The sequence below is a fragment of the Arvicanthis niloticus genome, chromosome 18 (assembly GCF_011762505.2).
Source record: "Arvicanthis niloticus isolate mArvNil1 chromosome 18, mArvNil1.pat.X, whole genome shotgun sequence".
Taxonomy (NCBI): Eukaryota; Metazoa; Chordata; class Mammalia; order Rodentia; family Muridae; genus Arvicanthis; species Arvicanthis niloticus.
The window spans coordinates 3060857-3132945 of NC_047675.1; the positions used below are offsets into that span (position 1 = coordinate 3060857).

General features: G+C 44.6%; 1 protein-coding gene and 1 long non-coding RNA gene across 4 annotated transcripts; one reads left to right on the top strand and one right to left on the bottom strand.

Annotated features, from left to right (window-relative positions):
• The first annotated feature begins 18620 nt into the window (after positions 1-18620).
• Isx (intestine specific homeobox) lies at positions 18621-39190 on the top strand. Of its 2 annotated transcripts, none has more exons than XM_034522962.2 (4): positions 18621-19788; positions 35502-35653; positions 37328-37444; positions 38212-39190. In XM_034522962.2, the coding sequence occupies exons 1-4, from the start codon at positions 19572-19574 to the stop codon at positions 38446-38448; spliced, it is 723 nt and encodes a 240-aa protein (XP_034378853.1). In that variant the 5' UTR covers positions 18621-19571; the 3' UTR covers positions 38449-39190. The 2 variants fall into 2 exon arrangements, with proteins under 2 accessions (XP_034378853.1, XP_034378852.1); XM_034522961.2 differs by having other exon boundaries at positions 37328-37403; positions 38212-38507.
• Positions 29802-50886, bottom strand: LOC143434912 (uncharacterized). 2 transcript variants are annotated; one of them, XR_013104768.1, is made up of 3 exons: positions 50749-50886; positions 50238-50361; positions 29802-35412 (listed from the first exon to the last, which is right to left on the bottom strand). It is a non-coding gene; the product is annotated as an uncharacterized LOC143434912 (long non-coding RNA). The 2 variants fall into 2 exon arrangements; XR_013104767.1 differs by lacking the exon at positions 29802-35412 and adding an exon at positions 39295-45792.
• Between the last annotated feature and the right edge of the window lie 21203 nt (positions 50887-72089).

A 72089-nucleotide genomic window follows, 5' to 3' on the forward strand; every position in this document is an offset into this window, starting at 1 on the left:
AGGTGGATTCTCTGCTCTACATCCCACTTGTTCCCTCTCTCTCCTAGATGGCCTTGAACCAAAAAGATCATATGTGAACCACAGCCTCAGCAGAGAGAACCAGCTAGAACCCACTTCCACAACCTGGAAAACCACCCTCAGTGCAACAATGGCTGTGGGAGAGCCTGCTGTAGCTGGTCACAGGTCCCAAACACAGCTACAGCTCTGAAGCCTCAAGGCGGGAGTGAAAACATCACTAATGACTTCAGGCAAGGCCTCAAAAAGGATGCTGTGTGGCCTGGCCCACTAGATTGTTTCACCTAGGCAGGTTGTACACATGACCCCTTCTAAATGCACTCTGGTAGAGCCAATACTCTGACCCATGTCTCAGCCTTCCTAGGCTCACCTAGGAGGTGGCTAGCCAGGCCTGAACAATTCTGAACAAGTGTGGGCCAGCACTACAGGCACACCCCTGTTTTATTCCCCATTAGCCCTGCAATGGGATACATGCTGTGTAATTGGTAGATGAATCAAGCAAGAAACACACTTGCCTTCCATTCCCGAGGCTCTGCCGGAAACCTTACTCTATCCCTCTGCCTTGGCTAGCTCTTCTCCATCTGGTCAGTCTGACATTTCTGATCCTGGCAGAACAAAGATGAGAGAGTGGCATCTTCTCAGGGTTTTGTAAGTGACATGGATCAAATTATCTAAAGAGCCATCATCCTTTCACCCTTCAAAAACTTTCCAAGAGTGAAGGCTTGGAAGATCCAAGCAGTGGCCCATGGGGCAGACAGTTGGCTGGAGATGTCCTGGAAACTTCATCCCCACAGGGCCCACCTCTCACAGCCTGCCACCTGGCTGCTTTCCTCAACAATCCTCCCGATACCCACACACACTCTAGTGCATCTTTCCTACTAAGAAGAAGGCTCTGCAGGCTAGGACAACCAGACCCACACACCCAAATTCCATCTAGATCTGGCTGCCAAGGCCACCAGATGCCACACTATACCTCAGCTTCCCCGGGACTTGCCAGTGTCCCTGGTGTATGGTACAAATTCCTTAATTCTCCCCCTGGAAACATGGCCCAAGGTGGGTGTGGACTGCAGCTCAGTTGATGTCTTGATTCCCTCTGCTACTTCTGGACCCTTGCCCTGCCATGCCCAGTCCTCAAGATCAGCTTTCCATTCTGTAGAAGAATGAACTCAAGTTACAGCCTGGGCACTTAGCTCAGCCAACTGTGAAAGCACCTGTCCCTTGAGGAGCTCTCATGTAACACCTTTTCTTACTAAGTATAAATGTTCCAAATGGAGGGACCCCAGAAGATGGTGCAAAGGGCAAACGCTTGCCTTGAAAGCCCAAAGACCAAGCTAGGTTCAAACCCATGTTTTTATTAAAAAAAAAAAAAAAAAAAAAAACCAGCATGGCAGCACATCCTTCTAATCCCGGTGCCAGGAAAGCAGAAACAGGTGGATCCCTTGGGATCAGTGGCTAACCAGCCTAGCCTACTTGGTGAGCACCTGGCCAGGGAAAGACTGTCTCTAGGAGAAAAAAAAAAAAAAAAAGGATGCCACCTAGGTTTAAACTTGACATTGTCCTCTGACCTTCACACACACACCAAATGGAGTGGCCAGCTTCCTCAAACACTCCACTCTCTATTGAGCCCCACTGTCTACATGCCTTATGATACCACTGGGTCACTCACAAGTGAGACACATTCATGGTGGGACACAAAACTCCCAGGATGCCCTATACACGAAATGTAGTTTTGGAAGGTGCCAGTCTACCAAGGGTGACAGCAGGAGATAATGGAAGTGTGTCTCAGTGTAGTTCAAATCCTGAACAGCCCTGTTAAGATGTGGCATCACGGACAAATTACTTGCTTTCTATGTGCCTCCATTTCCTTCTGACATGAACAATAACATAATCTACCATGTACAGCTGTCACGGAAAGAAATCTTAAACACTCACAGAGTGTTTAAGCCATGGGCCATGGTGAGTTCTCAGAAAAATGTTACTTATTAGTGGCTGTGTAAAACCCTCGGTAATTAACTAAGGGGGAATCCATGAGTAGAATTGTTGTGGGAGATCTTTAAGTCTCCAACCCAAATAGGACCGGTAAATGAAAACACAACTCAGTAATTATAAATATATTCTGTAAGCCTAGATTGGGCAGATACCTCTAGGCTACTCTGTTCCCCAGTTATGAGACCCTTATAACCTGAGGATTTTCCAGACTCTGCATTTGTCCTTCTACCTCCTGCTTCCCAGTCGTCCTCCTCCGTCCTCCTCCGTCATCCTCGTCATCCTCGTCATATCTTCCCTCTCTTCTCTTCTTCCCAGTCGTTGTTACCTCCGTGTCTCCCTCCTCCATTGTCGTCCTGCCCCCTGCTCTCTTCCCACCAACCTTTATATCTTCACCTCCCCTTCCTCTGCCCAATCGCTGGCTCCAGCCTTTATTTTACAAATTAAGATGGGCAGAAGGTTCACTAGAATTCACCTGTGTCATGACTCACACCTCCTCTGCAGCCCTTCACAGGAAAGAAGAATTAGTATCAAAATACAAGTCCGGGGCTACCCACAACATAGAATAAATAAGGATTTCATCAGAGAGTCATTTAAATAGCAATGCTCTCAGCAAGGCCTTCAGGGAAACTTGTGAAGTCCGTCAGCATTCTGCAAAAATGAACCTCTTTCTGCTTCATCCGTGATGATCTAATATGGGAAATGAGTCCTAACATTATACCATCTTGTCAAAAAATTTCACCAGAAACAAACAAAAATGTGACTCTGTCTTTGTCTACACACAAAAAAAGTTTCAATTAACTGCAATGAAATACTTCTAACCCGAAGATAGAAATAATGTACTTTAGTTTTTATTTGAAGGATAAGTCGGTCTGATCCAACATAAGGACAGGCATACAGGGCTGACACTGATGAAACAGAACTCCCACTTAATCAATAGATGATTCAAAGCTTATGGCACAACTGCATTAATACTTCTGTGCTCAGAGAGATAGGCCAAACCAGGGAAGACTCAAGAAGCCTCTTCAGGTTTCTGTATATGTGTGTTTGCACATATACATGCATGAGTGCATGCATACATGTTGGGGGGGTGAGTGAGTGTGTGAGTGCAGGTGTATGTGTGTGTGAGTGCATATGACTGTATGTGAGTATGTGTAAGCGTGTGAGTGTATATGAGTGTATGTGAGTATGTGTAAGTGTGTGAGTGCATATAAGTGTATGTGAGCATGTGTAAGTGTGTGAGTGCATATGAGTGTATGTGAGCATGTGTATGTGTGTGAGTGCATATGAGTGTATGTGAGCATGTGTATGTGTGTGAGTGCATATGGGTATATATGTGAGCATGTGTATGTGTGTGAGTGCATATTAGTGTATGTGAGCGTGTGTAAGTGTGTGAGTGCATATGAGTGTATGTGAGCATGTGTATGTGTGTGAGTGCATATGAGTGTATGTGAGCATGTGTATGTGTGTGAGTGCATATGAGTGTATGTGAGCATGTGTATGTGTTTGAGTGTATATGAGTGTATGTAAGTATGTGTATGTGTGTGAGTGCATATGAGTGTATGTGAGCGTGTGTATGTGTGTGAGTGCATATGAGTGTATGTGAGCATGTGTATGTGTTTGTGAGTGCATATGGGTATATATGTGAGTATGTGTGAGTGTGTATATGAGTGTGTATGTATGTGTATGTATGCATGTATATGAATGTGTTTGAGTCTGTGTGTATGTGGATGCATATGTGTGTGTTTATGTGTGTGTGAGTACACATATATGTGTACATATGTATGTGTGAATCTGTCTGTATGTACATGTGTGTGAGTATTGCATGCGTGTGAGCAAGTGTGTGTGAGAGAATGAATGTGTATATAAATGTGTATGAGTGTATGTGTGAGTGTGTATGTGTGAATGAGTGTGTGTGTATGAATGAGTGTGTAAGTTTGTGTGTAGACCAGAGGTTGATGTTAGGTGTCCTTTTCAATCACTCTAGTTTTTGAGACAGACTCTCACTAAACCTGGAACTCAATTAGACCAGACCTAGCTAACCTACATGACTCCAAGGTCCTCCCATCTCTCCCCCCCCCCCACCCCCCAGTGCTGGGATTACAGGTCTGGGAGCACCATGTTTGGCTTTTAGCATAGGTTCTGGGACTAGAACTCTAGCTCTCATGCTTGCACAGAAAGCACTTAACTCACAGAGCCATCTCTCCTGCTCAAATTCTTTTGTTTGATGAATAAGTATTGTGCAGAAGGATGTGCTGAGGATACAAGAGTAAGTAAGCAAACAAAAAAGAAAAGGAAAAAACACAAACCCTTCTTTTAGGCTTACAGTCCAATTTGGGGAGGGAAGGCAGGGGGTCTTGTAGCCCTAAGCCACAAATATGTTCAGTATTAGGTGAGAAATTCAGTGAGGAAGAAAAGGAGATCCTGGGTGTCAAAGCTGGGGTGAGCTTGGATGTCCATCTGACATGATGGCAGCTGGAAAAACTGGAAGTCTCAGGCTCTGTCAGGACAAGCACTCAGACAGACAGAACAAAACAAGAGGATAACACAGCAGGAACGCAAAACTCCTTGAGGAGAAAAGGGCTCTGAGAGCCCAGCAGCCCATTAGTTATCATCTGGGTTCATGAGAACACAGTGGCTCTTGAGCAGAAGCAGCCAGATACCACCTGCTGGAGATGAAGAGTGAGGAGCCAACAGACCGGACTGCTGTCTGTGATAGGATGGAGCCCACTGTTGTGCTGATAGGAGGCGGGGTAGAACCGCATCAATCTAACATTCTAAAAGGATTTGCTGGTGACAGGTGTACAGATGACAACAGATGAGTTGGGGCTGACACAGATAGCTTCTGTCTAAACCAAGCCAGGCTCAGGCCTGGGGGCTTAGGACAATTTCTGAAAATGAAGGACTGCTGCCCAAATAAGTCAGTGTTCCATGAGGTGGGCATAGTGCTGGGACGTGGGAATACACTAACTCATGCTTCCGTTGGGACTCAGTGCATGCCAATGGCTGTGCTATGTTCATGCACACATAAGATCACCACAACAGATCCTTATCCACTGAAGACATGAGGGAAACTGAGTCATGAGATATAATAATGATTAAAAAAATCTCGGAGCCAATAAGTGGCAAGATCAAGAGAGGAAGCTGCGAGTGTCCTGCGTGAACCACCAATGTCCTTCACAACTGCTAAACAGGTGCTTTCCCTCTGTGTGTCTGTTTTGCAGAGGAGGTGGCTACAAGGTCCCCCAAATGTGGCAGTCTGTGTCACAGACTCAAAGGTGAGAGAACCTTTTGCTATAAATCTTGGCCTTTCTGCAGCTGATCCTAGGCCTTGGGAAACTTGTTTCTGAGGTCTGCCATTCCTATATGGGCTAGAAAGGGCCCTCGCTCGAGGTCCTTTTATTCAAAAACCTCTATTAAACACTATCACTTCAAGAACAGCCCAGCAGGACCAAAGGACTCTTCCAGCATCCATTGAAAGAAAGACTGCATTGCCATCTATGAGAAGCCTGCCGAGATGCCTTGGGTTCAGCCTGTGTCATGCAGGCTTCATCAACAGCTTATAAAAGAAGAAACTGAGATACACAATGTTTCTATAACATGCCTGAGTTTGACTGGCTCCTCTCTTTACTGCGTGACTTTGGATAAGGTGCTTACCCTCTCTGGTCTTACAAAGTTATTCTACCACTAGCATGCCCTAGTCATCAGCTCTAAAAAGTGGGGTTCCTGGCACATGCAAATACGCAAAAATAGCCAAGATTATTGGTGATATTTTTTAAATCATCACCTTCATATATATATATATATATATATATATATATATGTGTGTGTGTGTGTGTGTGTGTGTGTGTGTGTGTGTATATATATATATGTGTGTGTATATATGTATATATATGTATATATACATATATATAATAGTATGTAGTATATATTTATTATATCTTATATATTGTATATTGTATATTATATATTATGTATTATAGATTTATTTTTCTATTTATCATATATTATATATCATATCATATATCATATCATATATCATATCATATGCCATATATCATGATATCATATCATATATCATATTATGTAAACCTATGTCACCTGCCCAAAGAGCTAAGGGATCTCACTACAGACTCAAAAAGGCTGGGATAGAAGGAGAAATATGGAAATGAAAGAGAGAGAGAGAGAGAGAGAGAGAGAGAGAGAGAGAGATTATGTCACCTAGGGAAAGTGCTGGAATGCAGAAGAGGTCAAGGAGGTATGAAGTATGCCTCAGTCATGGGCTGGGAGCAGAGGGAGCTGGAGGATATGTAAAGAATGAGGCTATGTCACCACAGCCACTTACCTGCCACTCAGCTGGCATTTCCCTTTACTTCCAGAGTATGAATCGGAAACCCGTTTGCATATCACTGCATGGCAATGCTGGTGGAAATGTCAATGGATCATAATTGATCCATAAATGGACCTTCCAGCACAAGTTATCCATCTAAAGCCCCAGGGATGCTTTATAATCTTTTTAATTTATGGCTCATTTGAGAACTCATCACAGACAACAAGCCTAATAAATCGTAGGTTAAGAGGACTCCAGACAGAAGAGTGTGGGGCCTCCCTGTGATGGGTAGCAGCCACTGAACCTTTGAGATAATCATAGCAACTGTCACCAGGGAGACAGCTGCAAGAAGGTCTGGAGTCATCATGGTGACAGCTGGACACGAATGGCCCTTCCTGGCTCAGCTGGGGCTGGAGGAGAAGCACAGCTCTAGGTCATGCACGGACTTGGCCATTCACTGGCTCTGTTGGCGCTGTGTTTTGTCTCAGTTTACATGAGATACATCTGGATAATCACTGCCTTGAGCTCCATTCCATAGTTAAGATGACAATAATCTTGATATATTTTGGTCCCAGGTTCAACAAGCTCCATTCTGCATAGCTGAAAACTGAGACAGTGATTTATGCAAATGGACAAGTGAAAAGCACACACACACACACACACACACACACACACTCCCACTCATTTACATATATCCAGGTGATTCTTTCCTTGTCTGGACTGCATGGCCTCAGGCTCAGCAGCCTGCATCTGGAAACTCCATATGGAAAACTCTGCGGTCACACTTTAGCCACAGGTTCTCCCACAGCACAGTTCTTTTTAGAATCTTGTGTCTACTTTCTGCTAACATGAAGATTCCTGTTAGGAACTCCATGGGCCTAGCCCCAGCAAACCATGCCCACTAGTTGTTTCATTTGGTAAACAGATCATTGGGCTCTTCACACAGCATCTACTTATCCTACTTACCTCACCTTTGAAAAGGCTGGAAGATGTTGAATAGATTCAACCCAGCACACCTTTTAAAGGAAAAAAACTGATACATGTCATGGTGAGGAAAGGATCTATTGGGACAGAGCTCAACTTACAGAGGCCAGAGGCTGACTTCAGGCACCTTCCTCCTCCCATGCTGAACAGAGTCAGGCTCATTAGCTACCTTCTGTCGCTCTCCACTCTGTTTTTTGAGACAGGATCTCTCACTGAACTTGGAGCTTTCCATTTTGACAAGACTAGCTGGCCAGCAACTCCCAGGAGCATCTCTGCCAGCCCAGAACTGTGGCTACAGGCCCATAAAGACATACCCACCACTACGAGCATCCCTTAAGGGATGCCTGTGGAGATGTTCGAGAAATCTATGGGAACACATATGACAATCCATTTGGAAATACCTGTGTGTCATTCTTGTGAGAAGACCATGGGGATCCTGTGAGAATAGCTGCAGGGAATCTGTAGAAACTCCTGTGGCAAAACCTGCTGAATATCTGTAAGGATGGTTATTGAGAGTAGGGCTGGGGAGCTGGCTTGGTCAGTGATGTGTTTGCTATAAGCAGAAATGTGAGTTCAGACCCCCAACACCCATATAGAGAGCCAGGCAAGGTGGTACAAGCCAGGGATCCTAGAACTGAGAAAGCAAACACCGGAGTATTGCTGGGATCTGCTGCCCACCTAGTCTGATCAAACTAGTGACCTCCAGTTTCAATGATATGCCTTGTCTCAAGATATAAAGTGGGGAGTGTAAGGAAGATACTTAACATCAACCCCTGACCTCTCTCTCTCTCTCACACACACACACACACACACACACACAAATACTTATGAGAACACAACCTCTGACCTCCATTTCTCGCCCTTCTCTCTCACACACACCCATATATACACAAAATACTTATGAGAACATAATCTCTGAACCTCTGAGGTCTCTCTCTCTCTCTCTCTCTCTCTCTCTCTCTCTCTCACACACACACACACACACACACACACACACACACACACAATACTTATGAGAACACCTATAAACATGACCACAACCTAAGGAATCTGTGTGGAAATGCCTTGAGGGATATCAGCAAGAATGCACATGAAATGACTGACAAAACCCCAGTGGGCTGCCTGTGGAAAACTTCCTGGAATACACGTAAGAGTGCATGTGTGGGCACCTGAAGAAAGAGGATTTCCATGAGATCATCACTATGGCTTTGATCACAAAAGAAACAGTGTGGCAGTCCATCAAGCTCAGTCATAATAATTTCAACTTAAATGTTTTTCAAAATACATCTTACTAATCTCCCAAGAAGGACTTAGTAAAACCCAAGCACTGCACCCAAAAGATGTCTAATGTTAAGCAAATATAGCCTCCTGGTGAGTCTCCTGGCTGGCTTAGCAGGAAAAACATAGCCTAAATGGCTAAATGAGTTAAGGCAATCACAGGTTGTTGAATAAAAGCCAACTCTATGTTGGAGGACATCTGCCAAAAATGACAATCAGGGGGTTTAGATCAACTCATTATGAGCCACATTTCCTTTTAGACTAATGATAATTCCTGGTTTGCAACAATAAAACCATATCATCTGCATAGAAAAGACTTCTAGTTTCCTGTTCCCCACAGCAAAGAGTTATTCATTCAGCTCATCCAAAAATCTTTCAAGCCATAAAACACCCATTAAAGGGGGCAGGGACCTGAGCTCTGGTGCTGAGGTTGAAACTGCTATCTGGTTCTTGGAGACTCTGCTCCTACCCACCGTGGCCTCACACTGAGCTATGGTGTGAGTTCTGCATAAGCACCCATGGCCAGGTGGGGGCTAACCCAGCTCCTGTAGCTTAGCCTGTAATTAGTTTCTTTCTATTGAGTCAAAGGCCAAAATAAGTCATGGCGTTGTAATTCTTCTACTGTTCCTGACAAATTTTTGCACAAGTGGTATGAATACAAAAGTCAGTGGTATGGAGTTAAATGTGCCTGAAACCCAGGGACTTGTCATACAAAATATCAGCCTGCAAAGTCCAGACTTACAATTTTAAGCATGGGAAAATTGACAGGTAACTTGGAATGCCAGGCAACCCAATGAGTCTATCATTTGTAAAGCAATAAAGGGTAAAGAATGGAAAACCAGTCCTTCACAAATGGGATTATCTGCTCTTGGAGTCCATCCACACAAGATTGCACTGAGAGTAAACAACTTCTATAATCAACACTGGAAAGCTGGCCAATGAAAGTCAAGACATGCTCTAAGTGCCAACTACACATCAGATTGCAAATTTATCACAAAAACAAAATTTCAACTGGAAGGCCAGCAAGATGGCTCAGAGGGCAAAGGCACTTCTTGCTTGGAGTTGCAAACTTCATCACCTGAGTTTGATTCCCTAGATCCCACTCAAAGGTGAAAAAATTGAACCAACTCCACAAAATTGTCCTCTGCCCTCCACACATACACATAATGCACATATACACACATTTAATAATAATAAATAATTTTAATATAAAAATTACATTGATTACACACTGAAATAGTAATATTTGGATCTTTTCTGTAAATAGAATGCAGTAGTTAATGCCTTTCTTGACATTTGTATTGTTATAACAGAATTTCTGAGGCTGAGTATGTATAAAGAAGAGGTTTGGGCTCAACGGTTTAGAGACCCCATCTTGTTGGCATTAACTGAGGGCCGTCAGGCTACATCACAAATAAATGCATGGGAATTCATGGTGTCATGTGATAAGAGAGAGAGAGAGAGAGAGAGAGAGAGAGAGAGAGAGAGAGAGAGATCGAATACCACATGAAAAGAGAGAAAGCATGAATGCAAACAAGAGAACCAAGCTCATTTTAGAACCATCTGCTCTCATGGTACCTAATCCAGCCAGGAGAAACAAGAGTTAGTCCCCTCTAAGGATAGTGACTTTGGTAACCTAACCCCACTAAACCACACCTCTTACGGGTTCCATTATATTCAGAACCAAGTCTCCAGTACATGAACCTTTGGGAGACAAACCAGGTTCAAACCACAGAATCCAAACAGTTGTCAACTTTTTTGGCTTTTTTACTTTTGTTTAAGGACTACAGATTTGGAAATTGCTTGCGTGCACACTGTGATAGCCATAGCCTCAAAAGAATAAAATAAAATAACTAAAAATAGACTTGACCAAGGACATGAAGGACTTCTACAATGAAAACCAAGAAAGAAATAGAAGAATACACTGTGATATAGAAAGACTGCCCAAGCATATGGCTGAGCATAATATTATGACATGGCTATGTTTCTAAGAATAATCTACAGACACATTGCAATCACCATCAAGATTCCAGTGGCAGTCTTCACAAAACTAGAAAAGACAATACAAATTCACATGGAACCACAAAAGACTCCAAAGAGTCAAAGCTGCCCAAAGCAGAAGGAACAATGCTGAACTACCACAACACCTGCTTTCAAAATATTCTGCACAGTTAGAGGCACAAACCCATCACGGCAATAGAGCAAAACAGATGCAAACAAAAAAAAAAAAAAAAAAAAAAAGCCAGCAATAACCCCAGACATCTACAGCCATATGCTTCCTAACAAAGATGCTAAAAACATATGTCAGAGAAAAGACGGCCAATCTAACAGGGCTGCCTGGGGAAATGGATATTAATAAGTAGATGGGTCAGATCTGTGTCTCCGGCCACTCTAGTTCTAGCTTCCATTCCTTGTTGTGATAAAAAACACTCTGGTCAAAAGCCACTTATAGGAGGGAAGACTTTATTTGGCTTATACTTTGAGGTCACTGTTCATGATAGAGGTGTGAGAATAAGAACTCAAACAAGAACTTAAAGAAGAAACCACAAAGCACTGCTGCTTGCTGTTTGTTCACACGTTCACGCTTAGGGAGCCTTCTTAGTGAGGGCTATTTGCCTGGGGAATGATGCCACTCACAGACTCATTTTGATATAATTAACCCCTCAATTAAAACTCCGTTATCACATGACCATAGGCTCAGTCCAGTTGACAGTTAAAACTAACTAGGATACTCATCTGTACAAAAACCAGTGCCAAACTGATCAAACACTTCAGTATTGAATCTGAAGCTTTGAAAATACTAAGCGAAGACACTTCAAGATATAGGCACAAGCAATGAATTTCTGAAAAAGATTTCAGTAGCTCAGGAAATGATTCTTTTTTTTTTCTTTTTTTATTAGTAACTTTTTTAAAAATGTTAATCAAAGGCTTTATAAGTATGGATTTCTTTATTATTTTTACTTCCATTTTTATGTCCTGGATGGTTTTGTTCAATTCCTTCACCTGTTTGGTTGTATTCTCTTGTAATTCTTTAAGGGATTTTTGTGTTTCCTCTTTAAGGGCTTCTACCTGTTTACCTGTGTTCTCCTCAAATTCTTTGAGAGTGTTATTTATGTCCTTCTTAAAGTCCCTATCATCATCATTAGAAGTGATTTTAAGTCTGAATTTTGCTTTCCTAGTGATGTGGGGAATTCAGGACTTTCTAGTGTGGGAGAACTAGGTTCTAACAATGCCAAGTACCCTGGGTTGCTGATGCTTATGTTCTTGCACTTGCCTCTCACCATCTGGATCTCCTTAGCACTACCTGCACTCACTGTCTCTGACTGGAGCCTATCTTTCCTATTATCTTGGTTGTTTCAGAACTGTGTGGGGTGGGTATTACTACTGAGGTTAGAGCTAGGGCCCAAGATCTGCTCAGTGCTCAGGCACAGACAGGAAGGAACCAGTGCTCCAGGCCAGGAGTGAATTCCTGGGTCCCAGTGGGTCCCAGTTACTTCCTGATTGGGGCGGGTGTTGCTGTCTCCTTATCTATAATACTGCCCAGATTAGAGCTCCTGGGAGGCCCACTTCATCTGGGTTTTGTGAAATTGGGTGCAGACCTGCCACCCGGGATCTGCTCAATGCTTGGGCCCAGACTGAAAGGTGGAAATAATTCTAATAACTGACAAATTGGATTACATGAAATTAAAAAGACCGCATATAATAAAAAACAACCAAGAGTGGAAAACTAGCTTATACAACAGAGGAAAGTCTGCTTATAGATATTTAACTAACAGGGAACTAGTATCCAAAGTATATAATGAACTCAAAATATTATATACCAACAATATAAATTCTCCACCTAGTAAGTAGATATATTAGATGAACAGACAGCTCTCAAAAGTAGAAACAGCCAGTGAGCACATGAAAAGATGAGCAATGGTCTGAACCCAAAAGGAGAAGCAAATCAAAACTTTCCCTCTCCAACATCAAACCTACCTCACATGAACCAGAATGGCTACTGTCAAGAAAGCAACGATAAGGAAGAAGGAAACTCTCTCCATGCTGATAGGTATGTAAAGTATCAAAGCCATTGTGAAAATTAGTATAGAGTTTACTCTATACTGAAAAATAGATATGGGCAATCTACTATATACCATTGCACAATACACAGTCTTGTTAACCATGACTCTTATGGCTCCATCTACAACAGCCAAGATACCTCACTAGTCAGCATAGATGTCCATCAGTGAATGATAGATGAAGAAAATGTGACATGCTACACAGAGTAGCGTAGACTCAGTTGTGTGAAATAATGAAATTGTGCCATTCATGAGGAAATGGATATAACTGGAGATCACTATGTTAAGCAAAATAAGCCAGACTCAGATGAATATAACATGCTTCCTTTCATCTATAGAATCTAGATTCCAAGTAGAAAGGCAATCAGCAGAAAGAGGAGCTGATGACTGGGGGGGAGGGGCAAATATGATCAAGGTACATTGTATACATGTATGAAAACATACTGAAAGAAATTGGTTTTTATAAAAATATATACCAATTAAAAGTATATCTTGGCTTGGAAAAGTATAGTGTATTCTTTAAAATCTCTAGAAATAAATTCTAAAGATTCTTATGAAAATGCTAAGTGTGTGAGCTGCTTCTACTAGTTCAATTCAGCTTTTCCACTTCATACACATTTCAAAGCATTCTGTCATACACTATAAAGATATACAATTTTGATGTTTTTAATTAAATAAATGCTGTAAGTCATTTACATGCAATAGACCAGGGTACTGAGGATGACAAGAGAGAAGGTAAAAGCCCTGGTCTACACATGTTCCTGGATGCCTGGATGAACCCTACTGCACTGCCCACCTACACACTTCACACTGTGAGTTAGTAAGCCCTCTTTGTTTAACCTCTAGGGAGTGGGAGTTTGATCACTTGCAGAGCTTAGGCTGAGGAGTACTGCCTCCCAACACACACACACACACACACACACACACACGCACGCACACACACACACACACACACAAGCAAATTGGCTCCACCTGCTGGCAGGTACATGTACCTCCCTTTACCTGAAGTCCAGTGGATGGGAGAGCACTTGCCCACAACACTGTCCACAGCTTGGGATAAAACACAAAAGGCTAAGGCCCCTTTCTTTCCTGGCCATTGTACAGTGCCTCTCTCCCTGCTTTGTTCTGCAATTGTATCACTGGTGATACCTAGGAAAGCTCACCTCTTACACTGCTTGAAGCAGCACCTCAAACCACCTCTAGTTTGGAGTTGCCCAGTTCATGAAAAGCTACTGAGTCAAATAAACTCTTCCCAGTCCAGCTGTGCTTCCATGTCTCTTTTACAGCGTGGAGGTCATTTGTGGGAATCTATTTATTACCTGTTTGCTGTCCCTCTATCCTCAAGGCTGACTCCATAAAAACAGGGACCTTATCTTTTTTCACTGTGACTGTCTCTTCCTGCTTACTTTCCTGTCTGGCTTGCCGCCGTTGATGCTTTAATAATCTTTGTTGAGGGGCTGGGGAGATTGCTCAACGGTTAAAAGTTCAATACCCAGCAACCACATGGTGGCTCACAACCATCTGTAATGGGATCTGATATCCTCTTCTGGTGTCTGAAGACAGCTACAGTGTAGTCATATAAAATAAATAAATAAACCTTTTAAAAATATCTTTGTTGAGTACATAAATGAGCAAATGGTTCAGATCTATCTTTCCATCAAGTTCTTCATAAGCACCTCTCCAAACCTCTCACATCAGTGAAAGCAGAAACACTGTACCTCACGGACTCACACAGCCCTGCTTCAAGGCTCCTTCCTGCTCTTGCCACCATGTGGCTTGCTCATTTTTTCAACACCCACTCCAGATCCTGTCTCAGAAGGTCATGAAGGCAGTGGAGAAACAGGGGGAGAGTGGGTCCTTAGAACCCAGCATGGAAGGCCAGCTCTTCCCCTGCCTAACTGCAGGGCCCTGTGCAAATTACAGAAAATCCCAGAAAATGGTAGTGGAGAGAAAGCTCAATTAGTGAAGTGCTTGCCTTATAAGTATGAGAAATTGAGTACAATCCGCAGAACCACATAAAAAGCCAAGCATGGTGATGTGCACTTGTATCCCCAGTACTGGGGAGGCAGAGGCATGTGGATCCCTGGGGCTCACTGGCCAGCCAGCCTAGCCAACTCAGCAAGCCATACGCCCCTGCGAAAGATGCTGTGGTGAACAGAGCTTGCAGAATAGCACCCAGAGTTTACTTCTGGCTTCCAAAAGCAGAAGCACATGCACACAATGGGGAAAAAAAACAGAAGCATGGTTGCTTCACTACAAAATGGAGCTAACTGCCCTGCACAGAACTGGCTTATTTGCCTGTGTGTGTTTAGTTAGATAAGAAAGACTGAGACAGCTGGGAGGTACTTACAAATGATGGTACTTCCTTTCTTTCCCTCTCCTATTCAAAGATTTCCTTGACCCAAAAGGTCACAGAAATACTTAATATTCTATCAATTAAAAAACAAAGGGAGATTTACCAAAGAATGAAAGCATTTATTGGCTCTAGGGCTGAGTCCAGCGGCTGCAACCTTCTCATTGATAGTAGAAAAGAGATAGGTAGGTGGTCATGATTGTTATACCTGCTGGCTTAGTTCTTTGAATTCTTTTGATTTTTTCTTTCTAAAGGCATGTGGTAGACACTCAGGAGATAGGTGATATAGCTACACATATGAACAATAAAAAATCCCCAGTCCAGAAGTCAGAACTGGTCTTCAAGAGATAGCTTGGAAGAAGACCCAGCATCTGGGTCCACACCACAGAAGGGTGTTTTATTGAGGCTAAAGAGAAAGTTCAGTTGACAAAAGTGTTGCCTTATGAGCATGAAGACCTGAGTTCAGATCCACAGCACCCATGTAAAACATTGGAGGTGTCTGTCTGCACTCCCCACATTTTAGAGACAGAGACAGGAGGATGCCTGAGACTTGCTGGTTTGCCAGTCTGGCCAAATCAATGAGCTCCAGGTTCAGTGAGACACCCTGTCTGAAAAAACACCAGATATGGACTTGTGATCTCACACACACACACTTGCACACATATCATCGCACACAAAAGAAGGGTCTTTCCTTTCTTTTCTGGTTTTGTTTCTTTGTTGTTGTTTTAAGACAGGGTCTCTCTATGCAGTGCTGCTGTTCTGAAAATCACTTTGTATACCAGGCAGACCTCAAACACACAGAGGTCCACCTGCCTCTGCTAAGTGCAGAGTGCTGAGATTAAAGGCATTCACCACCACACCCAGAATAAAAAGGGTGTTTGGTTAACTTGCCCACAGGTCATGTGCACTCTATAGAAAGACAAAATCAAAGGAATTCAAAGGAAGAACTAAGCCAGTGCATATAACAATCGTGACTACCTTCCCATCTCTTTTCCACAATCAATGGGAAGGTTGCAGCCACTGGACTCAGAATGACAACCTAGAGTTAGGGACTAACAAAATCAATACAAAGTCAAAAAAATTGGAAAATGCACTTTCTTGTAGCTTTGCTGCAATGTTTAAATGACTAACTTGCTAGATCCAATTCAAGCTACCACAAAATGTCTCATTAGTACAAATTCATGGACCATTCTGAGCACACATACTGACATGCATGTACATGTACATGCTTCAAGGGCATGGGTTGGTTTTTTTTTTTTTTTTTTACTTTTTATTGATTCTTTGTAAATTTCAATCATGCACCCCAGTCCCACTCATCTCACTGTACCTTCATATCCACCCTCCACCCTTGCAGTCTCTCCCCCAAAAAGAAAACAAAAAGGCAAACATAAAATAAAATCATCTCATCATGGAAGCTGCAATGTGTCACAGTATCTCACAGTATATCCCTCTGTCCTCACAGCTTCACTTGCAAATGTTCATTACAATGAGTCTTTGGTCTGGTTCAAGATCTCTGGCTTCTGCTACATTATCAATACTGGCTCCTTACCAGGTCTCCTCTTGGGTATCCGGTTGTTGCCCCAAATCATGGAGATCCTATAGCTTTGAATCTGCAAGACCAGCTCCTTCATGTGTTCCCGAAGTTCATAGATGAGGTAGATGTTAAGGTGGACCAACTCAAAGCCCGGGATCTGGGTGATGCATGAGTTGGTCAGCCCATCAGCTCACCCTCACCGACACCACCAGGGCCAGCTTGCCAGCCCTGTGCAGATAGCTCACTCAATTGCCATATTCACCCAAGTGCCACAGCATGTTTTAATGTGAAATAGAAAAAAAGAATTTCCAAATTCATGTAACAAACTCTCCCACCACAAATATTCTGCTCAATTTGTGTATTATAGGATGTCTATTTTACAGTTTTGGATTACATACAGACTTCCTTAATACTTTTTTTTTATATATAGATATAGTGTATGTGTTTGCATGTAAGTACGGGCACTGGGTGAAGTACTGGCAGAGGCCAGAAGAGGGCATCTGATGCCTTGGAGCTGAAGTTACAAATAAGGTTCACCACCAAGTGTGTGCTAGGAACCAAACTCAGACCCTCTACAGCAGCAGCCTGTGCTGAGCCTTCTCCATCACCCCGGGTTTGTTTTTTGTTTGTTCCTTGTTTGTTTTGTTTTGTTTGTTTATGGAGGCTTTTTTAAAAAGCAATGTAAAATCATAATCACAAAGACATGATATCATTTCCTTGAAACCAGAAATGTTAAATTTGGCGGCAGCTTCTAGGTTTTACTAATGGCAATCACTCTCTGTGCTCTGTACCAGATGATAACCTGTATGAGCAACCTGTGGATGTTGTCAACACTTCCTTCCAGTTCAGAATAAAGCAATGGAAACATACATAGCACTCTCTTCCTGTGATTTAATTAGATCAAGATGCACAAATTTAACTGTTGTGTAAGCAAACTGTCCATTTGTCCAACTTGCTGTTTGTTAACAAGCCTCTCCTAGATTTCTTTACTTGACCCAAGTTGAACATTAACCTAAAACCAAGATGAGGAGACAGAAACAAAATGCCAATTAATTTCAAACTCAGAAAGTAAATATATATAAACACCAGACTGGTTACTATCTTCGTGAATTTTATCCGGGGGCTTTGAGTAAAGCACCAGGATCCGTTCAGAGGAACAGTCATGTGACTCGGCTGCCTGCAGAGCAGGAGGAGACATCCCATAAGCCACTTACACTTCTGACTCACTAACACTCTCCACTTTGTTCTCACCCCTCCTTGGAGCCCTCAATCAATCAGAAAATGGTGGCTTCACTGTTGGAAAAAAATCCCTGCTTCATCCAGCTGGCATAAGCCCCCATAGATCACTACAGAACATAATCTCTCCCAGCTAAACCAGAGATTTTGGCACTTCCAGGAGATCTACTCCTGAACTGGACCTCTTCACCTGTTTTTTCATCTCAGGGAGTCCTTCCTCTTCTAACTCCTCCTCCTCCTCCTTCTTCTCCTCCTCCTCCAAATCAAAGAAAGGGGAATGTGCCCACCCCCACCTCCTGTTGTGAAGAGGTCTGCATTTTAAAGTGAGGTTCACATTCACAGTCAGTTAGGGCATCAGTCATTTTGTGTTGTAACACCCTGAGGACAGTCCTTAAGTTCCTCCTGTCACTCCATCCCCTGTATCCTTTTGTTCTGAGCCTTGTCTCTCCACATGCCCCACACAGGTTTAAGAATGCCTTCCCTTCTCTAGCACTGGCAAGCCAAGAAACACACATCTGTGAGGGACTACCCCTGGCTGAGCCTCACCCACCACACCCTGGCTCAGCCTCTAAGGCTCTGCAAAATCCACAAATTCTCCTATCTGTTTAAAAACATTTTACTGGGCCTTAGCCGTTCCTCCCCCACCTTCTGCTCTTTTCTTTCACCTGGCCATTTCTTCAGCACCACGCCTCTGCAAGGCATCCTGTATGTATCCTCCAATCCTGGCTGTTTTCCTCAGACCTCCACCCAATACCCGCATCCCATTCCATCTCCTGGGGTGGGGACCTGTTTCCCTTATCAGCCCATCCTCCTCCTTGGTTACTCATTTCTTTGAGCAGAATTCCTGGCAAGATAGCAGTGATTGTCAGCTTCAAGCCCAGAGTTTACCGGACAGGGAGTCTTTGGGGCTGTCTCAGAGACAGGTAAAGAGTGATCAAGCAAGAAAAAAGTAGAAAGAACCCCAGAAGAAGGAGAAACAAGTGGCTAAAGAATTTAGTGTATGACTGGAAGTCAGGGAGACAAGAACAAAATAAAGCAAACACCAGCCCAGAGAGCACTCGAGAAGTCAGACCACAGGCTTGAGGTAAAAGCAAGCACAGACCTGGCAGGGACCCAACATCGATCGCCCTTAACCTCTCCCTGAAGATCTGCAGATGTATAGGAGCCCTGAAAGTCTCACTCTTGAGACTGGAAACTGAATTGAGGAAGTCAAGAAGGGTCTCTGAGAAGACCCTTCCAGCCACAAAGAGGCTCAGGGCTCACTTGGCCACCTAAGGCCCATAGGTGGCACCCTAGCCTCCCAGGGACTGCCTGAAACCAGCAAGAAAGGAATACAAGTCAGAGAGAGGACAAAGGTGGACGCTGCCTCCAAATCTCTAGGTAGTGACCTCATCCCATCAACTCTGCCTGTTTTCTCTTTGTTTTCTGGTACCATTGAGCAGTGAGCTCCAGGATCCTTGCCTAGGCTGGGGACTGTGAAAGCCTCCACCTTCAAGAAGACCCTGTCTGGAAAATTGAACCTCCATTTGGTGACAGCTATACACCTGTGGATACAGGACAAACACCTACCAGCGCTTCTGCTGGAAGCCACCTCCTAGTCTTGGAGGTGTTAGAGGTCCATGGAAGTCCCTGTGTCCAAGGAATTGTGCCTGAACCACCCAGCATCAGGATCCTCAGTCACCACCTCTTTGTTCCTTCTGGGTCCCCAGAAGCTCCGGGAAGAAAATATACCACCCTCTGCTGGCATTGCCCTGGGCACACACAGAGTGTTCCTCCTAGCAGCAGGGTCAGGCCATGGCCGGCCCTACGATCAACAGGGACATGAAGAAGAGTCCAGGATACTGTGAGGTCCCAGAGAAGCTGAGTTTATCCTTTTCCATTGAGGCGATCCTGAAGAGACCCACAGAAAGAAGAAACTTGCCCAGACCACAATGCATTGGTGGAGAGGACTCCAGGCAGACAACTACCCCAGGTTCCAAGCTGGAGAGGTCCCTACAGGATCAGCCCCAAGGTAAGTGATTTCTGGTCATTTTCTTTTGTTCTGTTGTCTTGGGGGAAGGGTGGGGGACTCAAGTGATCTCTGTCAATAAAATAGGGGGCTGTGACATCCAAAGGGATAGTAGGTTCTAAACCAATTGCTTTTTAAGCCTTTCAGTCTGCAGTATTCAGAGTACAGAAGCACATAGTCTCAAGCCATTGTGACATGCAGGGGCCCCAGACCTTATTCTTGTGACCAGGCCATGACTGGGAATCGTCAGTCACATCCTGCACTAATGAGGTGGTGGGCACTTTCCTTTCATTTGGGCAGAGATTATGATAACTGAACTGAGAAGGAAAGAGATGGACAGTGTTACCAAGTTATAAAGCTGAAAGTCACAATCTGAACTCAGGGCCTGGAACCCCAAACCCTTGCTTCTAGCACATTCTCTCCTTGAGCTGAGCTCAGCCTGCATGGCTTCTAGTAGCTGAAGCTTTGTCAGGGTCTGTCCTCACAGAGTGCCCAAACCTAAGTCTGTAGTCACCCGAGGGCATGCAACTAAATAGGTGAACAAGAAGTTGTCAGGCTCTCTTTCAAGCCATCATCCACGCAGGGTGGTGGATACCCTAGCTGTGGCAGCTGAGGAGCAGAAGGTCTCTGTCCTGCCTTCACCTGCTGTCTGACTTTAGGAAAGTCCCTGTCCTCTCCGTTCTCAGCTTCACTCTATGAAACAGCTCAGGAAATGGGGGGGAGGGGGGAAGGTTTGTTTGAAGGGTGATGTTGATGCTTATAAAATCTCAAAGACCATTTGGTCAGGAGTCTGTAAGCCTGGAGTATCTCACACCAGACCTAGGTCTTTCCCCTTTCCACACTTTCATCTAAGAAAATGCTGGGCAGGTAGCTCAGGGGAGTCCTTGACAGCATGGCCTCTCCACACACAGCCCTGCTGCCAGCAAGTCTCCCACAGAGGTTCCTTACAAGGTCTGTGCTCAGCTACAGGCAAAAAGAAGACCCAGGAGGGATGTTAGCAGCAGCAGCAGGGGAGCTAGCTGGTTCCCTGATAGAAAAGGGCCTTGGGCTCAGCTTTCAGAAGTTCCCTGGTATCTTCCAATCAATTGAGGATTCACAGAAGCCAGTTCACTACTAGGGTCTTTAACCTAGGTCTCTCCTGCTACAGCTGTATAAATGAATACCAACCTCCCCATCACAATGAGAGAATGGACTGCTGCTGATCCTGATAGATAAGAAGAGACTGTTCTTTCCACCCCTCTACTGAGGGTTTTAGCAGGTTCCGTGTGTATGCTCCTGGTAAAGCCAGAACAGACACCAGAAAGTGCTGGCCAAAACAACAACCACAGCATCAGTGGGTGCTCCGTAGCTCCCACTGCACTTTGATGCCCTGTTCTAGTTTATGGTCATATTCATGAGCCCCACTTCAGAGAAGGAAAACCCAAAAGAGGAGAGAAAATACGTTTAAACACTGCATGAGCTCTCAGCACTAGCATTTATCCCCAGAGGCCTTAAAGCCACGCATGGGGAATATTTCTAGCCACAGTTTAAATCCATATGACCCTTCTTATAGAATTCAGTTTTCCCAACTCTTGGGGTCGGGTTCTTTGGCAGTGTATGACTTTAAGGGATCTCAGGTACAAAGCTACTTTGTCAATAGTTCTGTGGTTACTACCATCCTAGCCTCCTGTGATGTCAAAAGGTGCCAGTTAACCAGTATTGGTCAGGATAGAAGGATTTCTTTTCAAGTGTGTGTATTTGAACAAATCAAAAAGTAAAGATGAGGAAAGCCTAGGCAAACACTAGTGCAGACAGGATGCCAATATGGCAGCCAGTACAAAGGTAAGCTGTGGAAGTTTGTGGGACATGCTAGATACGTAGGGGAGGGACTCAAGAAAACTGACCTCTAAACCCAGACACGGCAGCAATGCATAGGGGAACTAAAGCCAACCACCCATCTGGGCCTCAATTTCCTCAAAGGAAATGTGAAAGAGCAGAGATAGGTCTCCATAAAGTTGTTGCAGCTATGACATGCCCTGACTGACTCAACAATAAATTAGCTGGTGGGAAACCCTAGAAGAATCCATGATGGTCACTTTTCATAGCAGAGACTGCCTCTCTAGAGAACACTTAACCACAAGGCCATGTGGGAAGGGAAAAGGGAATGAGGAGGCCAACCAACCCTGTCAATCACCCTTGCCCCTCCCTGCCACTTGAGGAGCCCCAAATGCAACTCAGGATGTGTTGTTGCTGGCCAGTGCCCTTAAGCTCCTTGCGTTCTGTCCCTCCTCTGTCCTTCCAAGTAGGGAAGCACCTAAGAAGAACAGCAAAGGCACACATTCCTCACTGTCTCACTTTACATGTGTAGACCTCACATGTCACTTTACATGGTGGATATGACTTCAGGTGATGATTTGAATCTGAAATCTCCCCAACAGGCTCGTGTTTTGAATGCTCCCAAGCTGATGACACTATTTTGAGAAACTATAGGACCTTTAAGAGATAAGGCCTGACCAGAAGTATGTCACTAGGAGTGGGTTCCTGGCTCCAAGCTCCTCCCTCACTCTGTGCTTTGTCTAGAACGATGTAAGAGCCATCCCCCAATGTGACATACCCTGGGCTGCTCCACCATGCCTCCCTGCGACGGTGAACTACAAACCACTGGAACTATGAGACAGATGAATTTTTCAACTCTTAATTTTTCATGTCAGGTTTTTATAGCTACAGCCCCTACACTCTACCACCATCATATATAGAGCTTGGATTAACTAGCATTTAAGGTCCATGTCCAAGATGGTGACACTAGCAAAAGCAAGACCACAAAGCTGTACTCCAAGAAGTCCTAATGGACCAAGAGGTACAGGGAATTCTCTGAGGAAACTGGGGCTCAGAGAGGTGAAGGGGGTGGTCAAATCTAAAGTTCATGAAGAGTCAAAACCAGTCCTGCTATTCAGGCTTCTAGGCCAAGCGAGAGACACTGCCCACTTTGAATTTCCTAATGAGAATAAGTAAGACTCATTTTCTATCTTCTCATTCTCATGGGGACCCTCATGATAAATGGTTTGGACCCTCTCAGATCTCAAATCTGGAGAAACATCTAAGCTTGTCTCCCTAAGTGAAGGGATGTTGGGACCAACCATACATTCATTCTTCACTGGGAGGAGCTACCCCTTAAAACCTAGGAGCTTCCAAAGTCAAGGGAGCACCAGTCAGGAAGAAGGCTCTCTCAATACTGGAGGCTCGGAGCCTGAGCAAGAGGAGGTCATGGCTACATATCCAACTGGTGAACCTCTGGAACTCTAACCCAAGTAGGGAAAGGAGAGCACAGAAGAGACCCCTCAGTGGAGTAGGCCTGGGTGGAGTGCCTAGCCTCTAGGGAGGCTAATTTGTTAGTCATTTATTGGACAAAAACAGCCTAGTATGTGTCTTCTCCTCCTAGTGAGTGGTTTATTCAAATAAAGTCTTATATAGAGTTAAAAAGAGTTTGAGCTTGGACATATCTTTGGGCACAATATCCCACCTATCATGAGTCTCTCACTTCAGGCTCCTTTATTTTACTCTCCTTCCTTTTTCTTTTCTCTTCCCTTCCTTTTCATCTCTCCTCCCATCTCTGTTCCTTTAATATTAGCCTTCTTATTCCCTTCTGCATTTCCTGGAATCAAAGACAGCTATTCTTCCCTAGACATCTGAAGATAGAGCCTATGACCAGGGACCACAGTGTCCCTCATTGCTTTATGATTATTAACTTTGGTTGATTGACAAGTGGACCCAGGGATTCCCATGAGTGCAGACAGGGAACAGGAGGCCAGGAAGATTCTATATGTGTGAGTTTACTCCACTATGACAGAATGCCTGATATAAACTACGTACAGGAAGATTTACTTGAGCACACACTTTGAGAGGATCTAACTCATGGTCACATGTCCCCATGCTCTTGGGCATAACACCATGATATTGGGAGTGTTAAGTGAGGTGATTTTTCACCTCACGGTAGAAAGCAGAGAAGGAAGAGAAATCTGGAACCCTGTATAATTTTCAAAGGTATCAAATCCCAGTGATATACTTCCTCCTCTTGCTAGGCTTCACCTCTAAAAGTTACCACAACTTTAGTAACCTGGAAAACTAGGGACCAACTGTTCAAAGCATGAACTAACATATTCAAAGAAGAACAAAAATGGAGTTGGATGCTAGTACTTCCTCAAAGGGCACATGGTTCTGTCTCCTCCACTTGACTCCATGGATCCCACCTCTACATCACCAATACCACAGTCACAAACTACTTGGAAAGGAAGAGGAGTATTTTAGTTCACCATTTCCTGGGCTTCAGCTACAATCTAGGCCACATTGGTCTGGCTAGGCCTATGATAGCATCCACATCACAGCAGGGGTGTGTGGTGGAGAAAACCATGTTCCTCATAGCCAGGAAGCAAAAGTAAGAGAGAGAGGAAGAACAGGAGCCTCCTCCAGCCATTCAAGGGCACAGCTCCAGTGAACTGAATACCACTTCCTAAAGTTTTAGAACTTCACAACACCATGGGCTGGGGATCCAAGCTTCTAGCAAGTGAGACTTTGGGAAAAGTCTGGATGCAAACTGTACCAGAAGCCCCTCTCCCAGCCCCCACCCCAAAAGAAGGCCTATGGGGGGAGGTGATGGTTGATTTGCAATCTCTAGACTGAGAAGGGAAAAGAGGCTCCTGGGAGCTGCTGGTAGATCAACTAAGCCTAAGAGCTGGAAGCAAGCCAACCTTTAGTGGGTCTGCTAAGCCAATAAGGGTGGCATATTGTTGTTTTATATTCCAAGAGGAATGAGGAAGCATTTTGGAATTTAATGCTGGAAAACAAACATGGCCAATATCAATGAGAATTCTTTGATTACAATTAACAAAAAACAAAAACAAAAAACGTGTCAGTTGAGATGGGTGTGTGTAGCCTTGAAAAATATTAAAAATTCTTCCACATTGAGCCATGGGAAGGCCAAGATCCAAAGTCAGTTTGGTTGATGTTGGAAGCCCAACCCTAATGTTACCAAGTCCCTCTAGCTGCTTATCTGCCTTTTGGCTCTTTCTCATTGCAAACTAACACCCCTCACATCCCAAGTAACTTTCAACAGAGTCTAGAGTAGCATCCTCCTACACTGACTGCCCCCAAAGTTCTCTAAAGTACCAAATCTAAAAGCCCCAAAGTAGAGACGACCTGGCCAAGCTTTGATAAGATAGCCACCTCAAACTTGTCAGGCAAGGCCAGAGGCTCATGGAAGTGTATGTTTGGATGGAGTGCAATCCTTTTCTTACTGATCTGTCTCCACTACACCCTTCCACACTAAAGTGATGACCTCTTATCTTAAGGGTTTTTTTTGTTTGTTTGTTTGTTTTGTTTTGTTTTGTTTTTTGTTGTTGTTGTTGTTTTTTGTTTTTTTGTTTTTTTAGTATTCACAGGTCCCGTGTATTCTCCGTGTGCAAAAGTTTCACATTTCTTTTCAACGGCATATTTCTATAGAGATTTTATCCAAATATTCCTGGAAAGGGGGAAGTTGTTAGCCATTTATTGGACAAAAACAGCTCCTCTCTCTGTTTGGAGAGCCATGTGACTCTGGGTATCTCTAACCTGGTCACTATACAATCAGGCTGGATTTTACTAGAAAGAAACATTATTCCTCTGTTATTGGTAGGAAGGGTAACTAAAAATGGATTCCTTCATAGCATAAATGCAAGTTCTAAGTCACTTTCTGGGACACAGGTCCTGGCTTCTTAGCTTGTATTGTTCCCTGCACCACTGAACCATTACAAGTAGAAGCTGGAACAGGCACAAGGTTTGTGTGGTAGCAGCATTTGAAATAGATACACACACACACACACACACACACACACAACTTCTCACAACTTCTCAGCAAGGAAAAGACGCATTGCTGTTTGTTGAACAGCACATGGAACTTATCTGTCACTGGGTCCCTGAAACTTACGATGTTTCTTTCATCTCACCAGACCTTGAACGTCATGACAGTTGCTCATCATGGTATAGCAGAAAAAAAGAGCTTGGCAAAAGACATCAGAACTCCCAGAGGGGAATGATGAATTCTCCATAAGGAGGGCATGAGAGAAGAGCTGGCATTGAGATGGTGCTAAGTAGGGAGAGGAGAGCAGGCTGCACTCAGCACTCACGGGAACACAAGAAAGTATGTTTCTTGCAAGGAACCACAGAATTCAGTGTGATTGCCATCTAAGTATCACCAAAGAAGGCCACAGGAGACAAAAGAGCAAAGCAGACTGAAAGCCAAGTGTCTTATTAGTTAGGGTTTTATTGCTATGAAGAGACACCATAACCAAGACAACTCTTATAAAGGAAAACATTTTATTGGGACTGGCTTACAGCTTCAGGGGTTCAGTCCATTATCACCATGGCAGCATCATGGCAGTGTCCAGAGAGACATGGTGCTGGAGGAGCTGAGAGCTCTACATCTTGATCTGCAGGTAGCCAGGGGGAGACTGTGCCACACCCGGCATAGCTTAAGCATAGAAGATCTCAAAGCCCACACACACTGTGATGATACACTTCTCCCAACAAAGAACACACCTATTCCAACAAGGCCACACCTCTTAATAGCACCCCTCCTATGGCCAAGCATTCAAACACATGAGTCTATAGGGGTCATTCCTACTCAAACCACCATACCAAACCAACCCCATATGGCCTTTAAGTATGTACATCAGCATTTTTTAAAGTCATGTTTGGAGAACTTAGGCCTCTACTGAGGTGGAAGAACAAATCTACTTTGGGTAAGGTACCCCACACATTTAAGTAGGGGTCAACTGCCCTTAACAGAAAAGGAAAAATGGACATGAAAACCATGAGAGAATATGTGTGTCTATTTGTATATGTGTATATATGCATGTGTGTATGTGTGTTGTATGTGTGGTATGGTGAGTATGTGTTATTTGCAGGTGTGTATGTGTGTTAAATATGTGGTATGGTGGGTATGTGTATTATATGTGTGGTGTTGTGTATGTGTATATGTTATGTGCATGTGTGTATGTGTGTTAAATATCTGGTGAGGTGTGTATTATATGTGTGGTTTGGTGTGTGTGTATGTGTGTGTGGTTTACATGAATGTATATGTATGGTGTGCAAATATGTGTATTGATGTGTGTATGTATGTATTATGTGTATGTAATGTGTGTTGGGTGTGTAGTGAGGTGTATGTGGTATGGTGTGCATGATGGGTGTGGTGTATATGATATGTGTGTCTGATGAGTATATGTGAGGTATGTGTATATATGTATATGTTTGCATGTGTATATGAGGTGTGTGTCTGTGGTAGACATATGGTACATATATAGAGTACACACATGTGTGCATATTATGTGATATATATGTGTTCACACCTATATGTATGTGTGTTGTATGATGTATGTATGTATGTATATATGTATGTATGTGGTATGCGTATGGTGTTTGTTCTGTATCTGTGTGTGAATCTGTCTGCTGAAGTTCTACTTATAAAGTGTCATGAAAGGGAGATCACTCATGGAAGATGCCCAGCTGCATACTGCCTAAAAGGAGTCACCACACCTGTCACTACTGGAAGCCATCAGCAAACCCAGTTCTGGCTGGCTTCTTCAGGGTCCTTTCCCATTGCCTCCTGCTGTGTTCTTTCTTTTCATCCCTTCCACACTCCTCTTCTTTTCTGTTATCTACTTAACCAAAAATTTTTTTTAAAAAAAGTGTGTATTGCAGAAAATAGAAACATAGATTAAAAATGTAACTACAGCACTTCCACCTAGCCATCCAGCTGTGATGGCTGTCATTCCCTTGATAGGTGACAGACACTGAGACAGAATTTTGAATATAAAGTTTGCTTGCTGCAAACTGAAACTTAGCAATCATTTCTCTTCAGATCTCTTGTGTTGTGCCTGGGAGATTCACAGCAGACCTGGGAGGGAAGAAAACATTTGCTGGGTTTGTGCTTTGAGGCATGGGTGGGGTGTTGTTAGACAAAGGAGGACAAAGTCTTACAGACACAGGGAGCAATAAAGAGCATCTGGAAGATGAAAGGCTATGTACAGTTGCAGGGGATCCAGATGTGGTCAGGAATGGCTGCAATCCTGTGACTAAGGAATGGGGAGAGGAGCCGTTGCTAGCAAGGTCAGATGGGAAGAGCCTTCATTACCAGGTTAAAGAGCTGATCTAGTCTGGGGGAACACTCAGAGCTATAGAAAGTCCTTGACTGATTCAAGAGAAGAGGCCAGTACATACCAGTACATACAGTACCTGACTGTACTCTACCTTCATGTGTCAGGTATTTCCAGCCTACAGGGGGCTGCAAATTCGTCCAAGGTCCCTTTCTTGATGAACCCATTGCCTTCAAAGACAAGAACAGATCTATTCCCAGAGGCTTCCCCCAGTGGCAAAGACCTGACCTCCTCACCCCCACTCGACCCCCACCTCAGCCTTTAGCTGCTGAGGTGCACAGCCAGGGCCAATTAACAGACCACAGAGACAGAGCAATCAGGGGAAGGGAGTCCAGTGCAGAGAAACATCGGTTTGTAATTAGGTGGCCTAATCACCTGCATAAATTGTGTATTTCTTATGATCGATGTGCTAAAGAGCTCTCAGTCTTAATTAAGTTCTGCTGACTATTCACTTTGAAGACTCACTCATGTATGATTCACAACTCCCAGAATAAACAGTGGCCAGAAGAGCAATCTGGAAGAGCTGGCAGTCCCTGCTGCCTTCAGCCACCTCTCTCTGTCCCCAAGGTGTTCTTGTCATCTCAGAAAATGGGCCCGATGGGCTGACATGGAGCCTTGGGCTTCCTGACTTCTTTGCCAAGAACCTGGGAAGGAGATGCCAGGCCTAGACCAGGAACCCGGAAATTGTTTTACTCTATACCTAGTGACCCATCCTGCTTGAGAAAATGGAGCCTGATGAGGCCTAGTCCCCTTTAAGCAGAGATGCAGAACACCCTAGGCCTTGCTACGAGGCCCTCATCTTGGGCCTGGTCCAACTTCCCCAGTGGGCTCAGATTTTTAATGCCTTGATGAACAAAATCCCTGAGGTTTCAAAGGTGCATAGGCTGTATCATGTTCCAGCTTCTTCTCATCTATAATATGTTTTTATATTGCTCTTTCTCTAGTACCTGCTTCTGTATCTCATGACCCATTATGATTTGTCACCTGGTATCAAACCTTCCTGGCCTCTAGCAACCTCTACCAGCATATGGTTGGAAAGTTAAAGCATTGACCTTCATCCTTTCTAAACTGTCCCATTGGATGCTTCACTTGTCTCTCCCTCCCTGCCCTCTGGTGAGGTTAACTCCAAGAAAACCCAGTCCCAATAGAGAATCTCAACACAATTTCCACCACTGACATCTTCCTCCTTCCCAGGCGCAGAGGCGAATATAGCCACATTTATACTGCTCAGGCCAAATCACAGTTGACACCCCATCTATCTCATACTTTCTTTCCTATAGATTAGTGACAATTAAATGATATTGTAATGGAGAAAAACAAAGTTTGGCCCAGAATATGATTCCTTCAAGAATTCATCAGGCAGCCCAGTGAGGAATACTGTCCAACAGAACATTCTACAGTGATGGCTGTATGCTATAACCACACAGTTCAACATAGCATCCCCTCACCACACTTGACTGTCCTGTTGTGGATATATGGCTAAGGAGCTGAATTTTCTATTTTGATTAATTTCAGCAGCCACTCTGAGCTAATGTTGCTGTTTGGGACAACATAGTTCTAAGGACATGACCTCTCTGCATGATGTCCAACCTCAGGTCTAAACTTGTTTCCCTGACTCCAGAGTTCAAGTCTATCCTCCAACTGGACTTGACCTTGTTTGGGAGCCCTGTCGTTGGGAGTGACCTTGGCTCCAGATTTCTTTCAATACCAGTTATGTCTCTCTGGTTTGAGGTTATTCCCAAGAAAGAAAGTATTTTTTAAAAACGGCATTAGAAGGGGAAAGAATATGATCAAAATATATCATTTGTTTAAAAAAAAAAACCCAACTTTATAAGAAAAAAATCACAGTAAACTTAAGAACAAAAAAATAAAATAAAATCGTGTTATAAAAAGAAAATAATCAGCACTGACTACTGATACCCCCAAGAACCCACATCCTGTCTTGGGAGAAGGACCTTGGTATCTTAAGCCAAGTAGGCTGGTCCATTTGGAACTCAGTCTCCATCTCCCCATGAATGTAAATTTTAGGTACTATCTGTCTTCTTAGAGAGATCACTAGAGTAATTGGGCTTTAATTCCATCACCATCACCATTATCATCTCTCAGAAACAAATATCCATCCAGGCATATGTAGTTCAAAGCCAATGACATACAATATGCTTCTAGCCACTCTATACCTAGTCAGTCCCTTTTCATGGTGTCAGCAGGTAGATATTGAACAGAACAGGATCTAGATACTTCCCCTTCTTCCTCCAGCCTCCACATGATGCTGAGGAAGTCCTGCTGTGAGTGGGAAAAGCCAGATCTCCCTTAATAATAGCATCCCACAAAAAACTTGAAGCCAACATTTTATCAAGGAATTGCCTTAGCCGGGCAGTGGTGGCGCACGCCTTTAATCCCAGCACTTGGGAGGCAGAGGCAGGTGGATTTCTGAGTTTGAGGCCAGCCAGGTCTACAGAGTGAGTTCCAGGACAGCCAGGGCCACACAGAGAAACCCTGTCTCGAAAAACCAGAAAACAAGATAACAAGGAATTGCCTTAAGTATAAGCACTTGTTCATCTAAGTTTCATTCCAAGGAAAATGAAAGCGTTGCTTGTTTCTGTTGTAGCCTATGTTCTATTTCTATCTCTGCATTGTTTTGTTTCCTGTATTCTAGTCTTGCATCTCACACTGACTTCAGTGGCCTCTACTCTACAATTCCAGATCCCCAGAAGACTCTCAACTCATACTGCCCTGACAGTCTAGAATCTTCTCCTGTGTTTTTAATGACGTTTTATAGAATTTTTTTGTCAGTTCCACACTGACTGAATGAATGAGTAAACAAATTAGTGAGTAAGGGAATGAATGAATGAACATATACAACCCTGTTGAGCCTAGCTAATTACGGTCCCTTACCCACGTACACACCCATGGTGCTTGTTAGAAGCTGGGCACAGGGCCATCCATCACACTCCTGGCAATGGTGACCCTGCTCTTTGATCTCACGTCAGTTCCCATTGGCTTTGGCTCATGATGTAGTAAAGTCATTTCCTCTGGGTGTGACATGGCCAGTACCATCATGAAGCAGAGCTGTTGTGGTGATCTAAGAATACCTTGTTTCACAGTCATAGCAACAAATAAGTAAAACATACTGACAGATGTGTCTGTGGTGATTAGGAGGCTGTGACTGTCCCTCCTCTTTTAGGAGGAGTATCACTGTCACCTAAGATTCTAATGCCCTCCTATTTACACATGGTGGTACAGGATGCAAGTGTAATAGAGGAATACATTCTTTGTGATGTGGGTGCAAGACCAACCATCCATTTTCAAGGGTACAATTTCCCAGTGACTCATCTGCATTAAGAATCACCTATGCTCTATGAGTGACCGCAACAAACTCACTGGTTCACTTAGCTGAAGTTGGATGGAATTCTTTCTTAACATCTCTCCAGGGAAAGAAGCAATTATTACTAAACACACTACCAGTTCTAAACAAAGAATAATATGTTTTAAAATAAAACTGGGGGGCTCCAGCGGTGTCTGAGTAGAGTGCTTGCCTAGCATGCATGAATGATAGCCCAAGCTCAGTTCCAAGCACTGCATAACCTGGGTATCATAGTGCACACTTCTAATCCCAGGACAAATGGAGGCAGAAAAGTCGGAAGATTAAAGCCTTCCTTGCTTTATGTAGTGGGTTTGAAGCCAGTCTGGACAACATGAGAACTTGTCCCAAAATGATAAATTTATTAACTTTATGATCATCTTTATTGTTATTATTATTACATAAAAGTAGAGTAGACTTGGAAGGGAGGAAGACAGTAGCAGAAGGGAGACTCCTACCAGAGGTAGCACACAGTGGCTAACAAGATAGGCCGGTGATTAAAGGCACTTGCTGTCAAGCCTAATGACCTGAGTTTCATCTTTGGGAGACCCACTCTCCTCCAAATTGTCCTCTGACCTCTACATCCTCACACAAGCAAATGCACACACACACACAAAGACACACACACATGCACAAGCACACACACATATACCACACAATAAATAAATAAATGCAGTAAGAGGAGGCACAAAAGCTATTGGGAGATAACACTTTAGCCCCCATTGTCCACATTCTCAAAAAATTGAAAATCAGCAAAGAGGAGTAAAAACATTTTGAGGAGATTTTAAAAGCGAATTAACAATAAAGTCGGAGACACTGGTGAAGGGTGAGAATACGCGATCTCATTCCTACAACAGAGGAGACAATATAGTTGATCCTGAGAAAGAAAATTGCCTGCCTCTCTGTGGCCTTTTCCTCCTCTGCAAAGGGTCCCAGGTAAGCACCCCAAGAGAGAATCACAGGTCAACGTAGATTTATCATTAGTCATCTGGCATTCAACACCTCTCCTGCCTCACTCCACAGACTGTGAGAGCAAGCAGAGGATGAATTAAATGTGCCCAAGCGGTGAAGGTAAGCTCAGAACGAGCTTGGGTCTCGTGATGTGGTTTCCACCATTCACTGAGAGCAGGATTGCTGGCAAGCACCACCCCCCTCTGCACACTGCAGCTGCCAAAAAAGAAAAGGGAAGTTAGTTGGTCTTTTCAGTTATTAAACTGCCATCAGTTTGCATGGAGCACCTACTCCAGTTCCTCTTTAGAATTCAGATTCCACATCACCTTTTAGGCCACATCAGCTTTCGTCAGTCATCTGCCTGACACATGACAACAGATGTTCTACAAAAATTTCAGGCATAGTTTTAAAAAAAGATGTCTTCTCTGTCAAGTGGGTTTCAAACCAAGTTATGCATCTGGAGCTAATACTGATGAAGCTCTCTCCAGGTATGGTTACTCGGTTAGTCTAAGATCCACCCTACTTTCGAGGGGCTCACTCTCCAGAAAGATAAGGCTGCAGATAAATATGGGCTGCCTCCCCAGCGTGTTTGCATACTCCAAGTATGAGTCTAAGCCTTCCTTGGACAGAAGGCACTACACTCTGCATCATAGCATGAAAATGAAGACAGCCTGGGCTGAGTTTGTACTTCTTCTACACTCCTGTGATTGTTCTAATTAAGACTACTACAGCTCCATATTCAGAGAAGCCCTGATCAGAAAACAAACCACACAGTTTGGTCATTCCACCAACCTCCACTGTTGCTTGGCTCCATGAGGAGCTATGGACAATGTTGGTCAAGTCTCCCATTCTGAAAGATCTCCCTGAGAGGAACAAGTGAATTTGTAAATTGGTGTTTTTGTGCGTGTGTGTGTGTGTGTGTGTGTGTGTGTGTGTGTAGATGTGTGTGCCCATGGAGACCAGAGATGAGTCAGATGAGTTAGAACTTCTGGAGCTGGAGCTATATGCATTTGTGAGATTCCCAATATAAGTGCCAGAATCCAAACTCTGGCCCTCTGATAGAACATAATTGGCCTTAGCCACCGAGCCACCTGTCCAGCCTCAACAACTACTTGTCTGTCTGCCACACAGACACAGCTGTGTCTGTTTTCTCCTTTGGTATATGTCCCTCATCATGAGAATAATGAATCATAGCTAATTGTACCACTTTGTTTTTCTACGTACAAACCCTTTCTAATTGCTCATCTTTTCAAACATTTGCTTAGATATTATCACTGGCTTGCTCTATCATCTAAAAGAACAGTTTCTACATGGAGTATAGACAGAAGGTATTAACTATTACAAAGTTTTTAGGGATTTCTAACTTTTTAATTGTCACTAAAAAATATTATTCCTATCATATTTTATAGACAAAATATTTACTATGAACCTTTCCTATTTTGAGGCCCATCAATTGATGCCTCTCCTTAGACCCTATGTACCCAAAGTCAAACAAAGGCCCAAGATAAAGTATTTGAATCGTTTTTTGAGGCTGAATGTATGTCCCAAAAAGGAAAATAGCTATCGAGATGCTACAAAGTTGGACAGTTGAGCAACTTCAATGAGGCTAGGCAAGTAGGTTGGCAGGGTGATGGGGGCAGAATTGTCGGTGCCAATGCAAGCACCCACCATGGTCCCATAGAGAGCTGTGCCAGTGTTAGGACCCAATATGGTCTCATAGAGAGCTGTGCTCAGAGGAAACGCCAACAAGCAGAACTGAATACAAAGAGTCACTCTCTTAAACTAGCAATTTTAGGTGAGAATTTGTGTTTTAGGAGTTCAGTGAGACATTAAGCAAATCCCAGGATAGCAGATCATGGTGTCTCCACTTACCATCCTTCACACTCCTGCTGCCCTAAGATAGGCTCTTGTTCCCCTGTCCTGTACCCTACCTACTTATACCTTGGAAAGGGGTTGGCTAAGGTAGGGCTTCCAGGATATTTAGGGTCAGGTGGTAAGTTACAGGATGGGGTCAAATCTCTTAACTGAATATTTTTGTTCCAAAGCTTTGTGGTAACTCCCAGGTCCCTGGGAAGACTAACACACTCAATGAGTGTCCTCACTTAATCTCTCTCTCTCAAAATTAAAGAGCAAATTTAAAAGACAAGCATGAGAGCTGAGATGGCTCAGTAGGTGAGAACATTTGCTGCATAAGCATGAGGCCCTGAGTCCAAATCCCCAGCACACATGTAGAAGCGCACATACAAGCAGTGTGTAACTACACGCACAGCTGGATCCCCGGGACAGAGCCAGAAGGATCATTTGGAGATTTCTCAATGCCAACTTAGCTCCAAGATCAGTGGGAGACCCTGTTCAATGGACTATTACAGAAAATTATAGAACAGGGCTCCCTCTGTCCTCCTGTATCTTCTCTGTGTTAGTATACATGGGCACATATACATACACCATACACAGACATGTATATATACTTAAACATGATAGACAGACAGACAGATACATGAACAGATAGATAGCTCCCTTACATGACAGTGACAATCTAGAAAATTAAGGAAAGGGCTCTTGGCTCTTTTCTGAACAAGGGATCTCACATTTTCCTTTTTTGGTAGGCCCCAAATGACAGAGCCAGACCTGAATAGAAGTACAGCTAGACAGGTGGATTGGAGACAGATTGGCAGGGCTCTGCTGCTGCCATACTCGGCCTATACTTTTTAAGCCAAGGTTGGCATACTTTTTCTGTAAAGGGCCAGATGGTAATTATTTCAGTCTTTATAGCCATGTGCTCTCAGATGCAACAACTCAATGCCACCATTATAATGCAAAAGCAGGAAGAGATAATACAACAAAGCAGCATGTAGAGCTATGTTTCACTAAAACTTTATTTAAAAATACAGTAGGCGGGGTTTGATCTGCAGGCCATGGTTTGCCATCTCCCGGTGTAGACAAGAGAGTAATTCTTAAAGGCATTTGACTACAAAAAAAAAAAAAAAAAAAAAAAAAAAAAAAAAAAAGGCACAGAATCAGAATTTTCTAGAAGGTTAACTTGACTTCACTGTGGAATAAAGGATCAGCCTAAAAGGTGTTCTAGAAAACCATGTTGCTAAGTTCCAATTCCAAGGAGTCAGTAACCAAGACTCAGCAGTGGCTGTGGGTCTGTAGAAGAAAGAACAAAGCAATATGAACATCTCCCTAAAGGGCTGTAATCAAGGTCGCTGACCCAACTTGCATGCTTTCTCCTACAGAAGAAAGAAAGAACAAGCGGAGAGTTCGCACTACCTTCACCACAGAGCAGCTACAGGAGCTGGAGAAGCTCTTCCACTTTACCCATTACCCTGACATTCATGTCCGCTCCCAGCTGGCTTCCAGGATTAACCTTCCTGAAGCTCGAGTACAGGTACAGCATCTACCTTCCAGCCAGTCTCATGCTGGGCCCTCAGCCTTCCAGGGCTGCCCCAACTGAAAACACCACTGGTTTTATCTCATGGGTTGTCATCACAGCCAAATGTTACTTTCTAAGAAATGAGAGCGACTTCATTTAATAACGAGTGTCTTCTCTTTGGTGCGGCAGTGCAGCGGGTAGGCTCTCCAGCCACGTCTGTCTCCACGCCCTATCTCCTAGCTTATTCATGCTTTCTAAAGGTTACTCACACTATCTGCCATAACCGTTGCTGAGGGTCTACCAACATGTTCACTAAGACTATCACTTTGGGTTTTACTACACATAGTCACTGTCACAGAGGCCTGAAAGCAGCCACACCCAAGACACAAAGAGGTGAGCATGTTAATATTCTCAGCAAAACTGATTTACAAGTGTGGAAATCTGGGTTTTGTACAATTTGCAGGTGTGTTTAAAAAATATTGTTCTCCTTTTGGTTTCTTTCTTTAATGATTTAAAATTGTGCAAATCACTCTCAGCTTGAGGGCCACTTAAACATTTGGAATAACAGGTGTAGCTTATCAGGGTCCTGTTGGCAAGCTAGGTACAAAATATATCCATGTCTCCTGGGTATAAGCAGAATAGACAGACTGAATGAGGATCTGCTGTCAGAGTCGGAGTTTCACCACTAACAGCCTAATCTAACATCCACAATCTTTTTACCCCAGAGGATCCACTCCTTCTGTTCATGCTTGGAGACACAGTAGCCTTTTGTCGTCTCCAGGGCAGACCCGGTGCACGCTTTTAGACACATTCTGTTTCACAAGTCCCAGGCTGGCATGAGAGGGTCTGTCATATTCAACTGCAACTCTGTTGGCACTATAACTCTCTGAACACAAAGTCTTCTACATCATTCTTTTTTTAAATGCAGTGCATTTGTTCTCATTCAAAACCAAAACAGAGGTCCAGCCCAATGTGTTGCTCTTTATTCAACCTCCTTCTGGCTAAAGCCCAGCCCAGCCTAAGCCAGCTCCCCTATTCTCCCCATTTGGAACTGTGCTCCAGCTGAGTGCTTAGCACCTGCGTCTGCCACCAAGTCTAGAATCCAACACCTGCCTCCCCAGAATCACCAAGTACAAATGGCCACATGTCAGACACCATCAGGGCACCCATGAATGCAGACATCTGCCAATGTTCAACCTATAGATGCCAAGTGGCCCACAGAGGTTGCAAACTGGTGGCCTGCTGATGGAGAACAGCCCACAGATGGGTTTTATTTGGCCTGCACAGCATTTGAAAATGCAAATGCATTCACATTAAAAAAAAAAAAAATCACAATTTTCACTTTGGAAATTGGATGAGTCTGACACCATTCCCATGTGGTATTTGTTAACAGGACCTAAGACTCTTTAAGCTCTGTTCACTATAGACCCCACCCAAGCCTTCTCAGTTATCACTCATGAAAACCCCCCACCCCATTTCCACTCTAAAGATTATGACCCAGGTCTCTTCTCTGAAGTCTCCAGACTTCACATGCAAAGAACCAACCCCCAGTTACAATTTTATAGATAGTGAAGTGCTCATTCTTTGTGCAGATATCAATGTTCTGAGTTGCGGTGTAAAAATACCAGAGGGGTCAGTACTAGTTGAACTGTATTTCCTTTACACACATCACTTTCTTTCCCTGCATAGATCTGGTTCCAGAATCAGAGAGCCAAGTGGAGGAAGCAGGAGAAGAGTGGGAACCTCAGCGCCCCACAGCAGCCTGGTGAGGCCAGCTTGGCCCTGCCCTCAAACATGGACATGTCTGTGAGTGACCCAGTCCTTAAGTGGGGCTGGAGGGACAGTGATCTGGGAGCATCTCAACCAGGCCCTGATGTGAGGAAGTCCTGAGGGAAATGCCTACAGTACCAAGCACAATGAAAATCCTTCTAGAAGTAGGAAGGTCAAGGAAGGAAGACAGGATCTGGAGCAAATGGCTGGCTGGGTCTCCCTTTGAGTGACAGGAAGGAGTGGTTTTATCACTTGTACAAAACTTCACAGTTCACAAAGCAGAGTCACGGGGTAAAGCATAGAACATAGGGGTTGGGCATTCAGCTGTAAAGCAACTGCCCAGGTTTACATCTCAGCTGAAATCCTACATCACAGTGTGGCATAAAAGAGTTACCTTGCCCCTTAGAGGGCAGTAAGTGCGAAAGGTTGCAATGACTAAGATCTGGAATATTCTATTCATGATCTGCTACTGAAGAAACAGAGCTCTGAGGAGTGAGGTGATGTCCTAAGCACATAGTTACTATTCATGCTGTGAGGATTAAGCTCAGCTGGACAGGTTAGATTCTGCCCAGGTTAGCTGAACAGTGATTCTGACCTCTGTCTGCAAATGGATGTTGGTGACCTTGCACTCAGCTAGGCCACACAGGAGGCTGAAAGTCTCAGGCAAGGCAGAACAAGCTGGCTGATCCCACTACCCAGTTACTTGAGGTAGCTACCTGAGTCATGGGGGCACCTAGGAGGCAGTAGGGACAGTCCTCAGTAAAGGTTAGGATTCATTGTTTCCCTCTGGTCTCTCCTGACAGGGTCCTGTGCTGACACCTACTGCTTTGCCCACATCAGTGCCTCCCACAGAATGCTACCCACTCTCTCAGACTCAGCTCACTTCAAGCTGGTTCCCTGCTCAGATTCCCCTTGTCCCATGGCACCTATGGGACCTACAGCCCCTGCCTGGGCTTCTCACCCAGCAGCCTTGTGTCCCTACCTTCATCCTCCCACCCCCACACCCCAGGTGGAGCAGCATCTGTGCAACTTCAACATAAGAACTGGTTTCTCTCTTCCCAAGCAAGCCATTCTCCTCTCTCAGTGATGGCAGGCAGCCCTGGACCTCAGAGAAAATCACTTCACAATCCATCAATGGCCCACAGCCCAGGAAGCTACCCAGAGCTTGCCATTAAAGACTTTCCTGGCCATGGATGACAGCAAAGAACCACACACGTCTCACCAGCCAGTCATTCTAGTGCAGAGGCCTGGCTGACTAAGAGCTGGGGATGAAGTCCAGAATAAGCTGCTCTCCCCTCACCCCTCTGGACCTCATCTGTAACCAAGCAGCCATTTCTGTGGATCCCTTTCTCCCTTACTTAGGAGAGCCTTGGGAAATACAAGGCATGGGGAAGGGCTGCACATCCATGCACCCATCCGTGTACTTGTTCACGATGTCCATACTGAACACTTGGCATTGTGCACTTGAAAATAGATGCTGAGCTGCTCAGGTCAGATTCTGCCCAGGTTGGCTGAAAGGTGATCCTGACCTCTGTCTGCAAATGGATGTTGGTGACCTTGCACTCGGCTAGTGTCTAGCACACTCATGACTTTGATATAAACAAATCTCAGATGGGGAGAGAAATAGAAATGTTTTTAATTTAAAAGAGAATTTAGTATCTATCATTTTGTTGGGCTGAAAAAGGATGTTGTCCATCCTCACTGATATTATGATGAGCAAAACAGCAGAGTTTTTTGTGTTCCCAGGGCCCAGCTAGACTGCTTCAGTTTATGGAAAAAAACAAACAAACAAAACAAAAACAAACAAACAAAAAAAAACTTTGTTCTTCTCTTTGTTTCTTTGTTTCTTTGTTTCTTTGCAGAGAGACTCTAGGCCAGGAGTCCTCAACCTGTGGATGGTGACCCCTTTGACCAACTTCTATCTCGAAAAATATTAGCATTATAATTTATAGCAGTAGCAAAATTACAGTTATGAAGTAGCAATAAAATAATTCCCTGGTCACCACAACATGAAGAACTGTATTAAAGGGTCACAGCATTAGGAAGGTTGAGAACCACTGCTCTAGACAGGCCACATGTCCTGCTGAGTCTGGTTTTTCTTGTCTCTCAGATGGAGGCAGTAACTGCCACCTGGATAAAAGGATATAGCTAGGGGCAAGCGGAGAAACACGAAAAGCAAGTAGCTCATAATTGAGTTGTTTGTTGTGTTATGTCACTGTGACAAAATGCCTGAGATAAACCATCTATAAGGAGGAAAAGTTTTAGGGGTTGAAGATCATAGTCCTCTGGTCGTGTTGCTTTGGGCCTGTGGTAGCACACTGTATCACAATGAAGGGTGTGGCAAAAACCCCTTTCCTTCATAGCCACCAGGAAGCAGAGAAAGACAAGAGAGGAGCCAGCGTCCTAGCACCCCTTTAAAAGCGCACCTTTAACAACCTAACTTCCACAAACTTCTAGGTGCACCTCAGGTTTCAAAACTATGGTCCAGATGCCTACTTCATGACCAGAAATCCATTATGCAAGTGTAATTCTCATTATTTTTTTTTATCCCTGGACTTACTGTCCTCATTCTTAGCAAGAAATTTATTCTGGTAGCTTCTAGATTGTTAATTCCCAGTTTAAGTGTAGTGTCAGACCTCCCGGGGATTGAACTCCGGACATAAGCTTTGCCGCAAGGGCCTTTACCTTCTGAGCCATCTTGATTGACAGCGTAGGAGACATGAGTTGCTCAACTGCAAGAAGCCCAGGAAACACTGAGTCTGCAGCACATCTTCCTCCCACCCCTCCCCCAAAAACCAACTTGCTACTTCATTGCCTTATACCCCTTCTGAACTTACCAACGATGGAACCTCAGGCAACAAATGACATAGTCCCTCCATCTATGTCTCCCCTAATAACTTCCTTGCCTCTGTGGGAGACTGTGACAATGAGAACAGAGCTTCTGCACATGGCAAGAACACAACATGTCTGGGGAGGGGTCATTTTCCCAAATACCTTTTCAACTCCTCTGCTGTCTAGATGCTATCCCAGGAGCTCTTAACTTCATTTCTGGGCCACCAAAAATTCTCAAGTGAGTGGTCAAAATTATGGGTCTGTTTCTTCTTCCAACTGAAAAGGGGCCCTTCCTTTGCCTAGCTTCTCTAAGAGCTCTGAGGTTCAGAGCAAATAGGCATCAGGAACCCTGACAGATAGGTTGAGACCCATTCTAACAGGCTCTGACTTTAGCAGAAAGACCAGAGAGAGAATACAAGAGTCACTAATTTATCTCTGTTTTTAATTTTTTATATTTGTATATGCATGATATATGTGTGTGCATGTTTACTGTATGAACACAGATATGCATGTGCTACCATGTGCATATGGAGTAGTGAGGACAATCTCACATGTCAGTCCTTGCCTTAAACCTTGTTTGACAAAGGATCTCTTGTTCACAGCTGCACATACCTACCGGAGTAGCTAGCCCACAGGTTTCCAGAAATTCTCTTGTCTTAGTCTGCAATCTTGCTGAGAGAACACTGGGATACAGGTGTACACTATGGTGTCCAGCTTGCATGAGTTCTGGGAATCAAAACCAGGTCCTCAGCCATCGGCCCAGGAATCACTTAGTTAAAGGAAGGAAGGGAGGTGAAAAGCTGGTGTGGAAAAGACAGTTCTCAAAAACAGGCTCCTGGGGATCACAAAAAGAAGCCAGGAATGCTGGGAAGACAGATGCCATCCTGAGACACCAGATGAAGCTCCAACATCTACATGTCCATCTAAAGCAGTGGTTCTCAACCTTCCTGGTGCTGTGACCTCTAACATAGTTCTTCCTGTTGTTATGACCCACAACCATAAAATTATTGTCTTTGCTACTTCATAATTGTGATTTTGTTACTGTTATGAATCATAATGCAATTATCTGGTATGCAGCATATTTGATATGCAACCCCCAAAGGGGTTGCAACACAGAGGGTGAGAACCATTGATCTGACTAAGAAAAGCCAAGCTATTTGTGCAACCTCCAGAATGATGCCAGGGACAATATGGAAAGTAAATCGTAATAGGCTTAAGTTGGACCCTAAGAACTAGTAGAAAAGCTTTCCAAAGGCCCTTTGTGTCCTCACCTCTTCAAGGAATGCCCTTCAGCACCCTGCACTGGGGACATGTCATCACTGAGGCCCCTGGATGGCATCAAGAACATTCCTATCTCTGCCCTTTGCCCTACTCATCCCTCAGCCAGGAATGCCTACCCGTCCTTGAGGGTATTCCTTTACACTGCAGTGTCAAGTCTCCACCCAAAGAACATCCTCACTGTCCTCCTCCTCTCCTCTGAAATTAGAAAATCTTTTGCATCGTCCAATCAAAGAATGTCTAATAGCTGCTATATACATGTGATTTTCTAGCTTGGAAAAAGTTATGTTTATAGATAGAAATCATAGATAAGTTCTGCCTTATCTTTTATGATGGTTCTTCTTTCTCGATCCCACAGCACTGTGAACCTTCTCTCTGACGATATGGCCCTGATTCTGAAGTCCTACCCGGTGCCAAGCACTTTGTCACAGGCTCACTATATCAAAGAAGCAATGTGACTTGTGCAACATCACACAGCAAAAGTCTATTTAGAATCCACTTCTGCCCAATGCCAAAGCTTGGAACCACTGTGTATATAAAATTATAAAGATATTATATATATACATATACATATATGTATATATATAATATTATATATATGATTTGTAATTAATGAAAACACATAAATTGTGTATAAAATTTGTAACATAAATGCATATGTGGTGGGCTATGTATTTATTACATATGTGTGGCCTCCCAGCATCTATTCTCCTTTCTAGTACCATGTTCAGTATACAGAAAGTGCTAGGTATGTTAGGTGAATGGCTAAATGCTATTCTGTAATTAGTCATCTTTCTACCCCATATCCAGTTGTCTCGCTGACTTACACTATTGTGATTTTCTACACAGGTAGAAGAAACAAGTCAGACCAAGCCCCAGTATTCTATATAGGAGAAATCAGAACTTGCAGAAAAACTGGTGGAGGCTTCCCTTGGCCCCAAGTTGGTTGGGTGGTTGAGAGTAGTGGGAATTCCACACAGGTGCCAGTGTAGTCATCTCTGCCAGATGAGGCTGTTCCAAGGGCTCCTCAGGAGGGCCCTGACCGCTGGGTGACCCCTGGGTGGGGACCTGTTCTCCTCTGAGAAGGAGGTTACTACCCTCTTATCACTAGAAGGTAATAAAGTCATTTCGTGGCAATTAAAATCCTAACCAATTTAAGTCATTTACAGCTCCAAGCAATTACACAGGGATTCTTATCCCCAAGACTCCCAAGATGTTGTTTGAAGTGGGACATAATGGCTGCAGGTAGGAGGAGACAAGAGGAAAAAGATAGTGGCCAGAGCCTAGGAATGAGATTTCTTTACTTTGATTTTCTTTATATTTTAATAGGCATATGCAGTAACTGGTTCTCTTGTGGCTTTTTTTTTTTTTTTTTTTTTTTTTTTTTTTTTTTTTTGTGCTTAGTTTTGACTGATTCCTCTTCTCTCAGCTCTCCTCATCTCCTTGGTCCCCATCTGCATCTGTACCTTTCTAATCCCAGTATCCCCCATCCACATTCATACCACATGAGCTTTTTATCCCCTTCCTTGTTCCCTTGGAGCCCCCTCCCTAGCCTCTTGAGCCTCTACTTTCCCAACCTTTACACACACACCCACATTCACACACACATATGAAACTTAGAAGCTAGGATCTACATAGAAGAGAGAACATCTGATACTTGCCTCTCTACATCTGAGTTATCCTACTTAATATTATATTTTTAAATTTCATCCTAAGCACCTGGCTCCCTCTATCAGATGCAGGCTACTTGTAGTGTCTGATGAGGTACCCAAGTGAATACAGGTGGGCCTCCCTCCTACAGAAAGGGCCCTGTCATGTGTCCCAGGTTCTATGAAGGTCCACAGGACAGAAAGCAGGCTCCTTGGGAGATTTTAACTCCGTAACACCAAGGTGCCTCTGACTGTGACCACAAAATCTATCCTCCTACCAGGAGTTTATGAACCCTTGGCAAAGCTGGGAAAATATGGATCAGATCATAGTACTGTCCCCTTGGGCTGAGGCTGGACTGACTGAACAGGATCCTGTTCCAAAGCCCAACGTGATCTTAGGGTGGGGGCTTTCCCCAGCGGAGATCAACCATCCAGCTGGGGTCACCCTTAAAAGACAGTGGGGAAGACTCCATTTGTTTGTCTCTCTTGAGATGACCTGGAAAGACAGGAAATAAAGGATAAAAAGAATCTGTAACAAGTCAAAACAGGGTCACCAACTGAAGAATATATGGGGCTTACTTCCAAAGATAACAGGTAGAGACTTTTCTGAAAGTATTGAATAGGAAGAATTGATTGTGTCGAAGGAAGTTCAGCAAACACCCAGGAAGCGGAGAGCTTCCCAACAGGTGGAGTGAGACAGGCCCTCTGAAAGGAGCAGATGGTCAGTTAACATCGGTTGCCTATACATTGGCTATACATTTCAAGCTTTATCTATCTAAGCTAAAAAGGTAAGTAACTCAGAGTACCACTGTAATGCCCATACTTTCATGGGTAGAAGACACTGGAAAATAAGAGATACTAAAAGAGACTCCTCCCTCTAGAGAGCTGAAAAAGTTTGACGTGGTGTGATGAGTTGTGTGTGAATTATTCTTCTCATTGCTGTGAAATATAAACAGTGACTTAAGGAAAGAAGGGTTTATCTCACTCACAGACTGAGAGGATAGTCCACCACCGCAAGGAAGGCCTGCTGAGAGGGGCAGAAGAAAGCGGCTCACATGATGTCTGCAGTCAGGAAGCAGAGAATAAACAGGAATGGGGTTGGGCTGTAAAACCTGGTGACTCACTTCCTCTCTCTACTGGGGCTCCATCTATTAAAGGTTCTATGACCTTCCCAAATAACATCACCAGTTAGGGACCAAGTGTTCAAATATGTGAGCCTGTGGGAGACATTTCACCTTTAGACACAACAGTTTAGACCAGGACATGGTCCAGGGAAGCCAAGAGGACCAGGGAAAGCCTCTGCAGAGTCAAGACTTAGGGTTGAGGCCTAAGGGACAGTTAGAAGCCAGCCCTGAGGAAGCTAAAGGCCATGTCCCAGGACAACACCTCAGCCATGCAAAAGCTCTGACATGTGGCTATTATAACATGTTCAAAGAGCACACATTTGTTTTTACTTTACAGGCTCCCTGGTTAAGCTGAATAAGATCTTACAGTCCTCAACCATGTTATACACAGCTTAGCTCAGCCTCAGTTTCCCCAACTAACAACTTTAAGTCAGGGCTACTTTCAAAGACGCTGTCTACATTGTAAGCAACGCACAAAAAGCAATAGAATCCCCTCCTCCCACAGGAGGGGGCTGGTGTTCTCTCAGTGCTGGCACGGAGCTAGGACCAGAGCCACCTGGCGTTTCTGATACCCCATAAGTACCGTTGTTGTCATAGCTACCGTGTTTAGATGGATGTGTTCTAGCGAAGTGTTTGTTGTGCTCTCTGCTCATCATTCCCTGAACTTCAGAGCTCCCATCCAGAATGTGTGCCTTTCATTGCTTATCCTCAGTGTGAAACTGCCAAGTGTATCATGAACCTGACTGAGGAGCTGCTTTCAAGTTCTGTTGTTGTTGCTGTCATTTTGAAACAATGTCCAAACGTGCAGCACACAGGCTGAATGTCTCCCACAATAGCCCTGAATACAGGCCAACAGGTTCACACATTAACACTGCACCAAAACATCAAAGGTTGGACACCCCAGTTAGCCCCTCCTACAGAGCTTCACACTCTGAACAACTTTTTTCCTGATCCTACAACACTGCTACTCTCTGTGAGGTGAAAAAGTGGGATGGGACAAGGCTGCTGATCTTCAAAGCATCATTTTCTTGTATAGCAGTGAAAGAAAAAGTCACCTTTAATCCAAATGAAGACATTATTTAGTGCCTTTCTTTACTTTAAGAATGAATTCCATCTTTGAGGCTGATTCATTGATTATTATATGTATTCATGCTCATCTATGTGGTTGTGAATGTGAGCATGGGCACAGCACACCTGTGGAGGGCTAAGGGTTTTAGTCCCCACTTTCCATCTTGTTTGAGACAGGGTCTCTTCATTGCTTCCCACAAAGTGGCACAATCTGGTCCTCCACAACTTTGATTTTCAGTCCCTTATCCCCTCCTGCTGATGTTGTTCTGGAAGGTTCTGGAAACTTTAGAAGGTGCAGTCTAGCAGGCAGAGTAGGTCCCTGGGAGCGGGCCTTTGAAGGTATCTTGCTCTCTGATTTGTGGCTCATAGAGATGTAAACAGCCTCTGCCATCCACACCCACTGCCGTGAGTCGAGCTGCCCCAATGACCTTCCCTGCAAGACAGATGAAGCTGGGAACCAAGATGACTCCACCTGCTCTTAAGTTGCTAATAGCAGGTATTTATTCATTGTATTTCAAAATTAGTGCAAGTACCTAATCCTGTTGTAAAGCTAGATGGAGTTCAAAGAGGTTAAGCAATGTGTCTCCTGTTAAAGAGCTCAGAATTATACCGACTTGATCTAGAAACCAGTTCTTTAGCCTTAGGAGGTCAAAGCTCCTGCCTCTAACCTGTACTTGATAGACTAATTCCAAGAACACTCTGTTCAGATCGCTCAGGGAAACTGCAAAGTTGTAGGCCCTGTAAGTGAGGATGAGAAAAGAAGGCCACTAAGCTGCTTTATTTTTCTGTCAGAAAACGAATTCCAGAAATAGTATCCTCTCCATGAATGTGTATAAGAACTTAGAGAGGTAGAGACTTGCCCAAGGTCAGATAGTGAAGATTAAGGATCAAAAAGTAGGCTTCTGGGACCCTCAGGACAGAGAACTCAGATGATTCTTTTTTATTTTAATTTTGTTTATTATCATGGGGTATGCGTGATGTGTGTGTGTATGAGAGAGAGATCATACATGTGAAAGCTGTGGTATGCACATGGGTATGTGTGATGCATGAGAGAGAGCGACAGAGAGAGAGAGAGAGAGAGAGAGAGAGAGAGAGAGAGAGAGAGAGAGATCATGTGTGTGAGAGCTCTAGTATGTACACAGAGGTCAGAAAACAACTTACTTTCAGGAGCTAATTCTCCCCATTCACAGTGATTAAACACAGGTTGTCAAGTTTGGATGGCAAATGTTTTAACCCACCAAGCCATCTCCATCACCTTCAGAAGATTTTTTTAATCATGCCCTACCTTTTTCTTTATGTACCCAAAACATGGACAGATACCCTACTGCCCTCGTAGAATTGAGGTAAGGTTTTTGGCAGGTGCCTTCCAACCCAGGGCCCTGCTTAGGGGGTACCATTTGAGCCCACAGAGGCTCATCAGGTCCCACTGAATGTATCAACAGCTGCCATCCGCAGCTGCAGAGACCCTACAGGGCTGGGTACCTGCACATCTCAGCACTGAGAGAGTTGTCATCCACCCAGGAAATGCCTGGAGGTCTTGAACTTCTGAACTTCTGGCTCACCTCTGCCTGAACCCAATTATATAGCCTTTGCTGATATTACTTTACAGTCAAGATTGTAAATACTTCCTTGGTCCCACTTTATGGCTGCTAGATAAAAACATCTGCTGGAATGAGGCTCTGGAGGAAGGCTCTCTGTACAAGGTGGCATTGTCATAACCCAGAGGAGGCAAGCTGGCCAGACCCTGGGATCCCACAAGCAAGATGTCCTGCTGAGGAGCCTTGAGCACAGCAGCGTCTCAGCCCTCACTGCATCCACATGCACCATCCCAAACACCTGCCCCCACCCCACGCCTTGGTTTAACACAGCATCCATTTGGGTCATAGGATATCTTCATTCCACGGGCTTTGAATGAGATGCAGGTGTCCACAGCCACACACATCATCCAGCTGAAGCTAGAACATATTGTACATCACCAACTCTATCACAATAAACTCTCATGGAAATCAAAGCAGCCAGTCATGGCCTAGGAGAATCCTGGGCATCCCTGAGAAAGACAGAAAACACACACACAGACACACAGACACAGACACAGACACACACACACACACAGACACACACACACATTTAGCAGGTCCTGTGACTGCACATGTCAGGAATGATCTTCACCCTCTGGACCTTACTAGGTTCTGATCCCCAGAGGTCAATGGAAAGCTGGGAAGGAGAAAAGCAAGTATCTACAGCCCATTTCTCTCTCAGAAACCATACTCCCTGGGACATAACCCCACTCCTGCAGGGAAGGACAGAAGACTAAGACTGCCCAAACCTGCACCCCAGGAGACACTCAGACACTTACACCCAGGCCTAAGCTTGATTGTCAATGCCCTGCTTTATCCTTGATAGTCACCAGTGTTTTTTGAGCCTATGTGCCACTGACCATGGTCTTCCACAATGTACAGGCAAAGGTCACCACATAGCAAACACTGGTCCTAGGTCCAATCAGAGAATAAGTACCTCCCTGCCTTCCTATGATGACCCATAAGTGTCCGTTTTGGTCCCTTCTTCTACTTTAATTTGAACAAGTCCTCTATCAGTATAGCTGCTTTCATGTCACTTTCTTCGCTCTATCCTCTGATCCAGGAGGGCAAGGATCCCAGGCCTCCCAAGACACCCCACTACCAACATCACCACTGCTGATCCCAACACCTGCGAATAAAGTCATCATAAACCCAAGGACTACGGTCTGACTCATGGTTCAGCATGGCTGGACAAAAGTGCCTCTAAGTGGAGCTGTTTTAATCTTTCCTTGCAAATCAATAACTGCTTACTTTGGGGCGGTTTTAATTAGTGAAGCCCTGCTGAGTGTTTCACTGATAAAGTGGCCTGCTATTCATGCCACGTGTGCCAGGCGCCTGCCTGCTTTATCACTGCTGCTGTTGGGATGAAATCCTCCTTCCTGGGCCACACAGCTGGGTTTCTTCTTGGGAAAGGTGCCTTCTAAGCAACTGGTCTTGCTCTCCCGATAGCAAAACTCCACCTATAGACAAAGGGGCTTAATTCAGGGGCAGAAAGTAAGCCCCTCTGAGGCAGTGAAGTTGCCCTGCCCTAGGCTTTCCAGGCTTTCAAATGAGCCACAGATGTGGAGAGCACAGAGATTTATTAAGTCCTACTATGTACCAGCAGCAGTACACTGTTGTTATGGTAGGATCCCCAAGTCTCCAGAGATGTCCACATTACCCCTGTTTCCTCAGTGAAATCTCAGTGCAGAGGTCAGGGCACTCCCCAGGGTCAGAGGGTCAGTGATCTATGAAACACCTGTCTCAATGTTCTCTGTCTCTGTCATGCTTTGGTGAAACCTGGGGCTTTTCCCTGCCTAGACCTGTTTCTCTCCTTTACCTTCCTGGTTCTGTCATAGGCTCATTCCTTCCAACCCTTACCCTCTCAACCCTCATCCCCACAACCCCCACCCCCACCCAACCAGCTGCCCGATTATTTTATTTTCTTTCAAGCTGCCATTGCCCACTGTTTCTTAGGTGTGGACAGTTAGTGCTGGAGAACTAGAGCATGAGGATTGATTACTCAGAGTCAAAGGCCACTCTATCAACTTCCGCTGTCACTGCATGGAAAAAGAAGAGAAAAGTAACTCCCTATTAGAGGAAGAAACAATATCTGGACAAGTTAACAACACGCTTCCAGAGCTGGAGGAGCAAAGACCTGAGTTCAAATCTCACACACACCTCTTATTAATAGTGTGGACTTGGACAATCAGCTAGGTTCAGCTTCTGTTCTGTGAATAGCCATTCTGAGAGGGCCTGCCTCCCAGGGCTGTTGGGTCAAGTGAGAAAAGTTGAATGTGCCACCCAGTGAGTGAATCTTTTTTAGTGTTAGTAGCAAGAGCTAGATACAGAGAACAATTACCTCATGTTCCAGGTTGCTTTCTGTTGCTGCGATAAACACAACCAAAGTCAAAGTTGGAGCATGAGGAAAGGGTTTGTTTCAGCTTGAGATTCCAGCTAACAGTGCACCACTGAGAGAAGTCTGGACAGAAACCCAATCGGGAACAAAGGCAGGGACCATAGAGAACAGCTGCCTACTGGCTTGCTCTCCCACGCTCAGCTGCTTTTCTCATACAGCCAAAAACTACCCACATAGAGGACGGTGATGGCCACAGTGGTACAGGCTAACCTAACCAAGGCAATTCTTCAACTCAGGTTCTTCTTTTTAGCTGACTATAGGATGCTTCAAACTAATAAAAATTAACAAGCTCACCACATGTCACATGTCATTCTATTGTTGTCTTACTTTTTTCTTCTTACCTAACTTGGTTGGGTTTTTTTTTTTGGGGGGGGGGGTGAATTCTTGTACTGGACCTACTTCACAGATGGCAAGCCTAAGGCTGAGAAATAAGCCTTGACTGACTTGCTTGAGGTCTTTTGCTACATACGTTGTTCTGAGATAAGATGCCACTTTAAGATGTCATGTGGACACTGGGGATGTAGCTTAGTTAGTGAAGTTCTTGCTTGGCATCCATGAAGCTCTGGGTTCAATACCCTGCAGTATATAACACCAGACATGGTGGTAACCACTTATAATCTGAGAACTCGAGAGTTGAAGCAAGACCAATCTGGGATACAAGAGACATTGTTTGAGGAATACTGAGTTCCCAGAAATCCTTTGTGTCCTATATTCCCCAATGGTAACATCTTATAAAGCCAAAGCACAGTGTCAGAGCCAAGATGCATTGATACAGATAGTCAGGGTCCAAAGCAGTCATGAAGATTCCTTCACATCATCCTTTTACACACAACCATTCCCTCCATGTCAAGGGCTAGAGAGTGTTTGAAACACAGCACAAAGACTTGAATCCCAAATACTTACATGGAAGCCAGGTGTGAACACATGTTCCTGTAACTTCAGCTTTGGGGTCTGAGACAAGCGAATCACCAGAACATACTGATCAACATGAAGTCAACACTGTGAGCTTCAGTTTTAGTGAGAATCCCTGTTTCAAGGTGAAGGGCAATAGAGTAACACACCCAATGTCCTCAGGTGACATCAGGATGTGCAAGCATAGACACATACCACATACATGAACACACAAATTCTCTCTCTCTCTCTCTCTCTCTCTCTCTCTCTCTCTCTCTCTCTCTCTCTCTCTCTCCCTCTCCCCCTCTCCCTCTCCCTCTCTCCCTCTCTCTCTCTCTCTCTCTCTCTCTGTCTCTCTCTGTCTCTCTCTGTCTCTCTCTCTCTCTTACACACACACACAGCAGCAGCAGCAAAAATAACAATTAATAATAATTTTTTTAAAAAAATACAAACTGTTTGGAGAACTTCCTTTGCCCATTCCTTTAAGCGGATCCTCTGGCAAGGAATTATCCTTGCTCTTTACCTGGAAAGAGCAGGCTTTCCCTTCATTCCGGAAGCATATTGCATAGGACATAAAAACCTAGGTGTCATTTCCAAGAGACTCAGGACTACGTTATTCCTCAGATCCCAGAGCCACTCCACAGTCTACTTTCTCCCTACTTCTCATAGTCACATGTTTGGTTCATCCGTTTATAGTTACCAGGAAACCAGTAGCCAAGAAACAGTGTGTCTCTTCCATCCTCCTGAAAGTAAATATCCTATACACGTTTTCATAAGAGAGAGTCTGGATTCCACCTGTAGTCAGTAACCTTGGCTACTGAAACATACTTCTCTGATGACTGCCCTCCTACTTTGATGTTCCCCTTACTGGGAAGTCTTCAGAGGCTGTAGACCAAAATCTCTTCTTAAGAAGAGTCCTATCAGTGCAGTTCAAACTTTGTAGAATGTGACCAGAGACCACCCCAAAGCCCTACCCTCCCATTCCATTAGTATGTGAGATAAACCATTTAAATATGCATGAGACCCACTTTTGAAAGGCCAACTCTTTCTTTCCTTTTGTTCATTCATTATTTATTGACTGCAACTAACTGAGGATAACAAACTTATAACTACCTTTTAAATTGTTTTCTTATTTTGTTCCAGGCAAAGTATATCAGACTCCATTTTAGATATTATAAGCCTTGAATCTGTTCTAGCCACTGCTCCAAGAGCAAAGCTTGAGTTAACAGAAACCCACAACTGAATAGTGTACAGAGAGCAAGACTTTGGATCACTTAGTCCTAAATGAAATGTCTTTCTCAAACTCTTCCCCTTATGGTTCAAGGATCTATGTGGAATAGCTGCTTCTATTCTAATGCTAATTTGGGTCCCCCAAAATTGTTTGCACGAGCGGGTCTGCAAGTAGCTTCTGGAAACCTGCCCCCAGTTAATTCTGATTGGTAAATAAAGATGCCAGAAGACAATAGTTGGGGAGAAGAGACAGAGGCTGATTTTAGGTTTTCCAGGCTTGAGAACATAAGGAGGAGGAGGAGAGGGAGGAGGGAGAGGCCATGCTTTAGGCGTGTGCAAGACAAAGAGTCACCATGGGATAAAAAAGCAAAAAGAGCACCCTGGACTCTGGGCCAAGAAAATGTGGCCCAGAGGGCTGGTTGGAGTTAAGAGCAGCCAATATGGAATATAGAAATTAGTAAGCAGTAACTTGGCATTGCCAATGGGAGGTAGATTCTAACAGCATGGAGGTAAGGCAGTTGCCCAGCTATTATGCTGCTTAAGGCATATTAAAATATAAAGGATGTGTGTGTGTGTGTGTGTGTGTGTGTGTGTGTGTGTGTGTGTGTTTCTCTAAGGCAGGAAAGAACCCCACACCAGGATTTATTAATATTCCAACTACAAGAGGGGAAACTGACTCCAAGGAAACAGTTTCTTCCAGACACAACAGGAGTGATGCCAAGATGAACTCACAGAGACTGTGGCAGCATGCACAAGAACTGCAACAGGTTCAAGTCAAACAGGGTCCCAGAACAGAAAGGAGAAGTGGACACAAGGCCCCACTCCTCAAACAAAAAGCAATTGTTTCCTGATACCCTCTGGCAAATGAAAAATCAGCTTTCTCCAATGGAGTCTTCACTTGGTACATCAACCACACTCCAGGACAGGCCTCTCCAGGACAGGCCATTCCAGGACAGGCCCGTCCAGGGCAGGCCCCTCCAGGACAGGCCTCTCCAGGGCAGGCCATTCCAGGACAGGCCCCTCCAGGACAGGCCATTCCAGGGCAGGCCCCTCCAGGACAGGCCCCTCCAGGACAGGCCATTCCAGGGCAGGCCCCTCCAGGACAGGCCCCTCCAGGACAGGCCCCTCCAGGGCAGGCCCCTCCAGGACAGGCCCGTCCAGGGCAGGCCTCTCCAGGGCAGGCCACTCCAGGGCAGGCCCCTCCAGGGCAGGCCCCTCCAGGACAGGCCCGTCCAGGGCAGGCCTCTCCAGGACAGGCCCCTCCAGGGCAGGCCCCTCCAGGACAGGCCATTCCAGGGCAGGCCTCTCCAGGACAGGCCTCTCCAGGACAGGCCATTCCAGGGCAGGCCCCTCCAGGACAGGCCCCTCCAGGACAGGCCCGTCCAGGGCAGGCCTCTCCAGGACAGGCCATTCCAGGGCAGGCCCCTCCAGGACAGGCCCCTCCAGGGCAGGCCCCTCCAGGACAGGCCCCTCCAGGGCAGGCCACTCCAGGGCAGGCCCCTCCAGGGCAGGCCCGTCCAGGGCAGGCCACTCCAGGGCAGGCCCCTCCAGGGTAGGCCCCTCCAGGACAGGCCCCTCCAGGGCAGGCCATTCCAGGACAGGCCTCTCCAAGACAGGCCATTCCAGGGCAGGCCCCTCCAGGGCAGGCCACTCCAGGATAGGCCTCTCCAGGACAGGCCACTCCAGGACAGGCCCCTCCAGAGCAGGCCATTCCAGGGCAGGCCCATCCAGGGCAGACCCCATGCCCAAGAGTACTTTGTGCTTCCTTTTGCTTTGGCTATTGTTTTATTTTGTCTGTTTGTTTTTATTTTTGGTTTTGTGATTTTGTGAGGAGCTGTGTTTTCTTGGGTTTTTGGTTTTGTTTCTTGTGTATTTGTTGAGAGAGAGAAAAGAATATAAAGTTAGAGGAATAGTCAAGTGAGGAGAATTTAGGGAGCTGAAGGAGGGAAAAAAACAGGATCAAAATATATTATATGAAAATGATTTTTTCAACAATTAAAACAAAAAAGTAAATTTTTTCTAAAAGGTAAAAAGAAAAAAAAAAAGTTACTCCAGTTTTAGCTGGTTTTATAAATGTGCAACCCAGGGCCCTGAGAACAGGAAATGAGAGGTTCACACTTAAATAAGGATCCATGAATAACCCACTTAGCACCCGTTAAACTGGAAATACAGGACAGTTCTGAGCAGTGGGGAAACTAACAAACAGCTACTTCTTTCTTTCAGTATGAAGAGGATTCTAAAATATAATCCAGAAGGCTTCTAGAAGTTCCCTGACTGTCTTAGAGACAGTCAAGCAAACAGGGGAAGGGTAATACATCTCTGTGCTGATTTTCCATCCTCTATGTTCATTTTCATCAATTCTCACTCTGTCTCTCTGGAATGACATTCTCAAATAAACAAATAAGCCTTTGAGGCGACCCAGACTAGGACACTGGATACCATAAGTGGCCCTACAAAGTAATCCTAAAGGATGAAGTTTCAAAACTACAAATAACGCCTACAATTCAGTAGCAGTCACGTGAGTGACCAGAATAAGATACAGACAATGAGATTTACAATGTGAATGGTGGTGACACTGAACCAGGCTAGTTTGCTGTGGGGTAAACTAGCTTTTCTTAACCACTTGAAAAACTTTGAAAGCAACAAATTGTTATAGCCAGAGCCAACTACCAGCAGAGGTATTCTCCACCTGTGTTTATATGAGGGTACCCTCACTGTTTGCAGAAAAACATGCTGAAAATCAGGCTTGAAATCTAATTGTAGTCATTAAAATATTACAGAGGACACTGAACACATAGCCTCAGTCTTTTCTGATAATAGACACCTCAGAGAAAATCAGTGCTACCCTAAGACTCAGAAAAGAGACACTTAGATGAAGTGGCTTGAGAATATTGAACTTCATATTCCTCTGAATGGATTAGACTATAGAATACTCCTTTCCCCTTTGTAGAGTGGAGGGGCATCCCTTCACTTATAGACCCTGAAAAGAGCCTTCCTAAGGCTGGTATCTACTCGTTGATACTTAATGTCAGCCTTGAGCTGCCCCCAATGCCTTCAGGTTAATAAACACACAGCAGGACAGTGAAATACACTTGCTCTTAGCAGAAATAGTATTCCCAATGAAGGGGTTGCCAAAACTAGCTAGTAATCACTCTTGTGGGACTTGATCAATGAAAGCAGAAGGATTCAAAGGGAAGAATGCGTTCACACTAAGACAGTCCCTTGTAACATGCTCCTGAAAGAACACTCCACAGCCATGCTGACTCTGCTGAGGTGGCTCCATAGCACTCATATATAAAGAGTTCTACAGTGAAGGTGGAAGAGACAGCTCCATCTGCAAATTTCCTGACATGCAAATATGAAAATCTAAGTTTACTCCCAGAACCCAAGCAAAAATTTGAGTGAGATAACACATACTCTAGTATTCATAGCAGCCCAGTAATATAAAGCAGACAGGCAGATCCCCTGCTAGTCAGACAGACTATCTACTTGGTAAGCTCTAGGTCAGAAGTAAACCCTGCCTCAAAAAGAAGGTAGATGCCATCTGAGAAATTACACCAGAGGTCCCTCTCTGACCTCCACACAGACATCTGCACACAGAGCACACACATATGCAAAAGATGAAAAGAAAGAAGAAAATGATATTGCACAATGGGTGATGTAAAGCTACACTAGAACTGGCTGGCTTGGCACTTGGGTGATGGGGGAGAGCCTGAGAGAGGCAGGCTAGTTGGCTGATGTAAAGTGAGCAAGGTCCTGGAGTGGTACACTGTGGAATCAGAGTAGGTACAGAGAGAGCCTGCACCTTCCATAAAATGAAGCCATCAGGCCATCCAAAGGATTGCTCTCTAGGACCATTGCCAACATCCAGTGTCTCCGCATGGATTCTGCCAAAGGTCTGTGCCTGGGCATTTTATGTGGGAATGTGGTCCCAAAAGAGATAGGTGAAGATAAAAGGTATAAACAGGAGACAAGAGAGGCCAATACAAAAGCCCATCATCCTTTTCTAAGTGTGAGAGATGTTGCTGTGAGCCTGCGATGTCCAGCATCTATGAGGCAGGGAACTTAGAGAACCTGATAGCATCTCATTGTCAAAACTCAGGTGGATAAGTTCCATAGGAGACAGCAGGCTTTGACTTAAGCTTTGCTTTAGAAGGAACCCAGACTTAGGTGTCTAATTTCAGTATTGATGAAGCCCACTAAAGCCAGATGGTCCACTCCCTCTTAAAAATACCTAAAGACACCTGAGAAAGAACTGAGGACATGCCTGCTGACCCCATCTGGCCTTTCTCACTGCAGGATTTTGAAAGGTCAGAGATATCCCAAGATCCTTTGTCCTACATAGCCCTTTGTGGGTTTCACTTGTATTCTTTACCAACATTCTTGCCACCTGTCCTAAGTTCAAAATCCATTATTATTTCATGGTGGTGATGGGTAATTAAGCAACAAATGTGCTAATCTCATTAAACCAGTTTTTAAAGTTAATTTATTTTAATGTATTTAATTAGCTAATATGATAATGCTCTCCTTCATCCAAAGACAGCCTGCAGGCTCTCCAAGCTCTGTGTGTTATGATTAATGAATTTTCACACATTGAGAAGGAAGGAGTGTAGAGAGTTGCTCAAAGCCACACAGCCCTCTGCTGGGGTCACTTAGCCCATGGGAATCCCTGCCCCTTATCTATTGATCTAGTCTCCTATCCTTGCACACAAACTCTTCCTGGCTTTATTATCTTTGTCCTTGCTGATCTAAAAAAAAAAAAACAAAAAACAAAAACAAAAACAAAAAAAAACATGGTTAGGTCTCTAAACAGAAATATTCATGTTCATACCAATACCCATTGTACTTTTTGTGTGTGTGTGTGGCTGTACTAAAGCATTATGACAAAAGCAACTAGGGGGCAGAGGGTATTACATCTTATAGGATAGAGTCCAACATCAAAACAAGCCAGAAGAAAAGCTCAAGGCAGGAATGAAAGCAGAGACCATGGGGAACATTACCGGCCTGCTCACCCTGGCTTACTCAGACTGCTTTCTTACTGACTTGATTATGTTGTCTAATGAAGGTAATTCCTCAAAAGAAGGTCCCTCTAGCTTGTGTTAAGTTGACAGAAACTAACCAGCATAGCAGCCCATGTCACCCATCCTTCCAGACTGAGCTTATGGGTCACTTTCTACAGAAAACCTCTCCCAGTCAGGTTAAATGGTTTTCCTGAAGTAGACTACAGAACTAGAAGTGAAGTGTTTCTGTGCTTGGGAGATACTCGGTGGGTAAAAGGGTTGTAATGCAAGCTTGAGGACTTGAATTAAGAGCCCTAGCATCTACATATGGCTGGGTGAGAGCCACATGCATAATTCCAACTGCTACACGGAAGCAGGAGGCGGGGACAGGAAAATCACATTGAACTAGTAGGTCAGCTAGCTTGAAAAACACCAAAGCAAAAAAAAACAAAAATAACCTGTCTCAAACAAGGTGGAAGGTCAGGAAAGGGTTTATTACATCTTACAGGTTAGGATTCATTATTGAAGAAAGCTAAGGTAGAAACGCAAGACAGAAGAAACCTAAAGGCAGGAACTAAAGCAGAGCCCATGGAGGGTGCTGCTTACTGGCTTGTTCTCCATGGTTTGCTCAGCTTGCTTTCTTATAGAACCCAAGACCACCTCCACACGGGTGGCATCACCACACAAAAACCCCAGCACCCCTGTGCCTGTTCTCACATGCATGAACACATACACAGTTTCTGTGAGAGAAAAGTCGGAGTTTGTGGCAACGGCATCAACAAACACAGCATTAACCGTTAGTGCACCAAGCACCTCTGCATCAGATGTTTGCCCACACATGTTGTAAACACCCTGATTTTGAATCCTCACCCCAGCAATGGAAGTGTTTCCCATTAATTTTGGAAGAAGTAAAAAGCTTAGAACATCAGGGAATTTTTCCTGAACACCTGTGATGACTAGGACTTGTGTTTGGGTGGCTCCAAAGTCTGAAGGATTCAGCTGCTCTAGAGTCTTGGTTGTTATTGTTATTATTGTTTTGTTTTGTTTCCATTTTATTTATTCTTCTCTTATATATTACATCCCAACTGCAGTTACCTCTGTCTCTCCTCCCCCACCTCCCCTTTCTCCCAGATCCACCCCCTTTAGCTCCCCTCAGGAAAGAGCAGGCCTTCCAGAGACATCAACCAAATACAGTATAACAATTGACAATAAGACCAGGCATCTATTCTCACATTGAAGCTCTACAAAGCAATCTATTAGGAGGAAAAGGGGTCCCAAAGGCAGGCAAAGGACTCAGAGACAGCCCCCACCCCCAGTGAGTTACACAATCATAACATATATGCAGTAGACCTAGATCAGACCAATTACAGGCTCTCTGAGCCCACTTGAGTCCCAGTCAGTTGATTCTGTGGACCATAATCTTGTGGTGTCCTTGATGCCTCTGGCTCCTCCAATCCTTCCTTCTCCTCCTCCCACGGGACTCCTTAAGCTCTGCCTAACGTTTGATTGTGGAAGTCTGCATCTACTCTCATCAGTTATTGGATGAATTCTATCTGGTCTCTCTGTCAATAATTATGCTAGGCTCTGGTTCTAGGACATCCTTTAGGTATGACAAACTGTAGGTCAGAGGTTTTGTGGCTAGCTGGTGTCCCACTCCCTCCACTTGAGGCCTTGCCTGGTTACAGAGGATGACCAATTTGGGCTCTTTGTCCCCCATTTCGAGGAGTCTTCACTAGTGTCACCCTCGTAGATTCCATAGAGTTTCCATTGCACTAGGTTTCTACCTTGCTCCCGAAATGCCCCTTAATCCCAGTTGTCTCTCCCAGTATTCTATCCCTCCAGTCCCCTGACAACTGCTCCCTCCTGTTGCCATCCCTACCTGCCCCCCAGTCCACCCTCAACATCTACTCTATTTTCCCTTCCCAGGAAGATCCTTGCATTCCCCTCCTTAAGCTTTCCTTGGTAATTAGCCTCTTTGGGTTTGTGGATTGTTGCATGCTTATTATCCTTTACCTTATAATTACTATCCACTTATAAGTGAGCGTATAACATAGGTGTCTTTCTGGGTCTGAGTTACCTCATCCACAGTGAGTTTTTTCTAGTTCCAAGCATTTGCCGGGTCTAAATTTCATGATGTCATTTTTTAACAGCTGAGTAATACTCCATTGTGTAAATTTATCCCATTTTTTTATCCATCCTTTAGTTAAAGAACATCCAGGCTGTTTCCAGTTTCTGACTATTATGAATAAAGCTGCTATGAACATAGCTGAGTAAGTGTCCTTGTGATAGGATGGAGCATCCTTTGAGTATATGTCAGAGTGGTATGGCTGGGTCTAGAAGTAGATTGATTCCCAATTTTCTGAGAAATAGCCATGTTGATTTCCAAAGTGGAGATACAAGTTTGGACACCCACCAGCAGTGAAGGAATGTTTACCTTGCTCCACATTCTCAACAGCACAAGCTGTCACTGTGTTTTTTATCTTAACCATTCTTACAAGTGTAAGATGGAATCTCAAAGATGGAATCTGATAGAAGAGAAAGTGGGGACTAGCCTTGGATGCATCGGTACAGGAGACAACTTCCTAAACAGAACACCAATACTGCAGGCACTGCAATCAACAATTAAGAAATGGGACCTCATGAAAAGCTCTTATAAAGCAAAAGACACCATCAGTGGGACCCTACAGAATGGAAAATATTTCACCCACTCCACATCTGACAGAGGGCTAGTATCCAAAATATACAAAGAACTCGAGGAACTAAACATCAGCAAACCAAATAATCCAGTTAAAACCAGAGATTTGTCTCTAACTCTGACTTCCCTCAACCCCCTAGTTCAGGCCAGCTCCCTAAGTGTCCCTGTACTGAATGTGTAGCCCACTAACCCCTTCAACAAATTCAGATCCTGAACTAAGAGACAAAAGGACCCAGTGGCTGAAAGAAAAGCGGCACTGCTGGATCTGGAGAGTTCTGCACTATTGACCCTTCAAGGTAAGGCTTAAAGGACATTAAAATTACAGTTGAGGTGACAATATTGTATTCTAAAGCTTAAAAACAAAAACAAAAAAAAAAGGATTCCATTAGTTGCTAAAATGGTAATCAGCTGGTTGAATATGAGTTTTATTGCTATGGTAACCATAAAGCCCAGAGGTAATAAATAAAGAGGCCTCGCCTATGGTGGAGAGTGCATTGTTGCCAATCCCCTCATCAAACACCATCATTCTATTAGTCGTTAAAAATTGGAATAACACTCTTGGCAATAATTTTTCTTGCTTTACCTGTAAAACATAAGAGTAGCAAATAATTTTGTCAACTGGAAAGTGTTGGTAATAATTCAGGCATATTGCCTGAGGTCTGGAAGGTGAACAGCAGCTCTGTCTGTAGCTTGTGGCTTCTATATGAGACTGTTGTCTGTGTGTGTGTGTGTGTGTGTGTGTGTGTGTGTGTGTGTGTGTGTGGTGAGTGGGTGTTCATCTGTGTATAGAAGCCAGACATTGACACCAAGTACTTTCTTTTATGCCTCTCTATCTTGGTTTTCTTTTAATTGTTTGAGAATTTCATACATGTACATAATGTGTTTTGATCAAATCCATTCTCTGTCCCCTTCCTCCATTTTTCTCACCTCTCTCTAAGATCATTTTTCCTCCCAATTTCATGCACTTTGTTCTAACTCACTGAATTCTCTTAGTGTTGCCCATTTGTGCATGGTTGCAATATCTCTTACTGAACCTCCAACTCATCAGCTAGTTAAACTATTCAGCTCTGCAGATCCACCTGTCTCCCTCCCTGCTACCCTCACCTCTTGCCTCCTGGTATCAGGTATATGCCACCCCCACACCCAGCTTTTTTTTTTTTAAATAAAGGCACATCCACAGTCAGATTCTCGTGCCCATATAACAGGCACTCCCTCCCCACCCCCATCCCTGCCAAGCCATCTGATCATGCAAGGCTCAGTCTTCCAATAGATAAATAAGACAATATAAATTCTATTTCACTTATGCCTTATCCCAAGAGCCACCTCTGCCTGCAAACCTGGGAGAAGAGATTCACAGGAAGTGCCTGAAAACAGGCTGAGTAAATAACTCAGTTGGTAAAGAGCTTGCCTAATGCCCAGGACACATGTAAATAGCAGGGCATGGCTACATGTGTTTGTAATCCTAGAGCTGGGGGAGGCAGAGACAGGAAGATCCCTAGGGCTTGGCCAGTCAACCTTGCCTACTTGGCAAGCTCCAGAGCAGTGAGAGTCCCTGTCTCAAACAAGGTGAATGATCCCTGAGGAATAACACTTGAACACACACACACACACACACACCTTGAGTTCCTACTCTGACTTACCTGGAAGATGGACAAACCAATGAGTTTATTAAAGGTTTTGTTGGATTGTTTGTTTTATTGATTGATTTTACATAGATTTAAATACTGGAGCTCATAAAAAGAGAGACATGTGGATATAGGTGTCTCAAAAATGTCATGTTCCATTGCATTATGATAACCACACAGAGAATTTTGCTAAGGTTTGAAGTTATCTTTAAAGGGTTGTTAAGGAATTTGAATGAGATCACAGGGTGGTTTCTATAGTGCACAGACAGGATTATAGCTGATAAGGTAGCACTCTGTTGACAAGAGTTGTAAGGGAAGCTACATTTTGATTGTCAACAAAAGCTAACAATCTTGCTTTTGAGATTGTTAGAAAACATCTGAGGAAGGAACAAAGCTAATCTCAAGGTCATACTCACTCAGGCCTGAAACCTGGTTTATTGCTGTTTTAACCTTCTCACTGATAATATCTACATAAAAGAAACACAGTTTGTGTTAGCAGCCTTCAAAGCAAGTTGATTGTGCTGAAATTCTTGATTCTCAGTGGGCAAGACCTTTTGACCAGACTCAGGGTGGAGGATGGAATAAGGGGCTCCTTTCTGTCTTGTGGTCTTTACATTTGTAATGTCTTTCTGTCCTGCTTTATTCTACCTGTGAATGGACAGAGAACAAAGGTGCAGAGAGTAGATAGGAGAGTTGGGACACTGGAATCAAATAAAGAGAAGGCCGTTTATAGAAGAAAATTCTGCAAAGTATCTGCGTATTTAACAACTAGAGAACATCATGACTATAGTGAGAAATGTTTGCTGGACAAAGTGACAAGAATCCCAGTGGGAGTGAGGCGAGGGAGGCCAGACAGGGTGAGGGAGTAGGACCATAGTGGGGAATTCATTTTATGCTGAACTCAGTCTTCTGGTGGTTAGCCCATGCTCCTGACGAATTCTCTACTCCTGTGATGGCCATCTCACCTCTTGATTACCAGCTCATTCTACAAGGTATATGCTTGGGGAAGAGAAAGCCAAGGGACTGTGGCTGAGCATTTTTCAAACATGGGTGGGACCTAAGTTCATTTTAAAGATTCAAGAGGAAAAAAAATGTGAGGGAGGGTACTAAAGAAAGAGCCTGACATGAGCTGGGATAATTGGAGTGTCAGGAAGCAAAAAGTTGAGTGTGCCTCCCACCAAATAGGTGTGTTGTAAACTCAAACCCCTACACAAAGTGTAAGCAGAGGTGACTAAGTCATGAGGTCTCTGCCTTCCTGAATGGAATAGCTTTATATGGGTGGTGGGCCAGACATCAAAAGAATGGGATTGCCATCACGAGCATGGGCTAGCCATTAAGAAAGTGGGCTAGCCATTAAGAAAGTGAGCTAGCTATTAAAAGAGTACTCTAGTCATTACAAGCATGGGCTTGTAATTAAGAGTGGGCAAGCTATAGTGTGAATGAGCTAACCATTATGAGAATGAGATTCCCCACCATAAGAGTACATGGACTAGCCATCACAAGACTGAGTGTGGTCTAAAATGCATCCTCACTATCTCTTGCCCCTCCCACTATCTTACCCTTCTGAACAGCATGATCATTTTCGATAGCGGTGGCCCCTTGGCATTAGGCGTCCTAGGCTTCAGAACCAAATTAATGTCCTTATCAATTATACTGTTCCATCATAGAAACAGAAAAGAGGAAGCCAGGATTCGTATACCTCCTGCCTTTGCATCCTAGGAGCTCTGTTGCCTTCAACATGCCTAACTCTCTTATCTGAAGGGTCTCGGGGTCCTTAAAGGGATGTATTCTGAGCACAGGGATGCTTGTGAACTCTGAGCCTTCCCACAGAAAAGTTCAACTAGGAAAGATGTAACCAACAGGCCTGAAAGAACTCCACAGAAGACCCTTCGTGTGGTTCTCCAGACTCTTTGGCTGGAAAACTCCTAAATACAGATAGAAGATGCTCTCAGGGATCCTTGGGGTCACCCTTTGCCACTGCAACACCTTCATCCACAGAAGTATTAAGGCTCCTCAGCTCTACTCAAAGCTCAGGTAAAGTTCAAGATTCACACATATTCACTTGGAAATTCAACTGTCAATAAGCCTCTGAGGCCCTCAAAACTGTGTGTCCCTCTATGGCATGGAACTAATTTTGCTCTCAACCTAACACATTTACATTAAATGTAATCACTGTCATGGCTTTGTTCCACAAAGGACTGGAGGTAATGTACAAGATATATGTAAGACACTAAGATCAAAGATCTATAGAACCAAGCAAGTAGGTAATAAAATTGACTGGGGCTGTAGCTCAGGGGTAGGATGATTACCTAGCATAGGCAAGGTCCTGGGTTCAGTCCCTATCACCACCAGATAATAAATTTAACAAAGAGAAATGAAAGAAATAGAGTCTATCTAGGTCTAACTTTTAATAATAGGCCCAAGTCTCAGCCAATGGCCATGAAGAAAGTAACACATCTGAATCTGGGCTGCACACCAGCTAAAGGGACGAAATACATATAGACCATTAGGGTCCATAGCTCCATTCACAAGGTCCCCTTCAAGAAAATTTAATGGAGGCTGGGGAGGTAGCTCAGTGGGTAAAAGACTTGCCTCATAAGCATAAGGACCTGAATTCCATCCCCAGAGCCCATGTGAAATAATGCTATGTGCTTGTAATCCCAGCACCAGGAAAGCAAAGACAAGTGGATCCCTGGGATGTACTGGTAGCCAGTCTAACCAATGTGGAAAGTTCCAAGCCAGTAAAAGAACCTATCTTAAAACCAGGATGAATAGTTTCTATTCATAGAAACTATTCTATGTTTTTATGATGAACAGATAAATAGTGCCCAAGTAATGACAACTAGGGTTATCCTCTGGCTTCCACGTGTGTGCATACACATGTGCACCTGCACCCAAGTGTACACATAGAAGTTGCAGTCACAAGCGCGAAAAGAGACTGTGGTATAGAAATTTTTTTCACCTATTCCTGACACTCTAATCCATCAGAGATAAAAGTAGGTCTGCTTATCACAGGGACAATTGGAGCTACCAACTTCTCTCTTCCAGAATGTTTTAAGTCATTAGACACAAGTATAGAGGCCATTGCAAGGGCACCTCGTGCAACTCAGGACAGTGGTCTCTGGTGTGATAAGAAGTTGGAGTCTGGTGGAGCCAGAACACCTTGCTAAGGCTTAGAGATAGTAACCAGTTACTCATGGCTGCATAGCTAGGCAGAGTGAGATCTCTGTAGGCCTGGAGCAGAAATCTGCTGAGCTAAAGAGCCAGACTGAGGATTCCATTGCAGTCAGCCTCTCCCTTCTCCAGCCTGGGAGCCCAAATCTGGGCACCAAATCCTATGAGAGGTGAAAGAACATCATGTTGTCTAATGATCATGGTAGGAGAGTTTATACCCTCATGTAAAATTCAAGCAACCTTCTAGGCCAGACAAGAGCCTGTGGGAGGCTGACAAAGGCAGGGGTGGATGCCACTGTGCAGTGACTAGGAAGTCCTTCCTGCTGTCTGCCTGGCAGATCTGGTATTGTTCCCCAGCCAGTATAGGTTAATAGATAAGATAGAAAAAAAATCACTCTGGATGATTCCCACAGGCCATTCTCCAGCTCCCACAGAGCCCATGGAGGCCTGGCCTCTGCTGGTGTCCCACTCTTGCCTTCTGGGCAGACGGTGGGGAGCCTTGGAAGCCAAGTTCCTGAGCAGATATTGGCAGAATGTGAAGGGGCTATAAAACGATCAGAGCCAAAGTGTCCTGCCTGTAACAGGGCGGGTTAGTGTAATTTCACAGTGATAAGGGCAGCCTGCAGTTGTGGGAAAGATAGATAGTTCCATAAAACCCGGTCACCAGCAGGGCATAGGGTGAAAAGGTAAAAGGAGGAGGTGGATCACCCTCACTTAAAGAAGGCTGTGACTGGAGTCCAGACTTTGTTGGTGAATCAGGGCACAGACACCCAGGGTACTGAGACCTGCTCCTCCTGTTCCAACATTGGGGCTCCAACATTGAAAAGATAGCTGGGTGTGGGTACTCTAGGTAAGCCCACTTCCATCAAAGCTGAAGAAGGCAGTAAGCTGGAGACTGACCACTATGGAGCCATCTGTATCTATGATTCTGCATCCCAACTCATCCTCAGGACCCAGGATCCCTTCCCCCTCATCATCTAGCACAGGTCTCTGCAGCCTGTGCCAGCTCTGGCCAGATGTGCCCTGTGGTCAGACAGTCTGAACATGTAACTCACAGCAGCTCTGGTGACTGAGTCCTTCAAAGAGAGGCCTGTCTGTGCTGAAACACAAAATAACAGCTAGGGAACAAGGGGACTCAGTGAGCCCTGGGGAATAGCACTTTTCTCCAATTCCTAAAAGCAGCTGTACCCCTGGGCCTCTGGAGGAACCAGCTGGAAAGAAACCACTTGCCACACTCCCTGCAAGATGTATGGAGAAAACACTTGGGTGACTGCTAAGGGTGAAGAGACACAGCCCAAACTCAGCCATTATGAAAGATAGAACATGTCCAGTTACAGAGCCTGCATACAACTTAGATGTTGGTACCACAGGGATAAGGCCTGAGGATATGGACAGATAGACAGAGAGGCCTTGACCAGAACCCTATACCCACTAAGCTGACAGTTTTTTGTGACTCAGAATCTGTTCTTGGCTGTTACTGCCACCTCCTGGTTGTCAGTTTTCATCTCTGCAGAATCAGGGGTGATTCTACTGCCCTCTGACTCTACGGTTATCATAAACAAGGAGTAACAGAGGGCCTAAGTCAGGGTCTCTGCTTTTCCTACCTAGCAGACAGTGGCACAGTGTTTCTGAGAGAGCACAGGATTAGGAGGACTCAGGCCAAACAGGGCAACAGTGTACATTTGTCCAAGTTCTGCACTGCACAGAAATGCTCATCTAAGGACAAGCTGAAGTCTTCTTGAAACAGGCTGATGCACCTACTCATGTGTAACAACTCAGATCTCACACTCAAAACCTAGCTCTCACTCCATGATTTCACGCAATGGGGAGAGCAACCCTTCAAGGTCTTCATATCAGAAATGGACTCACCACTGCTTCCCAGCAGAAATAATGTTCAGTGGATTGAGAATGTCTATCTCCAGGAAGGAGCAAAGACACTAACTCACAGCAGGTTCCCAGCAAGAGTTTTCCCCCACCAACCCCAGCCCAGATTTCTCCTGCCCAGGATTAACTGGTAAGCCTGTCTGCCTGTCACCCTGGGATTCCGCTCTTTGAGACCATCCATGGATGGGAGCTCCCTTCACCATGCATCCCACTACTTCTAATGGGATTGTCCCAGTATTCCATTTTAACCCTAAAATGCTCACTCTGGGCAGTACTTTTGACCTCCACTAGTCCAGAACACTGAGGACCAGATAAGAGTAGAGGTGAACATGTCACAGGATAGCTACGTGTGTGAATTTTCATTTTTAAAAGTAAACTCGGTTGTTTTCAACAGATGCCTGTCTGCTGCTCCTCATCACTTCTCTCCTCTTGGTTCTTCCACACCCTACTTGAGAAACAGCATAACAAGAATAGATAGCATCCCATGTGCTTACCATCAGTGATCTGTTAAGAATTCTTCACATGTGATCTGATCGCATGCCCTCCTGAACGTCTTCTGGGGCTCAGAAGAGATGATAACAGCTTCCTTAGTGGGCATAACCATCTCATATTAGGACTGGAGACTGGTAGATGGCAGGAGTGACAGATAAACACTTAGCAGAACTGTATTTGCCTACACTCTTCGGGAATACTCTGAGCTGAGCTTTTGATTGGTTGACTAGTTAATTGATTCATGGAAACAGGGTCTCATTCTATGGCTTACCATGTAGTCCAAGTGGCCTTGAAACGTGTGGCAATCCTTCTGTCTCGGCCTCCCAAGTATGATTACAGGTGGAGCCACCACACTCAGCTCAGTCCATTCTTTTTATTAGCCATGCTTCTGTTGCTTTCAAATCTTTACCATTACAAGCTTTTTGTCCCTGAGAACTTAGAAAACAAGAGTCATTCCAGAAAAGTGTGGGCTGCTTTGTCTGCAAATTCAGTGGCTCTCCATTGTCTAGGAAACTAATCCATGCTTTCAACTGGCTGTTTCTGGTGTGTTGTAGGAAAGGGAGCTGAAGGACACTGGTCACCCTGTTGAAGAGCTCAGGTTCTACTGGGCAGTGATGGGGAAGTATAGTGGAGACAAATAAAGAAGTCAGAAATAAATGTGATTGCATCTAAAAACTGGCAGCACGTGGCACTAGCCTGGGGCTGAGAGATGAGAAAACATTCAGTCTGTCCGTTTATAGTTCAAATATGAAACCAGGAGGCTGGGGAGATGTCTCAGAACTTATGTGCTTGGCTTCCCTTAAGAGTAAGAAAACTGAGTGTGGGGTCCTGATGGAGGAGCTGGAGAGGGGCTGAAGGAGCTGAGGGGGTTTGTAGCCTCATGGGAGGAACAACAGTGTCAACTGGCCAGACACTCCAGGAGCTCTTAGGGACTAGACCACCAACCAAAGAGCACACATGGAGGGACCCATGGCTCCGGCTGCATATGAGGCAGAGGATGGCCTTGTTGGATGTCAGTGGGAGGAGCAGCCCTTGGGCCCAAGGATGTTCCATGGCCCAGTGTAGGGGAATACCAGGGCAGGAAGGCAGAAGTGGGTGGGTGGGTGGGTGGGGGAGCACCCTCATAGAGGCGGTGGGAGGGGGAATGGGGTAGGGGGTTTCTGAAGAGGAGACCTGGAAAGGGGAAAACAATTGAAGTATAAATAAAGAAAATATTCAATAAAAAATGAAAAATATATTAATAACAACAAAAAAGAGTAAGAAAACCTGAGTTTAAATCCCACCACCCACATATAAAAACCAGGACCACATATAGTGCTAGCACTGGGGAAGCTTTGATAGGAGGATCCTTGGAGCTAGCTGAATTGGTGAGCTCCAAACTCATTGAAAGGCCTGACTCAAAAAATAGGGTGGAAGTTCAATGTAAACAACTCCCATTGTTGACCTATGATGTGCACATACAAGCACACACATACATAAAAGACATACACACACACACACACACACACACACAGAGACACACACACACACAGACACACACACACACACACACGCACGCACGCACGCACGCACACACCCACAGACACACACACAGACACACACAGACACACACACACACATACACAGACACACACACACACACAGACACACACACACAGACACACACACACACAGACACACACACAGACACACACACACAGACACACACACACACAGACACACACACACACACACCAGACCTAGAGAAGGAAAATTAGGGATGCTGGGATAGGAGGGCACTCAATGGTGACCAAAGTTGGTGATAGCCTCAGGCTAAGATCACAGTAGTACCTGGGATACCAGAAAACTTTTGGCAACCAGCCCAAACAAGCTCAAAAATCTCCAAACACAAAAGCTGTTTTGTTTTTCTCTTCTGACAGAAGTGCCCACTTCCCTACAATCAACCTGGCAGCAAGGAATGAAGTCAACCAATCTGACTGGAAACATGTTTGGCACCTCCCCTTCCCTTCTCTCAAGGTTTGGCAGGCTGTCTTCATTTTTCTTTTTGTTTCCATACACTAGTTAGTCAGGGTCCACGTGGGTCTATATAGCCAGGAACTCACTCATTGGACCTCTCTCCAGAAGAGCTTCACTCTTGGCATCAAGATTCTTTGGCAACAGACTCACCTGAGACCCACAGCCTCACTGCTGGTGGGAAACCTTCCCACTTTGGGTGCAGACTCACCATTCCTGACCTCTGAGATGTTCCACTTCTGCCACTCACATCAGCAGCCTGCTCCTGAACAACAGATTTGTTCTTCAGAAGGCTGCTCTCAGTACACCAAGACTCACCAAGAATTCAGAGCAGTAACACCCCTGGGCCACCTCCTCAATTGGTATCTCACTGCTCCCAAGAGTGCCAAGTCTCTGTGTTCCATTGAGCTGTCAGTATTCTGTTTACCCATTCAATCAACACTCCTGTGTGAAAACTGTCCATCACTCGCCCAACACTGCCCACCCATGTCACTCTTGGTTGGAGGAGAACAATTGTCTTACCAGTATCACAATGCAAGGAAGAGGCACAGCCAGGACTAGAACACTGGACTCCTGAGTCCATGTTTGGTTTCTCCTTGTTCTGTTCCACAGTTTCTTTTCTATTGTTCCTGGTGACCTGGTGACCTGGTGACCTAATTCTCTCCTTCCTAGAGTAAAGGATCCACCCAAACTAGAAAGCATGCTAAGGTGCTGGAAAGGGGCTAGTGACTACTGTGAGTCTTGGGTCTCTGCTGTGTAACCATGAGTGGGCCCTGAACCTCTCTGAGTCTTCTTTTTCTCATTTAGTATTCATATACTCTGATCCATTAGTGAAGGATTACTTCTTATCTGTCCTCCCCATGGCCCACCAAGCAGGAATTAAGAATAACAGACTGCTTGGGCAGTCTGATATCTTCTCAGGAGCAAAAAGAAGACTGGCACCACAGGTCTGGAAGTATGGAAATATTGACGGATTGGGAATTGACAAACAGAAGGCACAAAGAGGGGCATGTGGGATAAAGAAAAGAATATTTCTTACAATTCCCAGAAAAGGCACTTAAGGGAAGAAGTGTTTTCTTTGGCTCATCGACAGTCTAGCATGGCAAGGGCAACAAGGTGCCAGGTGGGTCCACTGTAGTCTGGGTGATTGATTGGGACATGTCACCTCACATCTCAGCAGATAGGAGGCAGGGAATTGACAGAAGGCAGACTTGTGTGTCTCCCCACTCTGTGGGGCTCCCTTTCTCCACCCAGTTCTCACAATGTCCCAAAACAGGGCCACCAGTGTGCTCAGCACATGAGCCAAGGAAGAACATTTCCCATTCAAACCACTACTCACTCTCTTCCATTTAACACTCGGAAACCTTGATAAACACTTTAGAACGGGTGAGAGAGCAGGGGCAGAGGAAAGCAACATGGGTCTTCAATCCCTGCACCAGGGAGGCAGGCACAGATGGATCCCATATGGTGAGCTCTTGCCCAAAAAGAGGGAAAAAAGGAGGAAGAAAGAAAAAAGGAAGGAAAGAAGGGAGGGAGGGAAAGAAGGTGGAGGGAGGGAGGGAGGGAGGGAGGGAAAGAAGGTGGAGGGAGGGAGGGAGGGAAGGAAAAAGTGAAAGCTGACTTGAATTGTTGGGTCAACCAGCTGATGCAGAAAACCAGGGTCTCCAGCTCCAGGAGGGAAAGGGGATTTTAAATCAGCCCTGGTCTGCCTGGGACGTCTCCCACGCATGCTGTAGCCCCTGTATAAGGCTCAGTTTTCTCATCTGCAAAATAGGATAGACTTGACCCAAATGCTATAGGAGGCCCTGTGAGAGGGTAGAACACGAAAATATGTGGGGCCACAACCCACGTATCTATTTATAAACTGCCCAGACCAGCAAAGGGAACGTGCCACTGCAGTGTGGCCTGTCTCCGTACATTACAACTGCAATAGTAACTGGGCCTTTTCAAGCGACAGGCCTCATTTTCTCCATTTCTCAAGAGGTCATGTTGAGGCCTAGCTCCATCCCCCCACTGCCCACCCCCATGCCCAGACATTTAGAGTGCTCACAGATTAGAGGCATATTTATTGTTAAAACCTCTCACATTACATTACAGGCATGGGTGTGTCTCTCCTTGGAAGCTCCTGTGATTCCACATAATCAACACTCACCCTCAACAGACACTGTGCCTTGAGCACTGGGGACATAGGGAAAGTCAGCCTCCCTTCTGCCTTCCAAGATCAGTGTGAGAATCTAAGCCTAGCCGAGAAGAAGGCAGGTAAATGAGAAAACAGCCTGCTGCATGATCAGCCCTAGAGCAGGCCAGACTGCCAGGGGGTGTGGACCACACTGAGACACAGAGAAGGTGATAGAACACCTGAGTCTGATGTTCAGAGGAGCAACAGCAACGGATAGGAAAAGTACATCTCAAGCAGGGGAGGACCAGAGGCCACCCACTACCCATGACATCATAGCCAGCCAGGTCTCAAAGTCAACATGGGTCCCTTGTGCGAGTTAACAGTTGAGGAGCCACATGGGTCAACAAGTTTCTCCAACCCAACTCCCTCACACCTGTCAATCATCCTGCACTTCCTAACAGGTGAAGCCAAGGGACATCTTCCATGGAAGGTCCCCTATGGTGTGCAGGAAGATCTCTGTGTTTCCTTGGGTACACAGCCACATACGTCCTGTGTTTTAAAATATCAGCTGCATTGAAGTTAGCCATTCCTAGATAATTTAAATTGCCTGAAAAAGCACCCACTCAGGATGAAAGGAAAGAAAGACATCGAACCTCTGCAGAAGGGCCTGGGTGGTCTAAAGAGCCAGGCTGGCAGCTGACGTTGCAAGAAGAGAGAAAGAAAGTATCAGAGGCTCTGAGAAAACATCCCTGGGAGGAAGATACTTCAGGCTTTTGGGTCTGCTAACAGGGGTGAAAATTTTGCTTCCGTGGAGCAGGGTTATGAGAAGAAGATGGTCCCATGGGTAAGCAAGCTATTTATCTGAGAAACTCTGAACTGAGCCTTGTGGGACCACATTGCATTGATAGGACAGAGTTCCCTCTGAACATTCTTGTGACAAGCCCATATGACAAGCCCACATGACAAGCCCAGGACTGTCCTTACCTAGTTCTAGGACCCCTGGTGTGCTACCAAGGGCCTTCTTCAGTCACTCTAAGTCCCCCTACAGGGCTTGTGGCCAGCCAAAGCCCACAGTGTCAGTCTGAACAAGGACCATTGTCCCCTTCTTCCATTTTGGACACTCTAATCTCCTCTCTCTTCCTGATACACTTCCTCTTGTCCAGGTAAGACTCTGTTCTGGGCAGGGCTGTCTCCAGGAGAAGACTCCCAGAGGCCCAGGGAGCATTTCTTCCCTGAGAACTGTTCAGATGACTAGAGACTGCAAATATTTGCCTCAACTTCCAAACACATTTGAAGCAGCCTGGGTGTGCTTGTAAATATCTTATATTCAAGGCAGGATGGAAGGGGGAAAGATGAACCCATGTTTACCAAGTCATAGGTAATGGGAGAAAGCACAGTTGCTGCACAGTTGTGACAAGGGGACCACAATGTCCTCTGTGTTTTCAAAGAGCTGTAGGAATCTAAAGAAGAAATTATCAACAAATGGGATCAGAGAGCTGGCTCAGCAGGTAAGGAAGGGTGCTTGCTCCCTCGCCTGATGAACTGAGCTCCATTCTCAGAACCCACATGGGGAGGAAGAGAACCAATGACCCACTTTGTTCTCTGACATCTAAACGCACACCGTGGCATGTA

Excerpts from the sequence above, each read along its gene's own strand:
- Isx (XM_034522961.2), top strand. The coding sequence starts at position 19,572 with ATGGCCGGCCCTACGATCAACAGGGACATGAAGAAGAGTCCAGGATAC. Across the intron at positions 19,789-35,501 it reads CCTACAGGATCAGCCCCAAG|AAGAAAGAAAGAACAAGCGG; the intron begins GTAAGTGATTTC and ends TTTCTCCTACAG. Across the intron at positions 37,404-38,211 it reads CAGCGCCCCACAGCAGCCTG|GGTCCTGTGCTGACACCTAC; the intron begins GTGAGGCCAGCT and ends CTCTCCTGACAG.